Source organism: Apteryx mantelli, chromosome 3 (assembly GCF_036417845.1).
Source record: "Apteryx mantelli isolate bAptMan1 chromosome 3, bAptMan1.hap1, whole genome shotgun sequence".
Classification (NCBI taxonomy): domain Eukaryota; kingdom Metazoa; phylum Chordata; class Aves; order Apterygiformes; family Apterygidae; genus Apteryx; species Apteryx mantelli.
The window spans coordinates 93,169,074-93,240,613 of NC_089980.1; the positions used below are offsets into that span (position 1 = coordinate 93,169,074).

Genomic DNA, 71,540 nt, shown 5'->3' on the forward strand with positions numbered 1-71,540 from the left:
TACATGAGTATGTGTGGGTTTTGCTGTTGTTTTTTTAAGACTTGAATCTGAGAAACAGCAGCTTTAATCCTTTGTAAACAAAAAAACAAAAAAACCCACTGATATCAGCCATGGGACGAATCCTCTACAACAACCTGTGGCGTGTCTGCAAACCTTAATTAGTTAGAGAGATCATGATATAGAGCCTCTTCAAACAGCATAAGAGTGGTAGTTCTCTATGGAGAAATAGAACAACCTTTTGTACCTGGTAATTTAAGGAGCAGCAACAGGCTAATATGCAGACAACGCAGGGTGTAGCATGTGGTGTGGTTCTCAGCAGAACAGCAGGCCCCTAATGAGGTCTAGTAGTGGATAGCAGCTGGTAAACTCTGTGCTCAAGTAGGAGGCTCAGAGAGCCTTTATTTGCTAACAAAAGGCTGCAAATTGCTCAAAGGCCTGAGTAGGCAATGAGAACATGTTCATATGGTCAGCCAATATATAAATTTTCAAAACAAATATTACGATGTACACATTTTCACTGCAGCAAGAGGCAGTGGAGTTTCTGAATTCTGTAAGGTTCAGAAATAAGTCATATACAGACTTATTTTTAAATTTAGTTCCCCTGAAATGGTACCTGCACTTCTATCTGTATTGTGGCAGCTAGACTACACATATGCATCTAATGTATTTTGTATAGAATTTTCAGCATAAAATAATTTCAGGTGAGCTACACACAGAATTAATAAATTGACTAATATTTTACTGTATTCCATTGTCACTCAAACCCCAAAGACTTATCGGCTTATGAAATATAAATGATGGGGAAAGACGAACTCTAAATCAATCAAAGGGCTTTGACAAAGGATATCATAAACTGAAAGTTCAAAGATCAAGTGTTTGAACAAGATCAGAAGCTCAGATTTACTCAGATTTTGTTATGCATCTGGCCTTATCTATTGTTTTCTTTATAGTATTAGTATAATTCCACTGGTACACAATTTTATTTAATTACATGTTACAAATATGTTTCAAATGTAATACATTGCTAACAAAAGATTAGTTATTACTATGACAAGACTCCATGGGTCTCAGCCCCCCCACCGGCACATCAAGATTACTTTTTGTTATGACAGCAAATACCAACAACATTTGTTTATTGTTTCCTGACAACTATGTAAATAGGAGATAGGATCAACTTTTAATTAACAAAACTAACACTACATCCTCCTGATCATTGTAATAAAAAACCTAATGTGATAGATAGGTAACCTTTAGAATAAATTCCAGTGAAGTTCTGGTGACAGCCCTACAGAGAAAATGCACTGCAGGATATCTGGTCTTTAATTCCCTGTCTGCTATGAACAAGGTTGAGGTGTTATGTTGGAACCATAAGGGTGCAAGAGTGTTCTAAACTAAGATCAACAGCATTAGTCAGGGATGAAAAATATGGCAAACTTTTACTTAAAGCTACAGCTCAAGTTTCTTCCTGGGCTGTGAGACTGAAAATGACTTCAAACACAGCCTCAGAGATTGTCTTGCGTTATTCCCAGTAGTTAAAACCTAAAAAATACTATATGACAGAGCTCTGAGGTGAGATTAAATAATGGCCAAGAAATACATAAAATATAATTACACAAACCTTGAGAAACCTGTTTTTCCATTAAATCACTGTACTGACCTTTTCCAGCCATATCTGTGAGTTACATTACGTATTCTTTCTATTAATATAAGGATGGAGGCAAATATCATAATATTCTTCTAAACCTTCTTCCCTGAGCTCATGAAAAGGTGGGGTGCAACACTGTTGAAAAATGAGGTATTTTGGAGCCTGCAAAACAGAAGTCAGCTTATCTTTGCTGCAGATATGAAGATAGTTTAAAGAATCCCATGCAAAGAATAATCTCAGTCCCTGCACTGGGCCTTAGCTCGTGGGAACCGGCAGGTTAAGCCCCCGCAGTTTGTGACGAAGGCTGGCAGTGCCATGTGGGCAAGGTGCAGAGCTCCTCTGCCCCGACCAGGGAAGCACTTACACATGCTTACACATGCCAAGATGAGGCAGGCTGCGGTACGCCTGTCAGTCACGGTCTGGCCCAGCTCTTTTTAGTTCAGCAAATGCCAGCTCTCAATCATCTTTGGCAGGTACAACTTAGAAGTAACGCATTAAAGGAATCAGTAGACACAAAACAGAAGTAGTTTATTTCTATCTAACAAATATGGTGGCTGGGTTGATTTCTTTTAAGTAGAATCTGCTAGACAGCAATGGAACATAATAGAGTATTTTGCAATCATTCTGGTATAAGAAAAGGAACCCCAAGACAGAACATAATTTAATTAACTCTATTGCAGGAAATTATGATTATCAGAGCTCACTGAAGTCAGACCAGTGTGTAATCATCTACGGCTTTCAGAAAATACACCCTACTTTAACTTTGATGAACTTGATTCAATAGCACACCATCTGAATAGATTCTCATTTGTGAGTATTCATTATGTATTCTAAAAGCTTTTTGGTATAAAGTAAATTCTAAGGGCTGTAGATCCAGACCCCTGCTAGACTTTTAATAACATTATCACAAAGGCAAGATGTTTGTTGTGGCTTTCTTCTTATATCTATATTTTATAGCAAACACTGGAAAGATTTTATACTGTCTTTAACAAAGATAGTGCCAAGCAATTGATAAATTTGAAAAACAAATATTCAGGAGTACATAGATATACAAAAAAAAAATCAGGCTGTATGTTTGTGATTCAATGGATTTGTGATTCTAAGAGTAGGCTTCTAAAAATGGAAAGAGAAGATTAAATTGCCAAATTCCATCAACATCCAATCACGAATATGGGTAGACCAATCTGAAATGAAAAGCTAATCCACAAAGACTTTTCGGTAGAATCTTGCAAGGGTGAGCGTAAATATGTGTAAATGATCTTGCACCGTGGAAATAAACAAATAAGGATTTTGCTGCAGATTACAGTGGGGCCAAAATTAAATCTTTAAAAAGGACATTATGTGGATTAGTTCACAGAGATAAAATAGTACAATTCTGTTTTGGTAAAACACGTTAGCAAGCATTGACTTAGTTACCTGAGATATAAAATACCAAAAGAAAAGTAGAGCAATATAGATCTTTATTCTACTTACAAAAGCAGAAGTTATGCAAGTTTAGTCACTGAGAGAATGGAAGCGGAATTTGACCCAAAAATCTGTCTGGGAAAGATAAGAAGCAAAATCAATTAGCTTTTTAATTCATGTTTATCTGTGAATGTTCTATCAGTATGAACAAGAAGTTCTGCCATTTACTTTATAATTACAACATATAAGAAAAACATGTAAGTTTTGCACCTGTTACTGATATTAAAATACAGTAATTAATTTCACTTGGTAGATTATTTTATTGTTATAAAAAGGTACAGTTCGTAAAGTAACTTCAGTGTAATTATTCTGTAGGTTCTAACTCCATCAACAGTTCTAACTTCCATAAATGAATCATGAGTTTTATTTTCATGAGGTCGTAAGTGAAAACAGTTTTGACCGCCCCACACTCGAAAGCTACCAAATGGCTACAAAAAGCCTTCAAATAATGTAGAATGAACAAAGGAAGTTTGAGGTGATTTTAGTTTGAGATTATTTAGTCTTTTAACAATAAATTTATCAACTTCACTGTTTCTTGTGAGTAGTCTGCCTACTTCTGAAAAGTATTTTGAAGCAATGAGTGGGGATTTGGAAATAATGTAAAGACAATGGCTCCCTGGAGAAAAGTTTGAGATGGGGCCGATTGCCAAAGAGAGAGTCCAGGTTTGAATAAAAAGGGTGAAACCCCAGCCCTATTGACATTAATGGCATACTCCCAATTATTTTTATATGGCAAGATTTCACCCCTGTGGAGAGGGAACAATCACCATCAGTGCAGGAAAAGATCCATTTTACTTGTTGTTTCATCCCTTCCTACTTTATTAAAAGAGAAAACATTATTTAATCTGTGTGGTGCCTCTTCAGCACTACTGCTTTTTGCTACATGCTTAAGAACTTGAAAATTGAAAAATACTGTGCACTTCCTGCAGTTATTTTCCTTTCTCAAAACCTTTCACCAAAAAGGCTATCGAGTCCAGAAGGATTGCAGCAGACAATTGATGATCTCACATGCGTTTTGCCTTTTCAATCGATAAACCTGTTTCAGATCATCTGATGTCAACTGTAAGCAGCTTTTTTGGTTGGTTGGTTGATTGGCTTTGCTGGAGGCTAGTCCTAAGGACCTGGCTGTATAAAACTATCTCACACTCAGAAGGAGGCTCTCAGGCCTGTTGTGGCACTGGCATCTGCTTTGTGTGCGTGGATGTGCAAAGAAGCTTAAATAAGTGTGGGAAAACAGCAACTGCAGATCGGGATTTGCCATAAGGCAAGACCTAACACATAGCTCTTTCTGGTTCACCCCAAACAGATGGAAAAACACATAATAGGCCCCAGCTAAAAGTCTTCTGTTCTGTTCTGTTTCTTCTGAATACGCCACTGAAAAATTAGCAAAGTTTTTCAAGAACTCAAAAACACTCTCAGAGAAAGTAGCTACATAATTGCAAAGCCTTTTGCTATTAATGATTTTCATACAGATATGGGAAATATAATGATTAAAGGAATATGTGTCCAGTGTAGCTCACAGTGAACACATTCATTTTTACATGTCACAGTTTCTGAGCAGCAGAATAATCTTTAACAGCACAAAAGAAAATTAGGTTAGTCAAATTAGCATCCTGAAACCTCATATGCAGGAAGAAGAGGGGGTGTCCTTCAGCAGAAGAGGCCCCCCTTTTCCCCCCTGTGAGCCAATAGGGTAGGAATAGAGACAAGTAGCTGGAAGTGACTATGTCCATCCCCGTGGCTGCTCAGTGTGGCTCAGGTAAAGCCCCCACAGATATAAGAAATGATGTTTATGTACCGTTTTTTTACTGGCTGGGACTTTTCCTTGTGCCGAAAGAAACAGTTTCCTTTGCTGAGACTGATGTCAGAAGCTCTTGGATTTACAGCCTCCAGCAGCATTGCACACTGACAGCTTTTTGGGGTGCTGGGGAGGCAAGGGGGGAGGACGAGCAGAGCTTTCCCCTGCTGTAAGTTGAGCAGGGAGGACAGGTTTGTTGGTTTGTCCTTTCTGCTGTCTCCTGTGGTCCCCCAGGGCTTCAAGAAGCTGGTGGGTTAGTTAAGAAATTGGGTTCAGAGAGGGTGTAATGTAGCAGGTGTCCCCCAAAAACACTGACTACATAAAGGGGCTGAGTCCCATTAGCCCCCATAGCCTAGGGCTGGAATTTACAGACTCAAAATGAGCAGAGAAACGCAGTTAGGCACCTTAGTGCTGTTTCATCTTCCCTAACATGGGATCTCTGAGGTGTAAAATCTGCATCCCAGTTAGTCATCCAGACCGCCTGTATGACCAGTGGCAAGAAACGGGCACTTCTGAGTTACATCTCACTTTAAATTTGTGAGTAGGTCAGAGGATCATACCCTAAGAGTGCCTATTTCTCTCTCCATTCATTATAAAGGGAGACTATAGCAATTAATTCAGACATAGATATTCAGTAAGATGAACTGTGTTGCTCCTCACATCCATTCCCTCCCAGCTATACCTATATCCCTAGCTGTCTAGGGAGCCCTGCACATGTCAACTCACAGGTGACCTACACATGCTGCCACATAGTAGGATAGGGCCTTCAGCAACATTTTCCACCTATTCCCTGCAAAGGTTAACCAGCCTGCTGGTCTTTGAGGGAGTCCATGCTGCTCCCCTCTGAGAGCTGCCCTGGGTTTCTGATTCATGAGCTCCTGATAGAGGGGCAAAGTCACCAGGCTTGCAGAGAGGATGTGCATGCAATACATCTTTCCTTCCATTGCTGACAGGAAGGCCTGGCACGCCATGCCTGGCTTCTGGTGGTCAGCAGGAGTTCCCCATGACACAGTCTGACAAAGACTACATCCTTTGCTCAAAACTTCAGTTCCCCAAGACATTGTGGATTTCCTTGGACTGTGAGGGAGAGAAAAGACCTTGCACATGTGTTAAAAGCACATAGCTGGAGAACCTCAGATATGACATGCTCTCTTCCTGAAGAAGGTACCTTGCATGCACTCTGCAAGTGAGGTGCTCGGATAGCATCCCACACACAGCTTCATCCTTGGTTCCACCATGTGGCCTCAAATGGCCCCCGTATGGATCAAAGGCAGATTCACACCTAAAGAAAGCCTGTGTTGCACACTATCACTAATGTACCTGCATCCAGTGAAGGCACCAACACTTTTCCTGGACTTTTTTCCCTCCATAAGCATGTTGGGGGAGAGGAAAAATAGGTGAAATCAATTAAAGTACTCATGACAAGCACTGTCCAAGTTTCAGCCAGAGGTGTTAAGTTTGTAAAACTGCAGTTGAGTTAACGCATTTCCCTGTATTTTGTCTTTTCTTGTGTGTCTGGAGAAATCAAACATTCATCAGTGCATGCATATAGACAGACGAAGAACCTGCACATCCTTCCTCTTACATCCACCTGCAGCCACAATAACTATTTTGTTTCCAGTGGAGTTATTATCACTTCACACTAGTGGGAAAGGGAAGAGAATTTGGCCCATTATCTCTTCCTTACAGCTCTAATGAAAACAAATATCTTTCACAGGAAAGCCATCCTCCAGTGGCAATCACAGAGGAGCAGAGAAGAGGTCTGCCTGCCTCTCCTGGTGTCTAGCAAGAAAATACAGACAAAAAGCTAAAGTCAAGACTGATGCCAAATGGCAACTGTTCACTTATTCACATATGTGGTTGTTATATTGCCCTGGAAATAATTAAAACAAACCTGTCATGGGAGTGCTGCAGTTGCAGCATAACTTAGTGCCAAGTGGTAAAAGTAGTAGCAATGGCTGAGCCATGTACTGCTGAGCTACAGAAAGAGCAGCATTTGGCATGCTTTTCCCTGAGGAAAGGTCCAACCAGCAGATGAGGAGATGGGGGTAATACTCTGATACTCTATTAGTCAGCATAATGGCAGCAGTTTCATTCAACGCAGTGTTTAGGTATTGTCAAAGGTTTTAGAAGTCACCTGATGACTCATGGAGGGAGCCCAACCAACACTGAGCAAGTTACTACCACAGGAGTTAAGTTAATAAGGTTCAAAACCAATGGAAGGAGAATGACAAGCAAAAGGGCTGTGTGGACGAAAGTGCAAACAACAGCTTCAAGAAGGTTTTGACCCTAGAGAGGGAATGAGAGGAACTCCAAAACACAGTAAAATAATAGTTCTCATCCCAGCCACCCAGGGGCAGAAAGGCCATCAGGCTAACAGAGGTAGAGTGCTGTGGTTTCAATCACCCACTGCCCTAAAGCACAGGCAGAGCTGGCATCACAGACACAGCTGGCTTCTCAGCCCAAAGCACATTCACATCTGGCATCAGACACAGCTGGCATCAGACAGCTGGCGTCACAGACACAGCTGGCTTCTCATCCCAGTGCCATGCAGCACAGCTGGCTGGTGACTACCTCCAGCACAGTCAAGTGAGAGGCTTACACCCAAGCTCTGAGAACTGCATTCACTGCCCTCCCTCCTCTCGGTTATTAAAATAACCATTTCTGCAAGCATCAGTGCTAATGAGTCTCCCATAGGTTCAAGTCCCATGGCTGACAGGCAGGTGTCTGAGCTCCAGCTGAAGCTCTTCCCGCACTAGGCACTTGGAGCAGCTCTTTCCCTTGCTGGATCTCTAGTGCCTAGTAACACTCGAGATCACTTTGCAACTTCTCTCTGGTGAGAAATCTCCTGTCCAACTGTCTATTTTCATGGATTGCATAGGAATTTAAATATCTTTCAAACCTCTCCATCCTGCTAAATTTGGCTAAAATCAGCCAATGGATTCAAAAGTTATGAGGGGGAAGATACACGCAGATATATACACATGATCATATAAGCTTTCTTCTTGTACAAAGTCAGGGTAAAATAACACTAACAGAACACAGGAAAATACAAAAGAGCTGTCTTTCATGGAAACAAGCAGTATGCTTTTTGTTACAGTGAGTGATTCTTCAGAGAAAACCAAAATCCCTATTTCAAACCTGGTATGAATGCCAATACCATTTTACTTTGATGAAGCATATGATAATAACTTCAGATTCTGACTGCTGCTGACACTACACCTGAATCCAGAGTTTTAGTACATTCTGTTAGCTTTTTTTTATGAGTATTCACTGACATGTTCTTACCTATGTTTTGTTTGCTTGTTTACTTGTATACCTCTAAGCAGTTTATCTGTTTTGAGCTTCATATGCTAATTATATATTAGAATAAAGCAAATTAGCTTTTGATTACTAATACATTAAATTAATGTTATGTGTTTTCAGGTAATTACATTAAAAATATACATGGTCGTCTACAAGAAAAAGCTTTGCTACAGTATTGTGACCCAGTTGTCTCTGGAGCATGCAAAAGACTCATAATATGCTCTGATTTCTGATACTCCCTCCCAATGTTCCTTAAGACAATAACATGCAGTTGCAAAGAAGACACATGAAGAGAAACCACTTAAAATAATATAAATTATAAGTCTAAAAGTACAATGACCACAAAAAAACTGATGCCTGATCCTACAACTGCTGAATTTCCTTAGGTCATTGTCTCCCAGGAGAGTGATAGAGCCTAATGAAAATAAATCATATACTACATTGATTACGCTGCAGTTAACACTGAATTTCATTTAATAGAAAATAATTTAGCTTCTACTAAGCAGTTATATTTGTTTCAGCAGGTGATAAATGGATGAGAAAGTCTAAGATCTAATCCTCTTTCTAAGGTATTGCATATCCAGCATGCAAATTTCTGAATACATATCAGAGTTTGCATTTGCTTTCATGCTCACTTTGCCCAAACAGAATATCAGTAAGGGATCTAAAGAGTCACCCTTCTTATTTGTCCTTTTACTCCGGCCTGTGTGGCAAATTACTAAAGAGAAACCCCGAATTCAAGATTCATCAGTACAGAGGTATCCATGAGAAAATTCTGCTCTATAGATATTCAAGATAACACCATAAGTCTTTCTTTTTTTTTTTTAACCATTTAAATGTGCTATTAAAATTCATTTGCAAGCATGAGACAAGCCTTTCAGAAAGTATAAAAAGGAAGGTATATCTGAAACAATGATTAACGTTGCTTGGTGTGTTCATCTCCTGATACTTCCCAGCTGAGGGTGCATGGAGTCAAGCACCAGCTTCTTTGAGCAATTTTCAAATGAGCAGAAAACTGCCATGGACAGCAAACCTTCCTATACAAACACAGTTGCAAGCAAGTCTGTGTAGAGCTATGTCTCACAGCATAATACGTTGCAAGTCTCTTCTTACATAGTAAGAATGAAAATCTGCAGTATCTGGTCTCTGAATTTCCAAGAAACATGAAGTCTCTATTATCAGCAATGCCACTTATATAAAGCTGATAGCCAGAATTATCTAACTTCTGCCTTCACCATAAGTTTTTATCTACAAATACAGCTTCATTATAGGGTGAAATAAGTTTCAGTTTGAACAAACAGCAGGTCATGTTACAACTTTCTTTAAAAACTCAAAATTCTAGTGTCCTAAAAAGTTTTTTTTTTATGCTTCCTACAATGTTATATTGACCTTCTTATCATGAACATCAGTCCTTCCAAAGTTAGCCAGCATTATAGAAATCATTGATGTAGGAAATTCTAGGAATCAATAAAAGGCAAAGTGCTTATTTTCTCTTTCAACAATTTGTTTTGTCTGTTCAGCACTCCAAGACTCCTTTTAACAGTTTTAATACCATCATGTTATCTTTCAATATTTGTTCCCCTTCAGCAAAACTAATTTGTTGAGTGCTTTTCTATCTTCTTTTGGTTTATGATTCTGAGAGCGTAACATCATCTGGAGTTCTGGGTGTGTCATACCTCACAAATCACCTTGCAAAGCGTATATTTGTATGGGTGAAGTCTTCATATTCTACATTGAATAACATAATAAAATGTTGTGAATAGAATTATTAATTTTTAATATATCTTATCAGCATGAGATTATTTACTCTAACCTTTGTCTTAATAAATACTCGAAAGCCTACTTTGGTTTTATTTACCTTGCTACATATCAAAGGGCAAGGATGTAGCTTTGTTCCTGCTGTCAAGACAACCACTGCAGCCTCTTCAGCAGAAGGGAAAAAAAATCAAAGACTTGTAGAATGCCAGTTGAGTTTGAACCTGAAGGCCACAGTCGCTGAGCACACCTGGTACTCCCCACAAGAGCAGGATACTCAAGAAAATTGAGGCTTCAAATGAGCTTCCATCTGGCAACCTATAATTTCTCTCCAGGGAGTGAGGAAAATGTTAAAGGAAAATTCAACATGACAGTCCCTTTGCTAAAGCGTGAGGAGGAGTTCAAGTTGTTCTTCAGAATGCTGCAAGACAAAAACCTCATTACATATAATTACTGCTTACCAGTACCCCAGATTGATAACAAGCCAATTTTACTCAATCATTATGCAAAGAGGTGATTGATTAAATTATTTAACAAATCAACTTTCCTGTGCAATATTGAGTTATTGACCTCAGATAGAACAGAGCAAGGTTAGGCAATGAAGGGGACTAAGCAACATGACAACTTTAGGATGGCAATATCTGTCCAAAACTTAGCCACAATACACAGGAATTATTGAAGGTAATTACTGAACTGGTATGTATTTGAAAACCAACAAATATATGTTATAGCACTATAGAGTGTGCCGTCATTAGTGAAAGGCCCCAGAACTGTGCCTGTGAAGAAGGGCTGCCTTTCCTGCAGAACTCCATCTCTGCTCCTGGTGTCAACACCTGTTTTTTACAGTGACTCTTTTATCAGGTCTAAACTCTCCTTCCCCTCCCCTTCAGTCTCCTTGCAACATTTTCCTCGTGGAAGCCTTACAGCAGCAATTTGCTGATGGGAGATGGCCTCTGCAGAACAAGTTGTCCAAGGTACTAGGAAGAGGAATCCAATGTTCCTGTAGGGATTTTCATACACCAGGATTTTGTTTACCACACTGAACCCGCTGAATAAATTCACCAATAAGCTCTCAGGTTCTGCCTTTTGCAGCAGTTAGGAGTTGCTGATAGGAGTTGTGCAGGACAAGACCGCATGTCACAGTGAGCCTCTCTGGCTCTGCCCACCAGTCCCATTGGGAGAACAAGCTTCTTGTCAAGCCTCTTCAGTCCAGGCCCCTTGAATCTCAAGATCCTGTGACACTGTTTTGTGAGTATTGCCTCCTCCTTTCCAGGGGGAGGAACACGTCCATATTTGACAGTTCCCAGTCTTCTTGTGTCTCCCAGGTAGCCCCTTGTGCTGCTGTTCAGGCTGAGCAGGGCTGCCCACGAGTCACAGCAGGTTGCTCCGCGTGAAGCTTCTCTGTCCCCTGTCAGGCTGCCTGGGACAAGGGAGCCCAAGCTAAAAACATGCCATGGGCCACACTAAAAATTAACAGTATGGATGACACAAGACAGTAATTGTGTCTGCACCCTGGCACTGTTTGATTTCCTCCTCCACTTTAACATTTATGAAGACATTTCTCCTGTATAGTAATAAGGGTGTTGTTATTCCCCATTATCCATCTGCAATCTGTCTTTTGGGGAGTAGGCGGGCTACACCATCAGCATAATTTTTCCTGGTGGAAACCTTGGCAATATCAAATTCTGCACCAGGAAAAATGTGAATAAAAAGAGGCGACTTGAACGAGACTAACTGAAATTGTTATGTTGAAATGTTCTTACTCAAGCAGATATGACTAAGAACTATAGTAAACATTATCTTAAGAGGAAGAATTGTACTCATCTCCATACATACAATTCTTTTTTTTTTCAGAATCTGCTTAATCAAAGCACAAACCAACCACCATTAAGGAAAAAAATGAATATCTGAGCACCCTTAAGTGGAAAAGACAGTAAGATATCCAACAGGTTCACAGATGACAAAGAATGCATGCAGTGCTACTGAAAATTTACTGCCGTCTTCTGTTGTATCTTATAGTGGACTCATTGCCCCTTGCTGCTAGTCTGTGCTTTATTTTGCATTTTGCTGCTTATGCTCTATTCTATCAGTCAGTGCAAAGCCTTCTCCTATTCTCTAGACACCAGGAGAGGGAAAGAGTACATGCAAGCCTTAATCAGCCCTGAGCATCTTTCGTTGGAGCTGCCTTTGCTCTAGATGTTCATGCTCTTCTGTGAGGCAAAAGGAAGGAAGGGAAAGTGCATTCTTGCAGACAGTTCTTCACACCGCATGCTGGAAGGACAACTACCCAAGCAAAACGCTCGTTCCACTGCACGGGCCACACAGCTCCTGCTTGGGCAGTGGGACTGGACCAGAGATTTTACAATCTGCAAATGGTTTACTCAGAGTTCAGATGCTGTGGGACTGATAATAAGGCCGTATGTGAAGGTCACTTTTGATAAACAGCCCCACTCCTGGTGGAGTCAGCAGGAGGCCCAGCTCCAGGAGCCAGATTCTACACCGTATTGACATCCTGTGCTGTAAGAAACAAACAGCCTGAACGTGAGCCAGCAGTTTAAGTAGGATTAAGGAGGGTAAAAGCAAGAGCAGACTGATGTAGCAGTGCTCTGACAACGTCAAACTGCTTAAACCCTCCACTAGAGCTATACTCTGAAAGAGCAAGTAATAGCAGAGGTGTGGACTAAGAATACTTATCTGAAGATTGAGTGGGGCATTTTTGTCTCCTCCTGCAAGGGAACATATGACCCTGAACATGGCTGGAGCCGCCTCCTCCAGTCTCAGCAGATTGAACTGCGCTCCTTCATTCCTCTACACGTTACCCTCCCAAGCACCCCAACAGCCCCTCCAAAACTCTTCTGCTTCGTCTCTCGCCTTACCCAGTGGGGAACCACCATCTCATTGGGCCAGGCTTCATGAGAAGCATAAGTTTCCTGACTCATTCGCATGACCTCTTGGCCAGCTGAAACAAAACTGCTATCCAAAGCAGGTGCTGGCAGTAATTGGCTCTTTCTAAAACCCATGGGTTGAGTGTAAAAATGGTACTACATATGCTAATTTCTCACTATAATATGTGCGTGAACTATTCTCTTCTAAATCCTTTATTTTGCCACATGAGTGCTTTGTTTTGAAAATCCCATGCTCTGTGGCTTCATACAGGCTCTGCTGTGCTCTCCTCCACAGTAGATTCAGTTTTGATGCCTCCTACTGCCCCTTCCTTGCATGACCATGACTGGTCTATGACTGTATATGTGCACATTATAAAAGCAGAAAGAGGAAAGCACAATTCACTAGCAGTTTTTAAAATATGTAATAGAAATGAAAGATCCTGCTTTGTTTATTCACTTTTATCTCAACTTTTTATCTAAACTGAAAAAAATACTAATTATACTATTCACTTGCTCTAAGACATGGTTCAGTGATGAGGTGGTGGTATGGGATTCTTTGCTGTCTGCTTCCTCCCTCTACCTTATGATTATTTAAAAAGCTACCAGAAAAGCCTCAGGTTTATACAGCATTTATAGTTTTACCCATAGGCACACAACACTCATCTTCTACAAGTGGCAAATAATTATGTACTTCCATGTCCATGACTCTATGTCTCACAGAGGCCAACAACTTTATTTTCTCTCCTGCTGCTAATATCCCCATCCTGCTTCACAGGTGACAACCCTGTTTTCTATCTAGTTGTCTAACTGATTAAAAGGATTATGTTAAATTCTAATAATTATTCTCAGTCTTAGCTGTTTGTGATTCTAGAAATACATGCATGCCAAAGCTTTTCATTCTTTCCAGCTTTTACATTCTTTGCAACTCTATAAGTTGCAATGTTACTTTGTCCTATAATTCTTGTTTTTATCATGTCTATGATGTCCAGTATCCAGCAGAAATATGAATTTTATTTTCCAGGCTTGTGTTTTGAAGGGATTAAGTAAGTCTTCCTTGAAAACCAGGACTTAGATGTCAAAGATGGAGCTGCTGTTTTAGGAAAATGTTCTCTCCTTGGTAACTGAGCTCTCTGTATTAATTAATGCTTGTCTGTTGTGATTGCTTGATTTCATTCAGATAATTTCTATAAAAGTTTTTGACATATTAGATGAGAATGTTATATTAGCAACAGGTATAGGACCTGTTGGAAAAATGCATTTCAAGACAGTCTTATTATAGCACAGGCTGTAATTGTGTAAAAGATTTTCTATATGATGCATATATGGATATAGTACATGATTACTAGGAATATGTGACTTAAGGTCATGTTGCCTTTTAATGGTACTAAGTTTTTATGTCGCACGCAGGTGGCACAGTTAGAGACCCAACTTATTCCTCCAAAGGTGTTCTTACAGGGTGACAGTCCTCTTTAGATTGGTAAAATGAAAAGCTTTTTCAGTACAAATCTGAAGCCTTTGCGGTGATGCCTGTGATTTCAGCTGCAACTACAAGTTTTTCAATATGTTTTGGAAACATTTTGATTTTGTGGAGGTAGATTTGTGATATTTTGTATGTAGTCATCTGTACATTGTCATTTTTTGTGATGATCATAATGTCTAGAAAACGTATGTGGATATAAGAGCACTCCAGACAAAGACTGACGTAATGATCGCTAATTGATGGTAGAAATCTGGGAAGTCTGTATTTTTTAGGAGATGCAATCAACATTTTCTTCTGTTTAGGCATTAGGTAGGGTAAGTTATACCCTGATTTCAACCAAAATGCTACATTTTTGGGCACTATCAACAAGTCCCTTCAAGGGACACTTTGAACTTTATCCCAAAACATCAAGACTCTTTGCAATACGATCAAGGCTTAAGCATTCAGGTGCTTTCAATGTAATTAATAGATGAGTTCAGTAAAATAAGCAGTCGCTTTTGCAATGCTCTGTTGGAACTGGCCCTAAGCAACCATTTTGCAAAACTGATTGTAAAGCCAGATTTCCTAGTTCTTTTTACAAACCTCTCACTCTAAATGTTATTTAAGTTCTTTTGTTGTATTCAAATTTTAAGAAGATGATCCAAAATCCCAGTCTCCTATAATGATGTGAACAAACTTTTCCATGTAAAAGCACAGCAGTTCAGTACTGTGCTTAAAATATGGGTCAGAATTCTTTTCTGATCTGTAAAAGAAGCATTAATAAGCTTTTGGCATTTAGTGAAACAATCTTTTCTCTTCCTTTTCCTTTTTTCTTTCCTATTTTTTGTGTTCATTTGAAATTTTCTTTAGCTTTCAACTTATGTAAGAAAAAACCTTGGAAGAAAATTAAAACTTCTTTTTTAAACACACCACAATTTGCTGATATTTTCAAGCTTTTCAGTATAACTGCATTCACAAGTTGAATGTGTGTGCTGCTTAATATCAAACAATTGTTTTAATGCCATTTCAAGTGTCTGGCTGTGTTCATGCCTGCTAATTAAATGTTTTATTTAAAAAAAATACAGCCTAAATTGTGCAAAACTTCATCTGCATCTGCTTCTCCTATGAAAAGATGTCCTTGGAACAACTCCAGTATATTAAATGGAAAGCTGTTTATTGCAAATAAGACAGTCATTTACCTGTAGGTTTTAGCATGAGTTACTATGTATTATGTTCACCATTCACTTGCTATTGACTGTCAATAACACAAGTGCCTCTGTGGGGAAAAAAAAAGAAAGAATTATTTGAACCCTATTTAGATGTTATGTTCTGGTGTTTTCAATGTTTGGTGATAACCAAATATTTCTGTCCCATCTCCAAAGGCTTCAGGGTTGAATAAAAAAGTCTTCATGTCTCTCACTCACATTCAGTGCGGAGGGTCATTATGGGCGATAGTGGCAACACCTGCAGATTCTTTCAAACCAGAGCTCTCTCTTTCATATTCATCAGCATCCATATGAAGCCCTTGAGGAAGATGGTGAGACAGCACAGTCTGTAAGCACCAACAGTAAGCAGACAACACATACATATATACATTTTCACTTCTATATTGTGTATTAATCACACCATTCTGCAGCTTTCTCAGTACCTTGCAGGGACGGCACCTAATACTTGGGTGAAAAATAAAGGACAAATATAGGCAAGTCAGAGCTGACAGTGCTAAGACCAGAAAAGCACTATGGAGCACCTGCGTTGTCTGGACCACCCATCACAACAGTGTGATGCACCCACTGGGAGCGTGGGGTGTTCTGGACTCCTCAAAGCTGCCAAACTGTGATCCACTCATTCATTGCTTCCTAGACTGACCACTGCAACACTTTTAAGAAAGAAAAACTTAGGCTATCCAGACCTATCATAAGATGAAACTCAGCCTTACAGACATAATTTCTTCCTCACAGCTAACGTTTTCTATATATTTTCCAAAATGCTGAAACTTTCAACTAAGAGCATGAAGCTTGTAGTGCAAGAGAAAGAACTTCTAAAACTCAATACTGAAAAGACAAGAATACTTAAGTTTCTTTCACTTTTTGTGTTAGCTCTCCCTCATGAAGGTTCATCACATAAATACACACACACACTTATTAACAAAAATGTCCATAAGTCCTATAAGTTAAACAAACCCTTTCTGCAAAGAGATTGGGGGAGACAAAATAAAGTAACAAAGAAATATTTCTGTCTATTTTTAAGAAATAAATCTTAAGGGGGTCACTGAATAGATAAAGTGCTTGGTAGTATACATAGAAGTGTCATAGAAATGTCAGATTTATTCAGTCTGTTTTTCCTGCCCCCATTTTTACTCACGTAATTTCTCCAGACACATTTCTTGGTGTACTCATAACAAAGCATGGTCACATCAGGCATGGAACAGCTTGTTCCACATATTGCAGTATGCTGCAAGTCTTCCTAGAGTTAAAAAAACTTACAAAAACTGATGCATGTTTCTGTGGGATAAGCACTGTTTTTCTAGAGCTGGAGACTAAATCAGTCTTGTCCAAAGTGGGTGAAAAAGATTGAGATGAAATTCAGGATGATCTCCGCTAAGCATATATAAGCCTTTGTTCACAGAGTTAAAAGATCACCATAGTACAACATATCTGGCAGTACTCATTGAAAACAGCTGTCAACTTTTCTCAAAAGAAGCTCAGAAATTGTTGGCATAAATACCCTTCAAGTCTGAATCCTGTACAATGGGATAGCTTCAAAATCTTCTAAAACATAGCCAAGTTTTTTCAACTATGGGCTAGAGACAGCTAGGTTTATACTGAATTTTGGAGTAAAGTAAATGAAGATATTTTTCCCCCAACAAAAAGTAGAGTGGTGTTTTTGTTGTCACAAATTTAGTGACACCAAAGCATTGTTGCCTCAAATAAGTATCTTTCAACATTTGTCAAGTTAATGAAAGTTGTTCATTTCAAAGTAGAAAATTCTGTTACTTGCCAGATTTAGGAATAAATTACCAGTCTTATAAATCTGATCATTACATAGTTCACTTTCTCAAGCAATAACAGAATAAAATATGCTGATTGCTGAAAACAAGTTTTTGAATTAGATACCAAGTAGGACTGTTAAGGATTTAACAATTCTTATTGTAATATCTGATAAAACATGTACTTTTTCTGAATAGGCACTGATTTTTTAGTTCTAAATCTTGAACAAAGGCATTTCATTAGTAGCTGAACAGGTAACCCAGTACCATCAGCTGATGTATTTCCATACCTTACAAATTTGATTCCGTATAAAATGCGTTTGCCAAGTAAATGTCAGATCAGTGCACCAACTTATCATGCTCCCTCGGTGAACACACATCAGTGCTGAAAGGTGTCTAACTGCGGACTGCTTTTGCAGCAAAATATAAATGTGGCACCACCATTATGAGGAACTACCATCCTGCTCATGTGGTTATTGGTTTAACCTTCCTTCTAATGTTAGCTCATTTTAGCTGGTGGTGAGATTCAACTGCAGATTAAGAGATGTAAATGTAGATACCTACACGTGGGTTCCTCCTCATCAGCAGAGGTTTAGGCAAGATGATCGGGGGGACCAGAGTGCGCTTCAGCTCACCCTAAACCTACATCTATCTGGGCAGAGTGCCTCTGCCGAGGGAAAGGCTTCAGTGTGAACTCTGACGTTATCAGTCTGTTGTTTCATTAGCTGCCAATCCCCATATAGATAAGGTGCATCCAACCAGCACGCACATAGCTCAGGACCAGCCGTAGCATATGCCTCCCCTTGCATAACTGGTAATTAGGTGACCAGGAAGCACAGAAGGTATCCTAGAGAAGTTTAGGGGATAAAGAATGAAAGTAGAAGTATTGCAGGGGAATTGAGGGTATGGGGATATCCAGAGAAAGGAGCAGCATACGGATATGGGACACAAATCCATGGGAAACCAGACTCCTATTTGTCACACTGCCTATTTGTCACAAAACATTTTATTTCACCTTCCAGACCATAGTGTTTCAGATTAGGAACTAGTTTTTATCTTTTTGGAAAATGCCTTGAACAAACAGAAGTTCAAAACCTACAAATTCCTACTTATATGAAGACTGTTCAGGGCCCAGAACCAGTCAGTCAGTATTAGGACATTCAGGAATTACTAGTGCTCATGTTCATGTAACTCAGCTTCCTTGCATCTACTCATTTTACTCACCTGGCCATATATAACACAAGAATTCTGTGCTGAGTGAAGTACGGACTGCTTACCACTTGAAACAGTGCACTGCATATAACAAGGATTATGTAATTCAAAGGGCAATTTTCAGACCCCATATCTGGGGAAATTTTCATGAAACAGGTCACAAAAGGGACAAGTCAAGGTTCAGAATTATTTGCTCACCCAGCTTCTAGTTCCTGATTCAAAACATGAGTTATTTAAAGTTTGGAAAAAATAACGTTGTAACAAGATCCTTTTTTTTTTTCTCTGCTTCCTTCTGAGGAATACCTCCGCTGTTTTTGCTAAAACAGAGTCAAGCTGTGGCAGACACTGAAGTATGGAAAATGTCTGTTCAGTTCTTTAATTTTTGAAAGAGAGAACAGGGCTTTCTTGACAACAACATTTTTTCCAGCTCTACGTGTAGTAAAGTCTGCAGCTCTCTGGGTTGTTGTTAGGTTCACGGCAGGCTGAGAGGTCCAGGTGTCGTCTCTGTGCCAATCATTTGCTGTACCTAGAACATCATGCCATCGCAAGAATGACAATGACAAAACTGCTGTTTCTAAATGCCTGGGCATCCTCACATGATAAGGGTCAAGTATATAAAATTGCTGTAGGCTATGAAGACCAATACACGGCAGCTCTTCTACCTGTTATTCAAGTTCACTCAGCTGAGAAGCCTCCACTTTAGGAGCACATATCCAAGTTGTTGTCAAGCTCTACCTCTCATCTTTCCATGACATTTAAATCAAACATTTGTTTTCTGTCCCAGTAATTGCAGACTGTCAGTGCAGTCCATGGCCTTATCATTTAACGCAATCACCTTTTTTTCTAGATTTTCCATCTCTAGCAATATCCCTCTAGTCCAATCAAAATACAAAGGCCAAATTGTCCTCCTCACCTGTCCATCAACTAACTGACACAATTCTGTCAGAAAGGTGGCTATGCTCCTACACAGACCATAATTTTTTTCTTTCTACCCAAAAGACAAAAACATATTCATTCTCATTATACATCATCCTGTGGCCTACAGTTAACAGTCATAGCAATTGAGACTGCAAGAGTAGTTTTGTATTTATCTCTTTTAGAATTTTATATGTACTTACACAAAAAGACCATACAACATCAAATCTCCAATGGAGACCAAAGTAACTGGAAAAAAACAGCATGTGCGTCACTTTATGTTGTCTGCATGTTTTCTATTGTATTACCCTTAAATCATAGCAGTTACAGGTAATTAACAATTGCTAGTTTCTATTAACATTTAAAAAAAAAAAATCAAGAACTGCTCTTTTTTAACAATGGCACATTTTGACTAGCTTGCCCAGAATTCTTGTTTCTATGGCCTGGGCTTGACAGACTAAGAATACACCCAGCTGGTTTTCCGACCAACACTTTCAATAGTCTGGGGAAGGGCTGCGCGACTTGTCATAAAAACAGCTGTCTCTGTCTCCCCAACCAGCCAGAAATAAGCTGAAGAGAACAAAACCTTGAATGAAAACACCTCGACTTTTTATGCAAGGACAAAAGGTGGTCATTATGCATACCAGGAAGGTTCTTTTATAGCTGGTAATTACATACAAATTGGAGAGTTATAATAAAAAAATCATTTCTCTCTTCATTTACCTAAAATGTGATTTCTACAGTCATTATATAATTACTAGTATTTTTCAGTAACATTATTAAGAACAAATGAGCTACTGTTTCTGAAATAATCATAAAGATGCAAATACTGAAAGTTCCTTATTAGAACTGGTTGTTCAGCATGAAGCAAGGGGCAGTAAAAATCATTTCTTGAAAACTGCAAACTGAACTTTTTCCAGTATTGAGAAAGGATCAATTTCTACCTTTCTACCATCAAAAAATAAATTATTCCTATTATCTCTGATACATTATTTCAAGCTCTCCGTTTTTTTCAGCTTCTCTTTTGTTCAGACAATGTCTGCTGACTACTGACCTCCAGCAGCAAACCTAAAATAAGAGGTAGAAAGATCACAAAAATTCCTAAAAGAACAGGAACAGTTCCCTGCTGTTGCTACTGTTCTCTTCCAGAAAATGTCAGTCCACCATGAAATAAATGTGTTACTCATGACATTTAGTCAAGCACCCATTCATATTTGCAACTCTGAGATGTCTGAGTGTCATACACAGCTTAATGAAAGAATATACAAATACAGAATAAACATTTCTTAGGAGATATTTATGTCTCCATGAACTACAGCCTGGATAGCCTTTAGACAACTAGTTAGATAATATATCTCATCCACAGTGAGCAACTTCAGATGTCTTGAGGGCTGAAAGTCCATAGCATACAGTAAAATATTACAGACACAGAAGAAAAAAGGAGCAAAAAGAGGAACAAAACCAGAGAAAGAGTTGTCTAGGTTTAGAGGGAGAAGGAGGGATTGAATTGGATGCATGAATATCCCCCCATCAAGTCTCAGCTAGTCCATCAAACATTTCATTTATCTTAAGTCAGAATTATTTTCTATTACTTCTTTGAGGAACACCAGCATTTCACTGAACTGTGTAAACAAGAACCCTGTAACACAGTGAAATTATGTTTGTTCAAGGGCTAGAGGTAGGTGTTTGGAGAAACAGAGATGTATCTGGAGCTGAAAAAAAAATGAAAAGAAATGAAGGCCTCACTGCTTTCATCACTACCAGGTGAAGACATCACCTTGGGGTGAGCGAAACACCTAATTTTCAAGGCAAGGTCTAACTTACTTTTTTAAAGAATAGAGGTTTTTACAGCAGAGTAATTTTTTCAATACATAATTTATCTGACTCCTTGAAAATTTCAAGTCTCCCACTTACTCTAGTGATGGTAGGAACAGGCTATGCCCTTAGCTGACTCACACTGTTGAAGAGGCTTCTTCCCAACTAATTGTTGAACATCCTGTTCTGGCATAATTTTGTTACCTTGGTCTTTTTCTTGTGATTATATGTAGCATTTGAATACCTTTTGTGATACTGTCACTTACAAATATCACCAAAAAGCTTGAGGTATAAATTATGTACATCTGAGTGATTTGTCAGACTAGTCTTATCATATATTTCAAAACTCATGGTAGCAACTAAAATTTGCCTAAGTGACTAAATCCCCAGTATTTGCTGTAGTGCACAGAAGTCACTCTCACAGACTTTCAATCTGTTAATAGGAAAAAAAAATCACAATTTATTGATCAAATCAAGTGACACACACACTAAATGTTATGAACATGTGAGTACCTGAAAAAGCATTCACAGGTCTATGGAGCTCATGAGTTCTTCAGTGAGACCCTTTCACTGGGTTCACAACAAACACAACATTAATTTACAAATGAATGTCTTTGATCATAAAATTCACCTTACTGAAATACCTGTTTTCCTTCTGAAGTATTTACCAGTCTTCTTGTATACCAGCTGGTATGTGCAATATCTTGTACTTGCTATTTGACACAACACACTTGTCAGTGAGTACAGCCTTGAATCACATTCCTGAAGAGAAAGAGAGAGTTTTATGAAAGCAGAACCTGGATACAATAAATAAGACACAGAAAAAATGCAACACGAAAGATGGCAAATCATAAAATAATTTGCATGTGAATGCTAAGTATGAGGTTATGGCTGTCTTTAAAAATCACCAGTTCCTGCTTTTGAGTCTAAATGCCAGACTGCAGCTTTCTGATCAGTGTTCATGGTGTGCCTTTTGCGTGACCAATCCCTTCATCTTGTAGGAGAAGATGAGACCAGATATAGTTTTCTGTACCATGTACTTTACAGTGGGAAAGCAAGGATGAAAAGGGACATACAAAAGCCAGAAAAAGGGTTTGATGTTATGTCTTATCATAACCAAGTGGAGAGAAGGGAGAAAACAAAATATGGTCTCTCTTGACAGTACCTCTGTATCAGACCCCTAACGGAATGGCTAAGGTGCTAATGTACATAAACTATCAATTTGGCCTGTGGGAAAGTTCAGATCCTACTCTAAATGTTGTAACCAATTGTAGACCAATAGCCAACCAACAACATTCTGTATTGATTTTGCAATTCAAGCCCTTTTCATAGAACCACAGAATAGTTGGGGTTGGGAGGGACATCTGGAGACTGTCTAGTCCAACACCCCTGCTCAAAGCATAGTCAGCTACAGTAGGTTGCTCAGGACCATGTCCAGTCCAGCTTGAATATCTCCAAGGATGGCAACTCCACAACCTCTCTGGGCAACCTGTTCCAGGATCTGACCACCCTCACACTAGAAAAGTTTTTTCTTATGTTTACATGCAATTTGCTCTATTCCAGTTTGTGCCCATCACTTCTTGTACTGCCACTGGGCACCACTGAGAAGAGTCTGGCCCCATCTTCTTTATTCCCCCCATCAGGTATTTATACAATTGATCAGATACCTTCAGAGCCTCCTCTTCTCCAGGCTGAGCAGTCCCAGTTCTCTCAGCCTCTCCTTGTATGACAGATGCTCCAGTCCCTTCATCATCGTGACCCTTCATTACACTTACTCCAGTAAGTCCCTGTCTCTCTTGCACTGGGGAGCCCAGGCCTGGACCCAGCACTCTAGCTGTGGCCTCACCAGGCTGAACAGAGGAGAAGGACCACCCCTCTCAACCTGCTGGCAATGATCTCCTTAATGCAGCCTACAATACCACTGGCCTTCTTTACTGTAAGGATGCATTGCTGGCTCATGTTCAGCACAGTGTCCACCAGTGCCCCCAGGGCCTTTTCTGCAAAGCTCCTCTCCAGACAGTTGGCTCCCAGCCTATACTGGTGCCTGGGGCTATTATTCTCCAGGTGCAGGACTTGGCATTTCCCTTTGTTGAACTTGAGGAGGTTCCTCTCTGCCCATTTCTCCAGCCTGTCGAAGTCCCTCTGCAAGGCAGCACAACCATCTTGTGTTTCACTCACTCCTCACACTTTTGTATTGTCTGCAAACTAGCTGAGGGTGCACTCTGTCCCATAGCCCAGGTCATTAATGAAGATGTTAAACAGTATTGGCCCCAATATTGACCCCTGGGGCGCACTACCTCCAGCTGGACTTCATGCTGCTGATCACAACCCTTTGAGCCTGGCAGTTCATCTATTTCTCTGTCCACCTCACTACCCATTTATCTGGTCTGTACTTCAGCAGTTTGTCAATGAGGATGTTATGGGAGACAGTGTCAAAAGCCTTGCTTAAGTCAAGATAAACAACTGTCAAAGATGCTCTGACCTCATTCTTTTAAGTATGATCAGCTGAGGCTCCACTGTCATTAGCATCTTGCAAGCCCTGAGCAACCTGGTCTGAATTCAACACTGACATTGCTTTGAACAGGAGATTGGGCTGAATGGCCTTGTGAATGACCCAGTAACTCATTAAAGCAAAGACAGGTGAATTGCATCCCACAAAGAATAGGGTCCAGGACTAGGCTGTTCTGCTATGGAAAGGAGCTGGAACGGGAGAGCCAGTGAACAGCGCACAGAAGGATCAGGCTGGCTTCTCCTGTTGAACAGAGTGAGGATAAGAGAGATCAAGTAGTGAAAACTGCTGCTGGGAGGGTCACTTTCCACATTCAGCACCAAGCTGCTAGGCTGAGAGCAAGTCCAGCCACCCGCAGTCTAGCACCAGCTACACAGTGTATGAGGGTGGGGTCATCATGCCATCCCCAGCAGTCTGCTGCTAGGGGCAGCTGCCTGCTCTGTGTGAGCCTGCCTGATAATTATGAGCTCTGATTTGCAGTGATCCTTTCTTTCTACCAAAGAACACTTCCTGGTTGCAGGAGTGAAGGTAAAGCCAGAGGATTACATCCAGAAGAGTGGCAGAAAGTGGTGAATAACAAGAAAAGATCAGATGAACATGTCAGTGCATGTAGACTCAGCAGTGTGCAAAAGGTTGTTTTTTTTCTAATATTTTTTCTATTGTTTGCTCAGAGATGCTAGACTTTTAATAGCCTACAGTGAAGTGGGGAAAAGAATGCAGTTATCAGATTGTGCTAAAGAAACCTGAAGAATATGGGATCCTGCAAAAAAGATGCTTCTAAAAGATATGATTTCATGCTAAAAAATAACCCTCGAACTGGTGATTTCTCTTTATCATTTAACACATCTGAGACTGTTGAGTCAGACACGCAGTATTGTAAGGTTTGTGGCATCCCTAACTCAAAATCAGTTTACCATAGGGATCAGAAACACAAAACTGAAAAGTTAACTGTTAGAAGATGCTCATCTAGATTTCTAAAGGTTGCAGAACATAGTTAGACCAGACAAAGTTTCAAAGGGAAAATAAACAACACTACAGGGAACTGAAGGGCAAAGGCAGAGAAAAAATGAAACTGAGGAGTCCATACAATGCAAGATTAGATATTTGGTGAACAAACAAAGGTACTACATGACATTAAGGTGAAAGTCTGAGTAAATATGACTAAGTCATGTGGAGCACAGACAGATAAACCTGAGATAATAGAGAAGTTAAGAAATCATTCCTTATTGTGGTAAGGTAAAATAAAATCTCAAAAGATAACATTTGTAAGAGTTTTGAGAAATGAAGCACTTTTTTGAGGGCTGAAAATGTATCAGATGGTCAATCCTATTGTTAAGCCGTTAATTTTAGTTGTCCCTGTGAGTGTGTCCAGGACTAAAACATCCTTCTCCGTCCACACTTGCAAGCTCCTTTAGCACTTTTGGAGACTCCCAGTCATGTCCATACTGCCCCAAACATGTCTCATCTGTCCTGTGAGGTCTCACTGCACACCTGGCAAGCCTTTCTTTTCTCTAGGGCTTTCCACAAACATTGCTTACCTATGCCATGCACATCCTGTAACTCCCCCCCACAGCCTTTGTAACAAACATATCATTACTTCTTGGTATTAACCAAGGGCTCAGAAGGAGGAGCATTGGACACAGGACAGTTCTCTGGGTTATCCACCCTTTCCAGTGCTCTCCCCATGCTTTGAATTGTTGACCAGCATAATGCAGATCACTGATCATCTGCTCCGTAGGACCGGCTCATGCCAATGTAGGAGGCTCCTACAGGGATGCGGATGCTGTCATGTCTCATGCTGCTCCTCTGTCATCTGCCTAGCATGTGTCTCCAGGCCTGGACTCCATGTCCTCTGAGGGAGCCCATGAGACTGGCTCAGTGTCAGCAGAGCTCACTGTTACCTGGGGACATGGCCAAGGCTGGTGGGGAATCAGGGGCCTTCTTTGATTAATGTATGTTTGGTTGAATCTTGAAGCTAAGGTCCTTCCCCAGGGCATTGATTCAAGAGACAAGACACATGTCAAAAAGCAAGACATATTTTATTTTTGCCAGAAACCTCTGCTGCACAATTCCTGCTCAAAGAGATCATGGGCAAAGAACAGTTGCTCTTAACACCCCTTTAATACTCTATGATTATCGAACTCATTTCACAGACAGTAATCTGCCTCTCAGTTTCAAACATGCTGAAGTTGGCTGTGTGCAGGCAAAGCCAGGCTTAACGCACTGAGCTGCAGGCAAGAGGCTCAGGAAAAACAGCAAAGTACAAAGATGTCTCTCAGAGGAAACAGATCCCACAAAACCCAGCTGCCTCCTTCTGAGTCGTTAAAACTGAGGACTAGTTATCTAGGCAATCTAGGCAATTAGAACAGCCTCATTCAAGCTACCCTCTTTCACAAAAACCCAGAATAAACCATTATATTCAAACTTTCCCTGAGATCTTTAAGCCAGTTCTTCCCTCCAAAGCAGAACGGCTGTCTCTTAAGGAGAGAAGGAGGAAAGGCAGTAAAGCGAGGGCTGGAGATGGAGAAGGGCAGAACTGGAAAAGAATCATTCAAGCATTAAAATGTTCCTTATTGTGAACACTTAGTGTCTAAAACTTAAAGACACCTTCCTTAGTAGGCTAATTTTGAAGGTGTCTGAGAAGTCCTGAATTATGACAAAAAAGGAGTTACAGCAGTCACTTTCATAGTGAAATTCATGTGGGTATTTAATGATTTTGTATAAATAGTGTTAAAATTGTTTAAATAATGTTTTAGAAAAGTTAGAGAGTCCAATACGGGTCCCTGTTTGACCATAACCAAGTTCAGGACAAAACACTTGATGCCATGTCACAAGACCTTCTGAAATGTTTTTCAATAGAAAATGCAGGAGATAATCTGTCATGGAAAAGATGTATAAATATAAACACTGTGGGGGAAAAGGTAGAAAGAAAGATAGATAGATAGACAGACAGACAGACAGAAAACAGACAGACAGATGACACACACACCATGATACAGGGTGACCTGGTAAAAGCTTTGAACCTGCAAACCTGGGTTTGTATTGGCATAAAGGGATTACATAAATTAGCTGTCTTGTGAAATTTCTCTTCTCTCCTGTGAGGTGATTACCATACAAAGACAGGTGACTGAATGAAACAGGAAAGTCTTCCAGCTTCTTCCAGAAAAGTGGGGGAAAAGGAGAGAGATTCCGAGTCTCCATGTCCCTAAGTAGCAGGGGTCGGCTGGGCTGATGGCTGGGATAGCAGCAAGGGCTGAGCAGAGCAATGTGGGGTCACTACTCTCCAGGGAGTTTCAGGTAAAAGAGACTGACCAAAGAACAAACTTGAAATTATCTCTTTCTGTGTGATATTACTACTACTTTATATTTTTTCCTCCAGAAGAAAGAGATAACTAGTGCTTCCCAGTTTGTCACTGCCATAGAGGCCAGTTCAGAAATCTCTTTAATCATCTCCTACAAACACTTCCCATTTTCCCACAGTTGAGCTAGTTCAGGACTGTGGGAAGCCCAGAGCTTGCCTACAGAAGTGGTTGCAGCCAGAGGAGTATCTACTTCACCTGCACTCCAAAGGGGGTAAGTGTAAGCTGACTTTGGTTAAGAAGGTCTATCTATACAAGTACAAAGGGCCCACATTAATATATCCTGCTTCTCAGGACTTAAAAATTGACCCATTAATTCATGTGACGACTACAGACTGGCTTGGCTTCTTCAAAAGAGCTAACTCTGCTAAAGAGTAAGGCCTGAAGTAAGCTAGCAGTGGTTTTATTTAAGAAATCTTTCTTGAATGACATCCAGGGTCTATCAAATAGTACTGAAACTCTTCTACAACAACTCCACCAGCAAGACTTAGCTCAACATCATTACTGCTTACAGTTTCTCTCATATCTTTTTCTTTCTTTTGCTTGCTTTAATTTCTGTGACACTTTCCCTGTTCCCAAAGACCAAGACCCTTTAGGGGTCTAGGAGGATTTAAGATACATTTCCAATATTAACAGTATAAATCTGTATGGTCCGACATGAGTATGTTCTACTGTTGAGCATTTCTGATTTTACCAAGTAGAGAGTTTTTACTTACATAAAGTTGGTTCCCAGAATTCAGGCAAGGTTCGCACACAGCACACAAACCAGCCATTTCTGATTTTTTCTTTTTATACTTTCATCTTTACTAGTGAAAAGGGGTTCCAGAAGACTTTTAACTAGTGACTTGGAAAATAAAAGAAAAAATTGTCAGGGAAGAAATAAGAAGTGAGAGTAGAAAAAGGTGGCAGCTTGAGCCAGGCAAGGAAGGCAAGAAATAGACTAGAAGATGGAAAAAAAGAAAGACAGATGGGAGCTAATTTGCACAGGACCTTGAAGGAAAGAACAGGGAGTCTGAATTGTATGCGGAAGGCTAAAATACCAGATATTTCTCCATAAACATTCCCATTGAGGGAATGATATTTAAAAGCCTTAACATGATGCAAGTTGGGGTAACACTTTAAATGTCTCTCTGAGAGAATGACTCAGGTGATCTAAGCCTCAAGACTGTTCTTCATATTGTTTTCCCCATCTGTGTAGTCACTAAACAATTATGCCATTACTGTGACTGAGGCCTCACTCCTGAGGAATTGCAGCAACACCTGGATACACTGACATTAGCTGTGCTTCAGTGATTAGACTTTCTGCAGCTTCTTTAGTAACCACTTCTTTGCTGAGATTAAAGAATTTGGTCACAGTCACTCTTTTGAAAACTCTGCTAGTTTCTACTTTACTAATCCACTAATTTAATTCTTCTTCTACCTCACATGCACACATCCCAATGCACTGACCGCCAAACAACAGCACTGATCCCAGGATATGCCTCCTGGGCCGATATTTGAGAATATCTTTGCAAATATCTCCTAGATGTCCTCAGTATTTGAGCAGGCTTTTTCTCTGTTGAATATTTAATAAGCCTCTGACTAAAGGATCCCAAAAGGGTGTTTCTCCATTCCAGAAAGGGTCTTTGGAAAGGTTGTAGTGACACTGCTTCTTTCTTTCACTGGGTATTGGATCAAGAGAGAACGAACTGTAACTTTGCATCTCTCTTGATCTGTGCCTTCCCAAAAGCTGAAGTGTCATTCCTGGACCTAAGCTGATGGATTCTAATGAACGTTCAGAAATAGAATGTAAAATCAAGCAACAGATCAGCCTATTTTGCAAACTATTGCACCTGAATTTTCAAAAGAGCCCAGAAAGTTACACTCCAAATATCCACTGTATTTCCTCAAGAGTCAGACACTGAGCTCCTTCAATAATGCTCAGCCAACAAATTTAATTTGTTGGACAAATCTGTTGAACAAAAATTGGTAGGACAGAGCTAGGATAATGTTAGAAGACATGTAAGAGCCTAGACTTTGGTAGTTACATATGGTCACGCCTGTAGCTCTTTTACCTCTAGGGAGTTTAGGTGCCAGGCTGCAAACAGGCACTTCAGGTGAGCTGCAAGACCAGTTGAGAGGAAGTCGGGGTACAGGTCCAAACATGTATCCTTTTGTGGGTGCCCAAACACTTCTTTTTCTTGGAACAACATCATATGGCTGGCACACGGGAGGCAAATTCACGCTAGAGTCCTCCCTCGGAAGGTCCCTGTCACATGCCCAAAAGGTAGACAGGATTTCCAGGCAGCTGGAGCCTGGCTTGTCCTTACGGTAGCATGGCTGTACCTGCCAAAGCTAAGCCCAGCAGTGCCAAGACTCTAGCACAAAAGACAGGAACGCTGGCAAATATAATTTGTGGGAACTCCTACTACCTCTGCCTCTGCTTTACATATTCTTTAGATAAAGGCTATCTTTTAGAACTGACTGTTATTCTGTCACTCAATTCCTTGTTAGTTTTGGCGTCTTTCCTAAGCACTATAGATAGAAACAATTCTGGATGTCTTGGAACAGCGCAGAGAAGACATCAGGAAAAGGATGCACACCACAGAAGACTGTGCCTAAACAGATGAGTTTATAAAGATCACTTTGCTGCATAGTCTATTTGAACACTGTAAATGCCATGTCTTTCACCATACATTCTTCAGACTATAAATAAATCAAATAATGACATATATTCACAATCTAGCACCATCTGCTGCATAAAAGTAGAAGACATTTTAAAAGCAAAAAGGATTTGTTCCTTTTCTTACGTGGTACATCATCATCAGTGAAACGTGTTTCTCTTTTTACAAATGTATAGCTTGACTTTAAATATAACTGAGAATTCATAAAGAACCATTTCAGGAAACCCTTCTTCTAACTACAGATTCTCATTTACTACTCTGCTCTTCAAAAAAATTAATTTATTTCCAAAACACTAAGCTGAGAACAAGAAGCAGTAAGGTCTAGTACAAAGTGTGGTAAATTAGACCTTTATGGAAGAGTTGCATATAACCAGAGATAAGGGTTATGTTTTATACTTAATTCTTCTGGTTTATTTTAAGATAAACATTGGATTTATTAATCAGGACAAATAATTCTCTGCATCACTGTATAGTGTTTTACTTTGATAATTTTATTTTGCAACTGTTTTATGATATACTCTTAAAACAGGATATTTTTCCATAAGTTATGACAAAATCATGAGATATTATTAATTTTATTTCCAACAACTTCTGCTCAGGAAAAAAAAGTTACACGCTTCCTTCCTATTTATTACCCTAGTTAAAAACAATATTCCTGAAATTCTAAGTGTCACTATCTTAGAGTTTTTGAAAAATCATAACAAAGCAGAGAGGCACATTTTAAAATTGATTCAGGCCGCTTCGAAAAATGCAGTTTAAGCAGCTTAGTTGCCCCACTTACACTGAACTTAAGTGGTTCAGGAGTTTAAGTCTCCCTAGTTTTTTTCAGCTGCTAAACTGCCTCATTTGACTTCAACATACAATCTGTTATGGAATCACTGAAACCATTTAATACAACACACTTGTTTCCAGTTTCTTATGTCTCTCACGCCAGTACATTGAAAAATTAGTTAGCTTCCTCCCACCGCTTTATCCAAAAAGCATTCTTTTCATCAAGTTGGCTGTCTCCAACACAAAGCTAAGGAACGCCAAATTATGTTTTTGCTTTAAAATCAGGAGAGAAAAAAAGAAAAATCGCCCACAAAATTTCAGTGTATCGACGTGGTGAATTCTGGGCTGCACAAAGCTGAGGCAGTTTTCCTTAGGAGCTGCTGACTCAAAGACAAGTATCACTGTGGGCCACGGGGAGCCACGAGCCCCGAATCCTGCCTCAGCTCAGTGCAAGGGCTGGAGGCAGTCCCCAGAGCCCTTAATTTCAATCAGAAATGTCTGTTATGCTTGTTTCTACAATAAGGTGCTCTCTCACCAGGGAAAAAGAGCATGTTGGGGACAAACCATCAGTAGCAGAGTTATTTTAAGTTGCTGCTTAGTTGCAAATGTGTCTTCTCAGAAGGGTTCTTTAGCCTTGTGCTGTGGCTAGCAGGATCTCCGGTGAAGTATCCCTGAAAACCCTGAGGTATGCAGACTCTTTGCTTTTTCAATAAATACACTCAGAAATGGTGGGGGGGGGGATTTTTTTTTTTTACTGAGTTACTGCATTGTTTAGAGCACTGGAAAATGGAAAAGTGGAAGTTCTACACATACACGTAGGAGTCAGAGTTGAAATGGATTTTTAGTATTCCATTTTTCTGAATAGAGCTAAAAAAAATTTTTGTTCATGCTGCAAGAAACGGTTATATGCTCCAGAGTTAAAGCAGTTATATGCTCCAGAGCTAAAGCTCTGACTCACCAGCAGGTTTTATGAACTACAAAGGTGTAAAGGGTGCAAAATATAATCTCTTCCCATGGTATCCCTCCTCCTAATGTTTTCCCCACACAATTGTTTATTCTTACGCAATAAAGCTAAAGTAATACAAACAGCAAAAAAAAAAAAAAAGGTTAGGAATTATGCCTTAGCACCCTGAACCCTTAGTTTATTGATGTTGCTTTTCTAATGCACATTTTCTCCATTTCAAATAGGGGCTTCAGATTAACTGGTACCAAATCAAACAACCCAGAAGCCAATAGTCCACAATTTCTTTTCATACCCCTTGAAAGAGGACAGCATGTTCCAAAACACAACAGATAAAATATTACAAAACATTAAATATCAAAAATCACATCCAGCTGCAAGTCTACAGAGAGAGCTTGTGAACTTTGTTCATACTATTTCATAATATTTCATAATATCATCTCTAAATATAGCTGAATATATACCTCAGCTCTAGTAATCCGTTTCTTCTGCTATGTCTTTCAGTTGCTAAAGATCTTCTTTCTTCTGTTTCTTGTAAAATGCAAGTTCATAAAATCTGACATTCTGTAGGGAATCATTCCTCATTGGACTGGCTTTGAATATACCTGAAAGCATTTTGTTGCTCCTAGATTTTATCTGTTATGGTCCAATGAATGCCAGTGAGCTTGAACCTGACCTTGACATGTTCCTCTTTACCTTAAGGTGATAATTCAGGAAGTAACTGCTCACAGTCAAGTTTAAAATCATTCTTTTCCGCTGATTTTGAGGAAAAGGAAAAGATTAAAAACAATCCTTGACCTTCACCATTCCCTGACCTAAAGCCAAGTGCAGTTAGATTTCTCCCTTCCCCATGTCTCCTGTCACATAGGAAGTTTGAATCTCAGGCTTTCTGCTTACTTCATCAGGTGCAGGTTTGGGGATTTTTTTTTTTCATTGAAAATACTGTTTACAAATAAAGCAACTATTTCAAAACATCCTTCCAAGCCCATAACTTCTAGTGAAAAAAGAAAAATAATTCCATAGAAATATTTTCAGCATGAATGTATTCAAGTGAATTCCTAGATTTTTATGAATCTAGAAATCATATTTCTTTGCCACATCACAGATTTACAGTGTTCGAAAAAGACCTTCGAAAACATTCCCATTTGCATACCTGTAGCAGTCTAAGATTCAGAGCTTCCTGGTCAGATCACATGTGTGCATGTGATTTAAAATATGTTCAATGCAAAAAGTTATATGCCTGTAAATACATAGTGCCATTGCCTTGCCCAGAAGTGATCAAATCCTCCTCTGAGTGTTGTACTAGCAGCCAGTCCATAGTCTGAACTCACTGGCATTGCAGCAGACTGCAGCCATTTCCTTAGTCAGTTCTGACAAGTTTTCACCTGTATCTCGAAGACCTTGACAAATTTTAAATAAGCACCACTAGCTTCATTGGGAAGAGCTGGTACCTAATACCTTTGCAAAATCAGGTTACTTGCCAGGTTGTTTAAAGCTGTAAACTCAAGTAACATGTTTAAATCTATTCAGCAAAATTATAGTAGTAAGACCTAGATGCCTGGTCTGTAAGACCCTGCCCCACAGGTTAATTGTGCCATGTCCTCCCATGTGCATCTTCAGACGGTGCCATTAAGTACACTACAGCCATTAAGTAATTACAGCACTAACTAATACGTTATATGGCAGAGTTTCATAGCAAACCCAAGATCGGTAGGTCACAAGATCACCTCCAAGAACTTTACATTTGCTTTTTAGCAATGCTCAGGCACCTCCTGCCAGATGCACACAGGCTTTGCTGTTTTTTCTATAAACAAGCTAATAATAGGGCAAGTCAAAACATCATCAAAACTGCTTTTCAAGTTTAAAAAAAATGAGAGTTCAATCAAACCAATTGTTTCTACAAGAAAACTTGGGACAGAGAACTAATTTTTGGAAACTGAAAGACCAGTTTCCAAAATGTTTAGCCCGGTTCCTAACAATGTCCAAAAGCCATCTCCATATGTATATAATATATACATATATATTACTCTTTGCTCTTGACTTCTAACAAGCAAATAATGTTCTATACTTAACTTGCAGAATGAAGCTTTTCATTATTCTCCATTCAGTTGTTCTCAAAAAAACTCTGAAGTGTCCCATAAAAATAAAATAGGGAAACCTTGTAATTTAATCTCTATGGCCCTTGAGCAAACAAACCTCTCAGTGAGTGATATTTAAAGGCGATAATTCTTTCTCAGCCTCACCACCATCCTTTCTGCCTGGAGTTTCCACTTTGCATGGATCAAAACAGCAAGTTTTCCTCAACTAGAGAGCTCAAATCTTTCTGTAAATTTGCTTAAATGTTATTTTCTCCATATAAAGATGCAGAGAACATCTCCCTTCACTGTAGCAGCGAATGTTTACAAATTTGGAAAGAAAAGCCATTTTTTTCCCCGGTCACAAACGCTAGTCACTGTTGCAGCCAGCAGCAATAGCCATCCTAGAGACGTTAGGAGAGCGAAACATAAAGTAAGTTGTGCCGCGGCTGGGTCTGCAGTCAAGCCGGCATGGACACTACCACCTGTGCATTTTTTTAAACCTCTTTTCAGACCCCTGTTTGCCCCCAGGGAGACCTGAGGATGCAGGAAGAGGCCCGAAAAGCGGGTGACTTCGCAAGCTGCCAGCCACCAGGCTGCGGGCAGATGCCGCGGGGGCGGGAGGATGCGCCGCGCCGGGCCGGGCGCAGCGCTGCGCTGCCCGCGGCGGCCCCGCACCCGCCGCCCGCCCACCTTGGGGCCGGCGCCCGGATCGCCGGCTGGCCAATAGCGGCGCGGACCCCGGGCGCTCAGCCAATGGGCTTTCACACCTGGCGGGCGGCGCGCCCCGAGGGGGCGGGCAGCGAGGGACACACGCGCCCGCGCCGCCGCCGCCGCCGCGGGCCGACACCGGGCAAAGGCCGCAGCGGCGTGGCGCCCCGAGCACTGCGCTGCGCCGGGCTGAGCGGCGCTTGAGCCCCCGGAGCTGGTGCTGCGACTTTTAAAAACCAAAAAAAACAAAAACGAAAAAAGAGTCTGTCTTTCCGTTTTTTTGTTGTTGTTGTTGTTTTGTTTTGTTTTTTAACGGACTTGCAAAGTACATACTGCAGTCCAGGCTTCCGAGGCTGGCTTTCACTCAGGTTGCAGGAGAACATTATCGCCAATAAAAATAAATAAAATAAAATAAAATAAAATAAAATATTTTAAGAGACACTTGTCACAAGAAGGCATGTGAACAGATCCAGGTGTCTGCTGCTGGACGTCAGGGACATATGCGACTGTTATTTTTGCAGCGCGCTGCACCTGAGGCGCCACGGCGCTGCCCGCGCCCGGGCACTCGCGGACGCCCCTTCGGGCCGGCGCCGCGGAGCCGGGGAGAGCCGCCCCGCAACGGCCCCGGGGAAGCGGCGGGGCCGGGCCGGGCCGGGCAGGGTCTCCCCCGACGCGCCCGGCGCAGGAGAGCTCCGCCAGGCGTGATTACCGGCGGCTCAGCCACGCTGGTGCTCGTCGCGGGCTGGTTAACAGGGCTCCGATTCCGGCCCGCTATATGGCTCGCATTTTTGGATGGATGTACTCAGTGCTGGAGCACACGTCTCCGCTAGGGACGTTGCGGGAGCAGAGCCCTGAAAATGAAATGTGGCAGAATTTCTCCTCGAATATTTTGCATTTCGATTTAGCCGCTGCACCGCGGTAAAAAATACATATATAGAAAATAAAGTACTGGTGCCTTTTGTTCTTTTTTTCAGCTTTGGTTATTTGCCATTGGTTTTATTTAGTTCGTTCGTGTTTTGTTTCTCAACTCAAATATTACATTAATTTTTACATATACAGATCGTAAATCCATACAAGCTGTATGGTCCGGAGTGATTTTTTTTTTTTTTTAAGGTAGCTGAAGTATTGCGATTAGGTAGGACACTTTTTAAAACATACAGACTCCAGCGACATGCAAAAAATCACAGATTAGGGTTTTATCCTTCTAGCCTTTGTCACTATAGGCTGCAAGAGAGCTTTTTCTATGATGACAATTATCCAAACCTGATAGGTGGCTGGAAGATTTTAAGGGCCATTTCACTCCTGAGGGAGCCCCACACAGGTGCCTCCGCTGAGATCGTAACAGCCCTAATGCCGGAGTTATGCCTCGGAGTGTCCATGAGGCATCTCTCCCCGGCACCAGCCGTGAAAGATTTCCTTCTTCTGGGAAGGGAACAGATAAATAAATACTGAAATAAAGAATTGGCCACCTGAAGTCCACAGCCCGCTCCCGGTGCCATAAATGACAACAGGATTTTTGATTCCAGAGAAGGTAATAACAAGATCCTGCTCTATTTAGAGTCCACAGGAGAGACCTTTTCCATTTACTTACATGACAGCAACACAGACTTTCCCATGATAACAGCGAATTGAGTAGTCGGTATTTAGTGCACTAGCCCAGAAAAAAAAATCTAAGTCCTACAGCTTTTGAATTTAAAACAAGCCTTTAAAGGAAACCCAAGTCTCGCATTTGAATTTCCATTTTCTATTACTGTCATGCGCGTTTAGTCTTAAGTGAGTAAAAGGAGGATCAGCTTCATATCTTTGAAATTCTCTCAGACACTGAAAGTAATCCATTTGTATTTTACTTTGCATCACCTTCACCCGGGACCGAAATGATCCTGGAGACTCTCCGATTCAATCGAAAAGGTTCATCACCTGGCTGAGGGTTGAGGGTTGTCCAGACCAGCACCAGCGGCTCTCTCACGTCTTTTCTGCCCACCCGAATGAAAACTCCCACTGAAACCAGCGGGGCACTGGCTTCAGAGGGGAGAGCTGCGTAACTGCCTTTTCACCGTTAGGAGCTTCTCACAATTCTGCGCTTTGAGCCGGAGAATTTTCCAGGGGAAACAAGATGTTTTCCTGACAGCCTTATAAGCTGAACTTGTTTCGGTTTTGGTACCAACAAGATAAAGAGATTTTTCACTCAGATGATTAGAGCAGCAGTGATTCTAAGGAGGCGTGTTTGCAAAGGAGTTAAAGCACACTAATAATGGATATCCTTTAATGTCTCTGTGCTGGCCCCGTTCAAATAATTGCTTTCAAAAAGTCGTAGGCATAGGGAAAAACGGAGTGAGTTTTGTTTGGGAGTTTGCTCGTTTGTTTTTTCCAAGTTAGAGAAGGAAAATATTCGGAGAAGATACTGAGAGGCAAATTGTGTAGAGCTTGATTCAAAGCCGCTGGATATAATGGGATTTGAGCCAAGCTCCTGATTATCAGAAGTGTTACATCGAAAAAAGAGATCTTGCTGACAGCACTTCAGTGAACAGCTAGACAAAGAGTAGCTTGTCAGGAACTTTATTTTTTTTTAAAAATCGCATGACAAACCGGAACCAAGACCAAAATACTGTATCCACTGTCCATCATTCATTAGAAAACAAACATACACCACATTTGTATTCTACCAAACAGTGTCTTTCCTTTAAAATTATATAGTGCGTGCTTTTAGATTCATGCTTTTCAATATTTATTTTACATTTGTTACTCAAATATTATCTGTTATAAATAATTGCAACTTGATCAAATGGTGCACCTGTTCTCATAGACGAACCTCTTCAGTGCTGCAAACGCGGCTTTTTGTTGCCTTTTTTTTTTTTTTCCAAAAAGCTGTTGGTATTGCTTTTTCAAGACCCGACAAAGTACATTTGAGGTGTCAAAGTGTACAGATGCCAGAGACGCTTGCAGAACCGGGACTGTGTTGAGACCTACAGCTCGGAAAGCTGGAACAAGTGACAGGAAAGTAGATAGAAAAGAATCGCTTCCAAAAGGCACAATTTCCTCGACACAAAGGTACAATAAAAATATATGGCCACTGAAACACCGGCGCCTAGGGGGAAGCGGTGCCTGCGTGGCGGGACTCGGCGCCCGCGCGGCGGGACTCGGCGCCCGCCGGGGTTTCTCCCACCCGTCCCGCGGCCGCGGCTGCAGCTCCGGACCGGGAGGCGGGAGTCCGCAGCGAGCACGCACGTCTCGCTGCCTCTCCGCTACGGGGAGGTTTCCAGCCCGTCCGACCCCGGCCCGGCACGACCCCGACCCCGGCCCGCGCGGGTGTTACTGCTCGCGGTTCCTGCTGCTCGTCTCGGCGTCGCTCTGATCGTCCGTGAAGCAGACGTCCACGTCGCTCTCGTCGTCAGTCTTTTGCTCCTGCTCGGGGTGCGGGTAGGCAGAGTCACTTCTGTCCTCGGCCGCCTTGCCGAGGCTCTGGCCCGGGTGCCGCGACTTGACGTGCCGCTCCAGGTCGCGGCGCCGCACCAGCACCTTGCCGCAGTACTCGCAGCGGTAGGGCGTGTTGCCCTCGGCGTGCAGGCGGATGTGCTTGTTGAGGTTGCTGGGGTCCCCGAAGGGCCGCAGGCACACCTTGCACTTGAGGGGCTTGTAGCCCGTGTGAGTCCGCATGTGGATCTTCAGCCCATACTTGCGCGAGTAGAGCTTGCCGCAGTAGAGGCACAGGTGCCCGGTCTTGGGCTTGCCGCCCGCCGCCCCCGCCGCCCCCGGCGGCAGCGCCTCCAGCCGCCCGCGGCCCTTCTCGGCCGCCAGCTCCGACAGCTGCTGCGTGTGCATGGCGATCTCCCGGTCGATGCCGGCCAGCGAGCCCAGCTCGGCGCCGTGCAGCCCTGCCGCCGGCCCGCCGAAGTACGACACGGACTCGGGGTACTTGAGGAGGCCGCCCAGGTGCAGCTTGAGCGGGTAGTAGGGCGCGGCGCTGCAGAGCAGCTCCCCGTTGTACACGGCGAGCGGCATCAGCGGCAGCCCGCACTCGCCCGCGTACGCCTTGAGGCCCTCGAAGGGTGGCAGGGCGAAGCGCTCCAGGCCGCCGCCGGGCAGCGGCGGGTAGCGGCCGGGCGGCAGCGCCGCTGCCGGCAGCCCCCGCTCCACGTGCCGGAAGGCCGAGGCCTCCTCCAGCGGCGAGAGCAGCGGCAGGGCCCGCAGCCCGCCGCCGCACGGCAGCCCCGCCGCCGCCGACGCCGCCGCCGCCGCCGCCGCCGCCGTCGTCGGGGGCGCCTCGCCCGGCAGCGCCGCGCACTTGGGCGGCGCCTCGGCGGCGCGGCCCGCCTTCAGCCCCCCCAGCAGCTTGGCGAAAGCCGGCGCGGCGGCGCCCTTGGCCTCGTGGCGGAGCGGCCCGGCGGGGCGGAAGGCCGAGCGCGCCCCGGGGTAGAAAGCCGGGCCGCTGCCGCCCGTCGAGCCGCCCGCCAGCCCCAGCAGCGGCGCCTGGCTCCGCGCCGAGCCCACGCTCATGTCCAAAGCCCGCTCCTGCTCCTCCTTGCCCGCTGCCTTGCGGGCCGCCCCCGGCTTGGCGAGCGGCGGGGAGGCGGCGGCCGCCTCCCGCTTGACGGGCTCCTGCGGGCCGCAGCCCGGCGGCGGCGCGGAGGGGCCGCGCAGCGCGGCGGCGGCGCCCGGCAGCTCGGCGGCCGCCTTGGCGGCGAGCCCGAAGGCCTCGGCGGGGCGGCCGTGCTCGTGGTGCAGGAAGGGCCGGCCGTGGCTCAGCGCGCAGTGGAAGTGGACGTGGGCCTTGAGGCTGTTGGGGTACTTGAAGGTCCTCCAGCAGTACCAGCAGATGTACCGCTCCTCGCCTGCGGAGGGAAGCGCAGCGGCCCGTCAGCGGCGCCCCACCGGCCCTCGTCCCGCTCCGCCCCGCGCACCCACCGCTCCTCGGCCCGGCCCGGCCCCCCGCCTCCCGGCGGCTCCCGCGGCGGGGGGCGCCCCCGGTCCGCCCGCACGGCCCGCACGGCCCCCGGCCCGGCCCGGCCCGGCCCGGCCCGACCCGCGGCGAGGCGCGGGCGCTGCGCGGGCCAGGGTGCGCGCCCGCGGACGGGCGCCGGGGGGCCGGGGGGAGCAGCTGCTGCCGCGAGTCGTCTGTCGGGGGGCCCATCTGTTGGCGCTTGCAGAAGAGGCAGCGTATGTCAGGGAGTCGGCTGCCGCGAACAAAGGCCAATCTAATGATCGTGAGCCCCTCATTACGCGGCGAGACAATATCCGATATGTATGGGCCATATGTAATCGTCCCCTTTCAGGGGACAGTGCCCTTTGTGCCCCGGCCCTAAACGTTTCGGCTTCTCTCAAGCGGAACAGAACCCGGTGGCTGCGGCTGTGTGAGGGCTGCCCGGCACGGTGAAGGCGCAGATTTCCTTTTCCTGCTCCTGGCCCTGCTAGTGGGGAAAGTCCTTCCAAGGAGGCGCCTTTTCCCAGCCCTGACGATGAAACATTGCCTCGGCGGGCAGTCTGTCTATCTGTCTGCCTGTCTATGCTGCCAGCTATCCAGCTGTGTATCTATATCTATTTATCCATCTCTGTCTCGCTCTTATTCACCTCAGTCACCAAAATACACCGATAAGGTATTTCAAAAGCCACTGAAGTTCCTACAAGCCGTAGCCCACCTTACGCGTTAACAACCGGTCCTTGCTTAAGAGCTTATGCCCTAAAAAGCCAAACGCGAGGAAACGCGCCGAACAGAGGCGAGAGCTCGTGCTGGAGCTGGGAACACTTTAAATGAATGTTTCGGCGAGCGCGGCGTGGGGCGCCCCACGCGCGAGCGGGGCCGGCTCCGCGCTCCGGCCCCCGCAGGGACCTGCAGCCGCTGCCAGCCTCCAAGCGGCCTTTCCGGGTGACGTTTGGCTCCCGGGGATCAACCAGTGGCAGCTCGTGCGTTCAGGGCCGTTGAGGATAGGAGAAGTCTTGGCTCTCCTCGGGACGCCTGGATGCCAAGCGGCACGGAAGGATTAAAATGGATCCCACGTTTGCGCGGGTTGTGCGTGTCGCTTCCTCGCTTGCCTTGAAGTAGGAGGGTTTCCGGCTCTGCGGGAATCTCGCATCGGTTGTCGGGTGTTTTTTCACGCTGTTGGGCTGAGCTGGGAAGGAAGGCGGGAGCATGTCTGACTGTTCAGGGGCAGTGGGAGGCTGAACCACTGCAGTAATCCTATTGCATTGCATTGAAAAACAGGTAAACTAGCGTTAAGGTCTGAAAGGCTTGCAGTCAGGAACCTCCCCGGTCTAAATCCTAATGCGTTGGCTCAGAAACCTTGGCTTTGTAGCGCTTTTCAAAGGTGCTGCTCGGCTTTGGTTGTCTGCAAAAGCGTGGCGAGACCAGCTAAGCTTCGTCCCGTGAGCGATCCTGGAGCTGAACGGGTGACTTCCCCCAGCTAAAATCAAGCCCAGGCAACGATCGCTTGGGAAAAACAAAAACAAAGAAAAAGAAAAAGACACCCTTGTTCATCACGGCAAAACCAGATCAATGGGGTTAAATGCGTTCGTTCAAAATATTTCCAAACTTTAAAAAATAAAGCTCTCTATGAATCTCTCCCACTCTTTTTCCGTCATGCTAGCCATAGAAGAAGAATGCATCGCATTTTGATACACCCCTTATATTCTGAATCCGTATTGATTAGTCTGGAAACTAAGGAGCTGGAGAAACAGCAGATTTGCGGGGTCAGTTTGCGACTTAACCCCGCTGTGACTTAACAAGGAAGATGCCACACGCTGCGTGCTTTTGGCAGACCCGAGCTGTCTTGTCACTTCTCCCGAGGAGCGCCGGGTACCCACGCAAAGACAGAGTCCGCTGGAGAGAGGGGTCAGAGCCCATCACCGCTTCGTCCTTCCTGCAGTCGGAGATCTTCGCCAGTGCCCCGGCTGCGTTAAGGAGACCCCCCGCCTCAGACCCACGGCCTCGCCGCGCTTGGTGGGAGGAACAGAAACGTGACCACGAATCTCTTCTCCGGGCGCAGCTTCAGTGCAAGCAGGAACTTTTGCGCATCGCACGTGTTCGCCTGAAAATTAATTGCCATCGCCAAGCCTGGCAAGCGATGTCCTTTTAGTGCCGCCGGGGACGGGCCTGATCCTGGCTGCCCTGAGGCGTAAGGAGGGCTAGAGCCTCAGCCCCCGGCCGGGTCTTGTCCTCGCTCCTCTCTCGGGGACAGGCTGCGCGACGCCGTGCTGGGGAAGGCGCAGGACCTGGGGGACCGCCGTGAGCTTTGCGCGCTGTCCCCGACGGGGCGGCCCCGCTGCGCGGCCCTCCGCGGCCGCAACGTCCGGCCGCGCAGCAGCGCCGGAGGACGTGCCCGCCGCCAGGCAAGCGCGACAGATGAACCCCGAAGCAGTCCATGTTTATAAATACTCTCTTCCCCCCTTCTCATATGCTACCCACGCTATCGATTTTTAAAACACCGTAAAAGGGACTGGTACAATTCCAGCTGAGAATTGGCTTGCGGACTGAAACAAGCGATCCAAGACTGACGCCTCTCCCTTGCTTGACATCCTCGGCATACTTATTTGACGCCGACTTTATTTTTACCTAATGCAACCTAATTCACACAAACTGACCATTACCCGTTTTGGCGCGACTACGTCAGTCTGAGCACTAGAAGGTCACTGTCCTCAATACAACCTGAAAAGAGCATCTGAAGCTCTGCACAAAGAACACACACGGTGAAAACAGCGTTTTTAAGACGTATGAAGATAAATTGCTGTCTCGCATAACAACGCTAGCATTGTTTCATAAAATCCCATTTTTCTATCAAAAGATCATAAAATTGTGCCCATGACGGAACGACTCGAGGCATGCGGGCCTTTCCATACATACCAAGTCAATATATCACCCCTTAAAATGAGCAGATGGAGTCTTATTTTAAAGGGTGGCAGGTTAAAAGTCACTGCAGCTGTGCTGGTATTAATTTCTCTGAGAGCGTTTATTTGAATGGCTTACGTTTGCCTAGCGCATTTTTAGCTCCCGTCAAAGATGTCAATTAAGCAGCCGATCTGAAATTAATGGCTGTACCTACTCACACACACGTGTGCACATATATGTGTGTGCGTGTGCGCGGATATAAAACTATGAAAGTGGCAATGCCGTGATGATTTTTTTCTCAGAAAGGAGCCCCGGGAGTTTTATTGTACCCCTCACCCCCACTCCCGCGCAGAAACCACCCCAGCGGACGGTGCCCCGGCACCCACACCTTTCTCGTCGTGCGTCGGAGTGGCAATGATGGGCATGTCAAACCACTGAGCCAGCGGGTTGGAGTACCACACGGTGAGCTCCTCTCCTGGCTGGACATCTCGCAGCGCCCGGTAGAAGATCTGTGGGGGAGAAAGGCAACTTCTTCAGGAGCCTTGAGAGGGGACACAGCTGGCGGAGAGCGGTGCCAGGCTGGCCCGGAGCCGCGAGTGGGGTACCTGTCCTCCTGGCAGATCCGCCACAGCCTCCAGGGTCTGCTCTTGGGAGTTGCGGGCAGCCCGGATTAACCCTATCCACTCCAGAGCTGAGCTCCCGGCTTCGTCCACTAGCTCCCCTCTCACCATCCGCACCTGCAACACAGGCGGCACCGCTGTCATTCCCACTCGGCGCCCACGCGAGACAGAGCAGAAAGAAAGCAAAGAGCTCACCCGTGCCCCTGCCTGCCGGCCCGCCTGCCACCCCTGAGCTCTCCCCTTGCCCAGGCAACCAGGTAGCAAGTGCCTGTGAATCACAGCTGGGAAAGAGCGGCGACAGCATCTCATTTTTTCCACCAGTTAGACTCGTCCATCCTTACTCCTCTTTGAGCTGGACCCTCCTCGACTTGCAGGTGCCTTGAAAGAACTGAGAGGGGCTTGCAGTAACATGCTGCTCTGCGGGAGGAAGGATGAAAGAGCTCGTGCCTGGGGGAAAATGCTGTAGCAGTGTGCGGCATTACGAGGATAAATGTCATTTTTCCCTTGGGCTCCACTGGCCCAAATGCACCTTGTTCAGTCGCAGTGGCTGCAGTCAGCTTTACGCTATATTAAATGCCCAGGTAAATGTTATTAGCCGATTCTGAAGAATTTGTGCAGCCTCTGAATCCGTGCAGAACGATCGTGAAATACATGACTTGTTGGGAGGCGGGAGGGGGAAAGAGGAGAGGATTCTGGTTAGCTACCAAGTCTCTGTAGCCCCATACTTCATAATCTGCTTGCCCACACAAAGAGAAAATGAAGTGCCCATTCGCTCAATGACCGTGCAATAAAAGTCATCGGAACAAAGCAGTCTACAGCGAGAAACCAATGGAGCCAGATGAGAAATAAATTTGAGTGGGCTGGCAGAGCGTTTAAAAACAATTAAAGGGCATTAAAAATCCGAGCGGAACGCGTGAGCACGGGGGGATGGAAGGCGGGCTCGGCTGCGGCACTCTCGTCCCCAGACCCCCGAAAAGCCTGCTGAACGGGTAAGTGCCCCTCGCCACCTCCTGCGCGCCCCTTTAAGCGAGGAGTCGCCCATTTCCTCAGCTCAGACATTGCCTGTCACCCCCGTCCCGCTGCGGCTGTGCGGGTTATTGCGTCTCCGGCGCTCCGAGCTGGCCCAGGGGCTTGCAGAGAGGCCGGGCGGCGCTCAGCCGGGCGCGGGGCCGCCCGCACCTGCGGCCGCCGCGGCGCGCACCCGCTCGCCCGCCCCGGCGCACCCGCGCCCCGCTCGCCCCGCGCTCCCGGCCGGCCCCGCAGCCCGCGCTCCGGGGACTCCGGGGGCTCCGGGGCGAGCTCTTTCCCTGCTGGACCAGCGGCCGAGGACACTGGGCGGAGAGAGTCCCTAACGAAACATAGAAATAAATCAGTCCATCTGCCTCTCCCTGCAATTCCCCGCCGTCCCCGCCCCCGGACAAAAATCGGGGGATGTGAAAGCCGCACGCCCCCGCTTTTGCTGGGGCTCCAGGAGCGAGAGGGAAACCGTGACAAATCCTGGGCCGTGCGGACGGCGGGTTTGGGCCGGGGTCGGGGGCCCCGCCGGGGACACGCGGCGGGTTTGGACCGGGCGGCTCCGCGCTGGGGCGCAGAGAGCGAGGAAGGGGCGATCGCCGGTGAGCGGAGCCCCGCGGCCAGAGCTGCTCCCTCCGGCACCGGGCACTGGGCGCCGAGCACCGAGCCCCGGGCCCCGGGCGGCCGCCGGGCGGGCCGGGCGCTTTCACGGAGATCTGTCTCCAAGGCAGGGCCGCGTCCGAGGGAGCCGCCAGGTCCCCCGGGCTCGCCGCGACGGGGCCAGCCGGGCTGGCAGGGTCCCCCGGCGCCGGGCAGGAGGGGGAGAGGGCAGGGACGGGCAGACTTTTCCGTCTGCGCCCGCGAGCAACGCCGCACGGAGAAACCTCGGGACGCTCTAGAAACGCTTCCCTTCCTCTTCCTGGCTCACTCTAAGCAGGGAGGATCGAAGAGAGCGGGGAGAAAGCAGCCTCTTCTCCAAAGCCCGGGCTTCCCCCGAGTCAACGAAAAAAGCAAGGTCCAGCGATGCAGGAGAGACCATAGGAAAATACCTTTTTCTTGGGTCCTGGCTCCCTGCGGTCTGACAGGTACTTGCCCAGTTTGAAGATGCCCGGCACAGGACCCAGACGCAGTCCAGCTGGGATGCAGCTCTCTGCATTCACGCTGATGGCCGGAGCCCTGCTCGTTTGCATCGCTGCCTCTGGGTATGAGCAATCAGGGACCCAAAGTACTTAACAGGGCTGGAGTGACAGAGACAGCCAGAGAGAAGGATGAACACAGGCGTATCTCCGCCTGCAGAGTGACGCGGCGGTGTGTGCACGCCGGCTTTTCAATGGGAGCAGGAGGGGGACCCCTTGGCAGGCGGATGCTCTAGGGCGCAGAGTTTGGTGAGAGAGTTTCTCTCCTCGAGCAGCTGCAGAGTCCCATCCAAGAGGGTCACATGGAGCCTTTCCCTAACCCTCCTGCATAATCAAGCACTGTGAATGGCCAGCAAACAATGGGCCAGGCGACCTTCCCATTCCTAAAAATCCAATTTGTCAAGGGCAAAGAAAAGGCGCTGGTGAATCAAAGGTCTGGAGGGACCATTAATCCTCAGCATGGGGTATTGTCCCCGAGACAGTTACGATATTTTAAGTGACAAATCCACTGTATAATTTCTCCATAAATTTTACTTCCTTTTATTGTTCCTCGACAAACCAGTTTTGGAAAATAAGTGACTATTTTAAGTCTACTTGGCTGAGCCTTTTGAGGTTTAATATACTTCAAAGATTTTTAATTCTCTTCCCTTGGCTTTATTGTAAGGAGATTAAACAAAGAGATGGGGAATGTTTTGAGGACTTGTTAACTTCTATTGATTCCTGGCGTGTGCCATACAGAAATTGGGCAGGTACTTGATGGGAAAACACCAGAAAATACCTACACTTTTTTTTTTTTTTTTTTAAAGAACGACCATATTACCATTTCAGTGGATTGGTTTCAGGCCAGTAATCTATTTAGAACAGCTTTGATCCTTAAGTAAGATGAATAGCACAAAATATGAGCTGCGGTAGCCCCTGTAGAACACAAACCGCTGCATTTGCGAGTACTAGGGAAACTGTGTAATTCGTGTTATTAGGAGGCAGACACATTAGGAAATAGAGGCATACAACAGCCAGGAAATAGAAACACACGACCAGAAGATATCACAGACGTCTAGCGAATAGAATGGGCAGCTGGATTCCTTATTTAATACATTCACAGGTTCCTCTCCCACATCCAAAATTGCCTTCATTGAGATTACTTTTCTAAGGTGAAGCCTAACAAAAAGCGACTGTAAATAAAACTAGAACGAAGTGATTCGAACAGACTGTGTCTAAAAGCCTCTTTTTTCCTGTGAATATTTCGATTAAGCTAAAACGAAGCTCTGGGATTAAGTTAGTCGTAATTCAGGGTGGGTAAAAGCCGCAACAATTTTTAAGGAACTGAAAAGCAAGAGTATGCAACTTTTGTTTTTTTACGCACATACGCCTATCCAGATGTGCCTGTAAGACCAAAGAGTATAGCAAAAAAAATAGATCTTCCAGTTTCGCTTTTATAACTCTGTCTAATTCTTGCTAGGAAGTTTTCTCTGTTATATACGTTATAACTGTTCAAAAAGAAGAAATCTGAAAATTTCTCTCTGCTCTTAAGGATAGTTGCATGTACAGATTTTATCCATTTCTTCCAAAAGCGATTGCAAGTATGGGGCCTTTTGCTGTAGTTTCACTAACAGTCAGACCTACTAATTTCAACAGCAAACCGTAAAAAAAAAAAAAAAAAAGCTATACTTAGAGGTGTCTTACAATAGGTACTAGTTAACTGAGCAAGCGCTTCTCGAGTAAGTCCTTTCTGCAGGATAAACCTTAGCACGTTGCTTTCGATGTGATTGTAATGTGGGTTTTAATCTGGATTTGCTTACCGCAGTCAGGAGTGTCACCGCGAGAGTGAAGGCCACCGCACAGCAGGAATCTGCGTAGGGGACAAGAGCAATTTTGAACCAGTGAGTCTTACGAGTCTGCAGCCGGAAAGATGCCCCTCAGCTTGTACCGGGCCGGCACCGCACGGTGCTGGGAGGTGCTGGGAGAGCAGGTAGAGCGCTGCCTCCCCGGTTAGTGCTAACGCTGAGGTGACGCTTGACTGCGCTGCCTGCGCTTTCCTCCAGCCCAACCGCACAGCGCGCTGCCGGCCTGCCCCTACGCCAGCGAGCTGCCGCCGGGAAGACACGGGCGAGTATTGACACGCTCAGGGCGAGCCCCGAAACCGCAGCATCTCCTCGGCCTGAGAAGCAGCGGGGCTGCACGCCTCGGCGGCACCCGCAGGCTCGCCGCTGCCGGCCGCGGCCCGGGGCGCCCCGACGGGACTGGATGGGACGGGACGGGGCGGCCCGGAGCGGCTGGGGCCGCTGCCGCCGCCTTGCCTGCTCCGGGGTTGCTGGCCGGCACTAAATCGGTGCAGGTCATGGATATAGTTTTAATGATGATACATATGCGCACGCACGAGATAAATGTCGCGCCTGTCCGCGGCGGCATTCATGATTATCGATCATGGCTCTCCAGGGTGCAATTGTAGGGACCGTCCCGGGAATGGGATGATTTCTTTTTCACTTCAGCAGGGATGGGGAGGGGGGGGAGAGGATGTGGGGAACTGAAGATGACCCCTTTGATCAGCAGCATGAATGGGGAAAAAAAGGATAAACAAGAAGTTGAGGGCAATAAATTTAAGCCATGAACATGTCCCTATAACCTCTGGCCTAGCGACTTTAGGATGAGACCCAGTTTAAATTCCCAAGAGCTGCAGAGGTAGAGAGAGGGCTTTTAAGGCGACCAAGGTACCCTACTGCTCCGCTTGGGGAGCCGCTCCGTCCAAGGCCTTAATGAGTCAAAAAGCGTGAACGACACGCGAACAATTTTATCAATAGGACCATGTAAAGGCCGACTGTGAGGAAAGTTATTTATTAATATAGCCAATTGTGGCTGGTTCCCATCCACTCAGAAAAGAAAAGCCCTTGCTCTGGAAGCATTCACACCAGTTCTCCAATTTTTATTCTGTCCTGTGGCTCAAAGTTGAAGTTCCCCAAGTGAAATAAATTGTCCACAAAAGAGGAAAGGAACCACATTTTCTTTTATTTTTCCTTCCCTAAAAAGGAAGGGTGAAACCGATCTAATGTGCCCACTGGAGCAAGATGCAGCATGAAAGGCCGGGTGTTAAAAGTAAAAGCAGCCTTTGGAGCAAATGGGATGGAAAATTAAATGAAATTAAATAGCTTGAACGACCGTATTGTCCCTTATTAAAAAGACACATTAATTACATGGTTTCAGCTTTATTCAAAGACAATGTTTAGACTCAATCAAAACATTCCACTATCGCTCTTTATATACTTAAACTGGGCTACTAGAGACACCATTAAAGCGAAATCACTTTTGCCCAGAGATGTGATGAAAGTTATTTTCCTAGGCAGCCCTTATTTATGCCCACCGCTGAACTGCCAGTGCCCCGAGTAACACTTTGGCACAGTGTTCTCCCTGATTTAACAGGTTGCCCCATAATGAGGCATGAATGTTAAGGAACAACAGTCATCCAAAGAGGCACAGTTGCAGAGAGCAATGTCCCACCAGGGAGCTCCATTCAAACCATCAAACTGCTCCGGCACAGAGAAGGTTCAACACTACATTCAGACCAGCATGAATGCCTGTATACAGGGCCCGGCTCATTATGCCGGAGAGCGGCACAGTGGCGGCTTTAACAAAATGCTGCAAGTTCATTCAGCAGGCGATACTCTCGCGGGGAACCGGAGCCGCCGGCTCCCGGCGTGACCTTTCCCCGAAATGGTTTTGCCCCGCAGAGGCGGTCTTTCCCCGGGCTGCGGGCCGGGGCACGGCCGCGGGCACGGCGGAGGGTGCAAGGCGCCCGGGGTGGCCTGCGAGACCCTGGCACCGGGAAACCGCCCCCAAACCGCCCTTTAAACCAGCCGACGAGACCAGTACAGCCTAAGAGCCTCTCTTCCTTTCCCTTTTCTCTTTTATTTTCTCTCTTCTTTCTCTCTTCTTTCTTTCTCTCTCTCCTTCTCTCTCCCTCTCTTCTTTTCTTCATTCTTTCTCTCTCTCTCTTTCTCTCTTTCTCTCTCTCTCTCCCCTCCTTCCTTCCTTCTTTCTCTCTTTCTCTCTGTTTTGCGCTCCCTCTCAACTCTCCTTTCCTTTGTCATTCGTTTCTCCTTTCTTTTCCTTTCCGCCTTTTTCATTGCTATTAAATAACAAACACTAATAATGATAATAATAACCATTATGCTATTACTAATGGTTAAGTGCCCCGGACGCCTAACGGCGGTGATGCCGATTGGCGGAGCTGGCTCGCTGCGGTCCGAGCTGGCGGCTCCCAACCAGCTGTGCGGTGCAGACGAGATGCGGGTGGGATATTAAAGCAGCTTTTGAATAGTAATTCAGGTTCTATGGGAACCCCAGCAGATGACAGGATCTCAATTTGGTATTCTTATTGTTAATCGCGAGCTTCAGTCGAGATCGGATTCAAACACATTTTGTGCTAGTTAAAAATTCCAGTGTATGGTCTGAGATTTTTTGTCTTTTAGCCCAGCTTCAATTGGAGGCGAAACTTGCCGTATAAAGTATTCAAAGTCTGTCTAAAGTTGCCTTTTAACCGGATTCTCCCCCCGCAGCCCCCACCGTATCTCTTGGTTCTTTCGGTTGACATGGTGAAAATAAAAGTCAGTAAACTTGTTGCTGAATTGCAATGTTTCGGTGTACCTTATAAATTCATACCTTTTCTCCCTCGATCGCCTTAGAATGAGCCCCTGACTCAATTCGATTTTCCTTGCTGTTGGGCACATTTAGGAGAGAGTCTATTTGTGAAGTTCATTTCTAGGCAAATGTATTCAAGAGCTGATTGGGATGAATAGGACCGTGTGTCAGCCGCCCCTAATTGGGATTAAAGCACTTCGGACCATATGCAGAGAGTGACAGAAATTCTCAGGTTTCATTGTGCTCAGACTTCCACCCGCCTGGACACTCCTCCTAGAAAAGAGAGGTTTATAAAGATTTCAGAGAGAAACTGAGGAAATAAAAGAGACACAGAAAATGACCGGGCTAATGTCTCTCTGTGGGACTGCCGGCACAGCGACTGCTGGTGACAGCTTCTGGGGAGAGATGGCCAGGCGGAGCGCGGCGAGGCGGAGGCGCGGTCAGCGGCAGAGCCGGCGACGGGCTTTCCCGTCGCAGGGGGCCCGAAACTGCAGCAAACCTTTGATCCCTCACGCCCGGGGCTCCTCCTAGGGCTTGCAAAGGTAATGCAAAAACACGGTCGCAGGGGCTGGGCAGGGTGGGACTGTAAAACCTCGCTGGGAAACTTGCAGCGGGTCGCGCCGTCCGGCCGTCCCTCGGCCCCGAGGAGACAAGCCGCCCGCCCCGCGGAGCAGCCCCGGCCGGGGGCTGCCCTGCGCCCCGGCCCAGCCTCGGCCCGGGCGCCTCGGGCACGGCACAGCGGCCCGGCCGGGTCTAACGCGCTCGCTCCGCCCGCGCAGCCCCGTGCTCGGCGCTGCCGGCTGTGGCGGGCTCCCACAGGAGGGCACCCTCCCTCTGGAGAGGCACCTCGCCGCCCGAGGACAAGGAGTGCGCATCGAAACCGGCGGCTGACCCTTTTCTCCAGCTCGGTCTTCTAAGCCGTAAGGCACCTGCACTGTGGACATTATGCTTTCCCTGGGCCCAAGGACTCAGATGAGTGTCATGTGCAGAGGGAGGGAGGGAAGGGAAGAGAGGAGGAAGGAGCAAGCGAAGAAGGGAAGGAAGGGAGGAGGGGAGGAGGGAGGGAAGGAGGGAGGGAGAGGAGAGGATAACCATTCATCGACGGGACATCTCAATCACAGGCAGACGCCGCTCCCTGCCTCGCAGCCCCCTCCCAGCGCTGTGCCAGCGCCGGGGCCCGGCTGGACGCCCGTGCTTTCCCCTCCGCACACCGGGGCGCCGGAGGGGCAGGGCGCAGGCCTGGGGGCAGCCAGGGATGTCGCCCCTCAGCCGCCGCCGCCACCTCGGGGCCACGGCACTGGATGCAGGGGAGAAGGGGGCAAGGGGGGGGACCCAGCAAGGGGTCCCCGAGAGGCTGTCCTCCCCCGAGCCCCTTTCGGAAAAGCCTGAACCAGGCCTGCCCCTCGTCGGGAGCTAATATGTTGCTCTCATTACCTCAAGGCTGGACCTTGCGACAGGGGCCAGGGGCATCAGGCAGGGAGGGAGGGAAGCTGAAAGTGAGCAGGAATGTGCAGGAGCAGCATCCTTCTTTGTTTCTCCTACAAAAATGACACAGGTGAGAAGACAGTGTTCCTGTGCACAACGATTTCAGCTCTGAGACTAATGTCACTCAACAGCCGCCTTCATAATCATTAGGTGCCCCCTACGCGGCAGCATGCGAATACCTAAACCCTTTGCTAAATAATACGTATTTCACCTTTAAACACAAAGCTGCTCGAGGTCCATATCCATCCATCCCTCTGTCTGCCCCTCTATCCATCCGCCTGCCTGATATATACAAGTCACCCTAGAAGTGCAAAGTATCCTGTAGCTAAAAGCTCTGTGTTCGCTTGAGCCGTAGCAAGGAGTAACACTCAAACCTAAAGTCTGGCCTTCAGACTGTGACCAATCTGGGTGTGCAGTCATCTGAATGCGGCATCCCCGCGTCCCGAAAGCGCACGTGGCGATAAAAGTATTGCTTAGGTTAATAAGTTTTAAACACCACGGTCGGCCATTAGAAAGATGATGTTTAACCGCTCTGGAGGCAATCATAATCCGGTGAAGAAGAGCCCGTACCAAGTAACAGGGCCTTTGTTTGCAGAGGCTACTTCATCCACCACCGCGGCAGCGTGGTTTTGTCCCCCGCCGTGTCCCCGGCGAGCCTGGCTGCCTGCTGGAGGCATAGCCCGTGCCCTAGAGAGGCCGCACGCCCCGCACTGCGCCCCGCTGCCGCCCCCGGGACCCCGGTCAGCCCCGACGGCGCGTCCGGGAGGGCCCCGCCGGCCCCGCGCAGGCCGGGGCGCGGGCATCGTGCCGGGACCCGCTACTTCGCCAGCTCCTGTCGGGGCTGCCGGCAGCCTTTCCTCGGGAGTAAAGATCTCGGTGTCCCCTCCGCATGAGAAATCCCACGGCGCTGTGCGGAGAACGGTAGGTTTGGGACTCTGAAAGGGGGAAAGCAGCTAGTCCGTAGCAGAGGGAAACTTCCTGCCTGCGCCCCGAGGGCAGACGATAATCCCGGGTATTTACGTGGGCACGATGATGGGGTAGGTCTGCACAGGTAGGGAGAGGGCAGGAGACCATGGTCAAACCCAGGGAGTGCCCAGTATCCTCTTTCCAGAGCACAACTGGACTGGGATGTGACATATAAAGTCCTGCTGACCTCAGATGCAGCAGTATGACACTGTGTTTCACAGAGGTTTTTTTACAGTTTTTCTGAAGTCTCAAAACAAGCACTTAACTAACCAGTGCCGTAGCAATTCTCTGGGTCGGGTTTACATTTCCCCCGTAAGTGGAGGTTTAAGAGACTTACAGGAGACTCACAGACCCTGAACAGGGCGTCTGCAGCAGCCCAGCAAGGGCAGAGCAAAGTGGCCGAAAGCTGAACCATCCGCACCTCGTCTCCCCATCGCCAGAGAGGGGAGCACCAACTGCTCCCATCTGCTCACTCTGGGATCCTTGCTGCTAATTTTTCTGCAAGACAAGGAGTGGGAAGTCAGGGCGGCGGGAGGAGCCGGGCTCCCTTTGGCTGCCTCGGGTGAAGGGCACATCCACCCACGGCGGCGCGGCTAGGCTCGGGGAGCCGCGCTGGCCTTGCTGTCGCTGAGCCTGGCAGAAATCCGTGACACAATTTCTCCTCAAACGCCCTGGCTAGGGAGCGAGAGGAATACACAGCCCTGACATGCCTCCGACCCCAGACAGAGTTGTTTGTTTATTCTCTCGGCGTTGTTTAAATAAAAAGGCAAAGCATGACGCCGCGCTGCTAAGCAGCGCTCCTCCCCCGCTTTTCTCGGGGTAAGTGCGAGCGGATTTTGCGGAGCGAGAGCCGCCCGGGGCCGGGGCATCCCGAGCAGGGAAACACCGCCGCGGGGCAGGTGCCCCCCGTCCCGCCCGCTGCCTAACCCCACTTCCATCACCTCGCCCTCCGCACGGCCGCAGCTCCTCCGCAGCCCGCTCCCGCTTGCCCTGCCCAGCTCCCCGAGGTGTCCCCCCCGTGCTTTGCAGCTCTCCCGCACCTGTTTCCGCATGCTAAAGCTTTGCTGTGTCTAGGAGAAAAAAAACAGCGCGGCTCAAAGTCGGGAACACCGGGCACCCCCACCCGCGGGCTCCGCCGCACCCGTGGGGTCCCCTGAGCCCCCACTAACCGGGGACCTGGCAGCAGCCGTGGTGTCGCCGGTGCAAGGCCAGCCGTGGGCCCTGCCAGGCCGCCCGCTGTCTAGGCCGCACGGTGCTCTGGGCGGCTGGCGAGCCGTCGCTCTCGGGGTGCGCGGAGAGGGAGGGGTGCCCAAGGGACCCTGCCGCAGGCAGGGAGTTGCTTGTGCTAAATGCAGAGCTGCACAGAGCTGGCAGAGCTGCCATATACATATGTATCACATGCATATCCACAGGTACACCTATGTATCCATATGTATGCATCTGGGTATGTATTTGTGTGTGTATATTCACACACATATGTATTTATTTATAAATATACATACTAAGGCTATTGTTTGTCCCTTCTTTACCAGATGAAGTTTCCATGAGTTTTATGAGAGCAGCGTGGGGAGAAAGGCCCTTCCTTTCCCTCTCCCTGGACCTCCCTGAGGTGCTCAGGGCTGGCAAGAAAAGCTCAGGCGGAGGAGAGCAGGCCCGACCCGCGGCCCACAGAGAGCATCACCCACCGAGCCACAGGAGAAATGCCTGGCTGGAGTGGGGTACGCGGTTAGGTGACGGTGTGGCTGGAGTGGGCAAAGGGCAAGTGGTCAAGAGACATGTCTGTGACTTATGAAAAAGCATGTTGTAAACAGACAGCCAATACACACTGGATAAATCTGCTAGAAAACATCTGTAAAGGTCTACACGGTGCTGAGGAACTGTCTTGCTCCTGTACTCTGGCGAGCATCACTGCGAAGGATTAGAAAGCGCTTTCCTCCCTCCCTGTCTTCCTTCATTAAAAATATGCCCAGCAATTCAGTTTATAGAGCTATAACCCAATCTGAACTTCTTCTGAGTCAGGCTGTGGTACTGTAAAGATAGTGGTTGTACCACCTAAATCACCTGGTCCTTCAGTCTTTAGACAGGCAAACTGCTATTGACTTTTAATTTCAGCCTGGGTTTTGTTTTGCTGGGGTTTTTTTGTTTGTTTGTTTTCTAAACATGCCTAGAGTCCCTTTCTCTGACCGTTTCCACAGACTCCCTTCTCTCCCTTCTGTCAACTTGACAGACACAAGTCCGACCCTGAATCTCTTCCCGGAGTAAATTGTGCAACGAGACACGAAGCTAAAGCACATAACCAGAGCGCGCATCCCGCAAAGCTGTCCTCCTGCTCAAAGGACCCCGCTGCAGCGTTTAGCTTGATTCGAGGCGAAAAAGATCTTTATAAACAGTGTAAATTTGTTATGTTTTCCTCAAGAGCTCACGGGGAGGGGGGGCGGGGGTTGTCATCTCTTCTAACATCAGCCCTGTGTTTTCAGAGGAGTCGCAGCTATGAAATGAGGCACTTAATTTTCTGTAAATCTTCCCCCTGAGGGAGAGCGCTATATTACAGTAACAGCAACGGCATAGCTGGCGCGGATGTTTTTTTTTTCCATTGGCAGAGGATGCCAAAGCACCTCGGGAGAAGCAAGTGCAGTTCCTGCCGGTTTACAAGCGGGGACACGGAGGCACCGCGGGGGGAAGCGGCGGCCCGACGGGACTCGCCCGGCGGCCCCGGCCCCAGCCGCAGCCCCGGGGCCCGGCCGCTCCCGCTGCTGCTGCAAACGGCCGTGCAGTCGCTTTGTGGAGCCGAGGGAATTAAAACGATGAGGGTCTCACCTGTTAGGCTCCCACGGAGTTCAGCCCTTGATTTGAGGAGAGTTAGGGGAATAACCCATTGGCATGGAAGAGAAGGAGAGAGAGAGAGAGAGAGAGAAAGGGATGAAAAAGTGGTAGCCGCTGGAAGGAAGATCTCCCTTTGCAGCGGCACCAGAGAGCAAGGCAGAGCTTGCTGGCTGGCTGGTAGCAACCTAAATGGAGAAAGAGATAGGTTTTGCCAGTAAGAGGAGAAAGGGCTGTAAGAGAGATGACTTCCTAATGAGCGCGTATAACGTTGTAAAGGGTTTCATCATTTTCTGCTTTTCAAGATATGACTATCAGCAAGGAAAAAAATATAACTTTTGCAAAAATCCAGCCTTCAGAAACTGTTCGTTACACTCTGGTAAACATCCCCTCATGGTGAAATTGTTGGTGGTGGCGGAAAGTAGGGGAAGAAAACGCATCTTCGTCTAGTGTATGCAGCTCTCTAATGAATTTGACAAACTGAAAGGTCTTCCTCTGGTTCCTGTTTAAAGTCACCTGACTTTTTTTTTTTTTAACGCAGTACAGATATTTAAAACAAGAAACTGTTCGGCTTAGATATGCAGAATAACGGAGGCTGAAGCCATCTAGGACTCATTTTAAAGTACATCAAGAAGCACAGCCCTTTTCCTTCTCTTCATTTCGGCATTATATTTTCTGACACTGAAATATGCATCAGTTTTGACAGCTTTGTAGTTACGAAACCAAAGAAACTTGTACGTGTCATCTGTCGGGAATGATTTTTGTTACAGTCTCCAGATTTAATGTTGTTCTTTTTATTCATTGTTTGTTCTATTAAATATAAATTCTAAATAAAATTATTCAGTATTTTTGTCGAATTGCCTGTGGACCGCTGCCTTCTGCTTCTCCAGTGTCATCATCTTTAAGCTTAAATATTTAAATGCGTGTTTAGAAGAAGAAGACAGATTAACCTCAAAGTTTCTCTCTCTATCACTCCGACACGCAAAAATACGGGCGCGCACATACTGTAGTATTATCCTTTTCAAAACTAGGAAGAAAAATCCTTTTCCTTCTTGATTATTTTTACCACGGCTTTTTTTTTTCTCTTTCTCCCTCTCTCCCTCTCTCTCTCTTTTTAATAAACTGACCTCCTTAAATTCTTTGTAGAATGAACCCTTCTTAAAATCAAATTTGAAATAAGCCACACTCAAGATACCAGATTCAAATCAACTCCTTGTTTAGAGTGACCTGTTTTAAAGTTAAATTACGATGCCTGCTGTATAGGTATTTCTCCTGAAGAGAGATTTGCCACCTTTGTGTTTAACCCCGTGTCTCGAGATGTTTGCAGGAAAAATACAAGCGTGCGCGTTCAACTGGGGCCGAGAAAAGCTTTCGCAGAGCCCGTACTAGCTCTGCAGTGGGTTTAGCCGCTGGGTTTTAGGGCTGATCCGGCGGTACAGAAACCACTCTCCGACGCGTGCGGGACTGGACCCACCACGAATGCAACCATGTGCGGAGGGAAAGAGGGAGAAGCAAATATTTGGTGGCTCAGATATCCCTAATCAGCCTTCGAGGGAGCTTTCTCAGGGCATTTGACGCTCGCGCAACGCCCCGGGCACCCTTCAGTACTTTGCTCTCGGCCCCACTTAAAGACGCGGGCGCCGGCTCCGACCGCACAGGCGGCCGCTGCGCGATGCTGGCCGCGGGGCGCCGCGCAGCCCCGGCAACGCCCGGGCACCCTTTATTTTGGAAAGGGTGTCCCGCAGCCTGTGTGTCGAGATTTTCCACTAGCTCTTTACCTTGCGAAGAAAGCGAAAAGATTTGCTATGTTCCTGAAATTCCGAGAGAGAGAGAGAGGGAAAAAAAGCTTCTGTCTCATGGGAAGAGTTCCCAGGAGGAGAAATAACTGGATTTTCGTCAGGGAGCACCTGAAGCTGTCACCCCGCACCATGGTGCCGGTGGTCACAGCGAGCCCTCATTTTCTATAAATATCAACATCGCCGGCGCTCAGCCCGCAGCAGCGACGGCCGCGGCCACTCCGCGGGAGCGCAGGCGGCGCGGAGCGGGGCAGCAAGAAGGGACCGGCGGGCACTCCGCCTTGGCGGAGGGGTACTGGAGGAAAAAGCAGCCAAAAGCCGGCGCGAGGGTCAGTACCGCGGCCGCGCAGGTTTGCAGCTGCAGGCTTGCAGCTCCCCGCGCCCCTGCCCTCCGGAGCCGGCCCCCAAAAAACTGTGGGGTTTCCTGCGGGCTGTGCTAGACGTGTTTGAAATCTTGGGCTGAAAGGTGACAGTTTCTCAAACTCCCCTCGAGAATCTGCAAAACAGAGCGGAAAAGAGCTCTTGCCGTGTACACACACACTCACGCACACACACACAGGTAACGCGCTGCAACCTGTCTGTGGGAATATAAACAGGAAAACTGTAACACAGCAATAGCTGGATTGTCCCCAGAAATCTAATCTGAGCTTCTAGGTTGGAGAGAAACCGTTTTTTAACAGACGGGAATAAGGCGGAATAGGGCAACGTGGAGTCTTCCTTCGGAAAGAAATGCCTCTCTCAAGCGTGATCTATTGAAGATGCAACTAAATAATTTGCTTCTCTGTTTTCTGTTCATTTCTCTCCGGTAATGTTAGTGACTTGTCGGGAGGGAATTTCTCCTCGGGTTAGGCTCCGCCGTAGGAGGAAAGGTTCCCAGTGCGGGGCTCGGAGCTGCAAAACCCCATCCTATCTGCCAGGTTACTTAAAGGTTAACAAATACCTCTGCGAAATCGTGCAGAAAGCCCGGCTTCAGCAATCCCGCGACGCAGAAAAAGAACCGAGTCAAGCAAGAAATGCATGCTCATAATGTTATCCAATTTAATAAAAGCGACATAACAGGTCTGCAGATCCGGGCGGCTTGGGGACACCGCGGGGCGGGAGGCGGAGGAGCTGGCAGGGCCGAGCCCATGGGCACCCCTGCTCCCTGCATCTGTGCTCTGTCCCAGCTGTTCTCAAGGGGGAATGGACTTACTGAATGAAAACCTTGAGGAATACCGAGAAAGCAAGGGAAGGTCCCGGTGAGGTGGCACCGGCCCCTGTGCAAGCCGCGGAGGGATGCGGGGTTGTGCAGCAGTGCACCGCGGCAGGTCCCGCGGTCCGCTCTCATCCCTTCTCACGGCATCTTCCTTTTCTCCTAAAAGGTCAAGAGAGCAGCATAAAAACATACAGCTTTGGGTCAGATTCGCTTTTATCAGGACCGTGTTCAGGGTGTGGAGGTGGCCCCGGAAAGCTTGCGGTGGCAAGAGCGGCGGCTCCGGCTCCGGGACGATGAGCGCGGGGCTGGCGGCAGCTTCCCGACCTCAGGAGACGTCTCTCACCGCCCACGGCAGCTTAATATCAATTTAATTGAATGGGTGCGAGAGGCGAGCGCTACCTGCGAGGTGCAGCCTGCTCGGAGACCTCAGTCTCCTCCCCGTGTTGCTCTCGGGCTCAGCTCTTCTGCCCCTTCCCTTTCGTAGCACTAAAAGAGGGAAAGAGGAAGCCAAAATTCTGCTCAGTTCCGGGATTTTTTTTTTTTTGGGGGGGGGGGGATGGCAATCCGCCGAATATCTTTTCACTGGGGCCTGGATTTTACGTTGGAAGCTTGACCTTTCCAGGGGGAAAGTCCTCCCTAACGGGACGTATTCCCCATATGAATGAATAGCCACCGACGGCAGTTTGACCTAAATTGCTCCCAAGCGGTTAAGGACAGTTTAAAGCCCTGCTCAGCCTGGGCCGCGGGAGCTGCCCGGGATGCTGCCCCGCACGCTGGGGCCGGGGCATCCTCTGCGCGCCAACCCCGAGCCGCCGGCGGAGGCAACGCATTTCTAGCTGGCCAGAGCACTAAAGAAAATAAATAAATAAAAATCAAACCAACACGACACTGATTTGATACTCAGTACTGCATATGTTTCTGCTGTGAATGTCTTCGTGAGCGGAGTTGGGGTTAAATGCTAGAGCGTTTGTGACCCAGAAATGAAAATCCTTTGAAATAATTGGCTGCTCTGTGGGAATGCTGGCGATTTTTTTAAATGATTTTAAATGCAGGTTGGGAGGAGGTGGCTGAGAGCAGCTTTCTAAAACAGCGATTTGGAGCTACCCTTGCCAAGGAGTTCGAACAATAAATCTGATCGCCGTAATAATGCCTCTGTCTCTCGTTGTTTATCCTCGTGCTGTAAACCGAGCCATAATCATTTCAAAGTCTTTTCCTAATCTAATAAATGATCCTGAATGCTCTCTATAAGCAACAGTAAATAGTTGCCTTTGCAAGTGTCTTTTTCTTTTTTTGTTTTTTTGATGTGTGTGTGTGGGGGGGGGCTTCAAATAAAAAAATGCTCCACTATAAATCATCTGCTCTAAAATTGTCGATCAAGAAAAACAGTATCCTTATGTTCAGATATGTTAATGAACATTAACATTAATGAACAGCTGAATTTTTACTTCATATGTATAAACATTATCTGTGGATACTTACTACCAGTTTGGCCTGGGGTCACATCCAGAGTCACCACTCCTCCACCACACCTCCCTCCTTGCAAAATATAGCCTGAAAGACCACCATTATTGGAAAAAATATCAGACATCTGTCACATTACCTAATGTAGTGAAATCATAACAAAGGCTTCCATTAGAAGTGACATAGCATAAGCTGGAAGGGGTTTTCAATTCCACTTACACTTCTTTTGCAGTTTCCCATTGCTTCCCTGAAATGTCTCGCATTCTCAGCATGTTTTGTGGAAGCTTGATTAAAGTCAAGAAATCTGGTTTTGTACCACTCACTCATTTCCCGAGGGGAAATTAAATAGAAGAGAGCAAACACGAATGCTTATTGTCAGATCTGCGAGAAGATACATACTGTTTTCAGTTATTAGATGAATATGTAAACATGTATAAAAACATGGGAGCACTGGCAACTAATTTTTGCGTGCGACTAAGGAAAAGGGCCAAAAGAAATATTACATTTGGAACTATGGCAGAAAAGCTATGAAAAAAACAGAATGTGCATTATCCTTCAATCATTTTTATGCTATTTAAAACATGTGGATTGGAAGAAACATTTATTTTGTAAAAAAAGAACCTATCCAACTATCCTGTGTATATTTATATCTAGCTATGGACTAGTAAGTATATTCAATATGTTTCTGACAGGTTTTATTAGGGGGGCAGAGAGAGAAAAGATTAGCAAGAGCTGACAGATAATTTCATCTTACAAACACGATGAAGTACAATTTTACCTTCAGGTTCTTGGCTGCAATTCCTTCATCCTGTATCTCAGTGTCCCTCAGAGCAGCAGCCAGGTCCGGGGCTGAGCAGGAGACATGGGCACGTGCAGCAGCACTGCACATCTGTTTCATGAAATCTTCATTTTCCCGGTTTGACAGAAACACACTGAGAGGACACGGTAAATAGTGTGATCCTCCGCACAGCTCCTGGAAGAGAAAGGCTGCAAAGCAACATAAGGGGAAAAAGCACAGCCCTGCCCGCACCTTGCGATGCCCCTGCCCAGGAAAGCACCCCCAGCTGGGTCGCCGGGGAAATGGAGCCGCAGCAACATCCACATCCTCCAAGAAACACAGAAAACGGTGCTCGGCCATCACCCTGCTGCATGTAACACGGCCGCATGGCTCCACCCCACCTGGCAGGACCCCCTGGCCTGCGGTGGGCATCACCAGCACGCCCCAGCTGAGAGGAGCCCTAACCCCTTCGCGGAGTTTTGAATTTTCATATGCTCAGCAGTTCTGCTGGTCTGGATGGTTTTTCTGGAGAAAGATGTCAGGCCAGAGAGCTACACATAAAAACCCCACAGAACTTAACTCCCAGTTTCCATCACCTTTTTTCCTTTCACTAAGTTCTGCGTGAGAAGTAAAGGAAATACAGCCAGGGTATGCAAATTCTTTCTTCCCTACCTCATCCCTCAGCCCCCAAATTGCTACCTAAGGTCTCAAACCTAGTCTCTCTCTGGCATGTCAGGACATAAGTGTTTAATTCCCCCAGCAAAGCCCAGGATCTGCAAACACCACTGTCTCCAACTTTTCCCATGCATCTTCCCTTTCCGCTTCATGGTTCCGCAGCATCTTCAGTGTCTTAGCTACGCCACCAGTAACAGATCACTGCAGAGTCCTGCAGGACAGGGTCTAAACTGCCTTTCAGGAGTACTTAGTCAGTCTAAGGACAACCACTGTGTGCTTCTCACTGCTCCCGGTACTCGGAAATTCTTGGTTTACTGCTTCCAGTCCCCAGCTGCTGCCAGTTCCTTGGCATTGCCCAAACAAAGGATGCCCTGTATGCTGCAGGGACAGAGGGAGACATTCACAGAGCATCTCTTTCACGAGAGCATCAAGATAGCATTCAGGTTCCCCTACACATATATGTATACATATATATGTGTGTACATATATGTATACACTTATATACCTATATACCTCTAGGTACACCTTTGCCTAGCACAATGCCATATATATATATATATATATATATGCATATTCCAAGAGATTCCCAGTAAGGAACTGCATTTATTAGATTTTCAATGATTTGCTCATTGAATATATATAAATCTCCTATGCTAAATTCTGCTGAATGGAGCCTTTTCCTTGATTATTGGTGATGGCTTTCTTGGCCACCTTGCAGGGATCTTTACTTGTGGCTCTGAAAACAGGCTCTCAGTTCAGACAGGTGAAGCTGAGGGAGATGTCTGAAGTGGTGGATGGAGCCGGGGAGAGTTTGCCCACTATGAGGAGGACCCCTAGGGAGCAAGTGGGCTGCTCTTCACACAGTACGCTGCTTGCAGACAGCCAAGGCATAACTACATTTTAGAACAAATCAGTTTTGTCAGACCAAGCAAAAATAGTCTGTTTGTGCTCGCAGGTTTTGACAGCCATTAGCACTAAGCACAGTCTTCCCAGTAGGATAAGCCAGGAGTTACTTCACCTTGCCAAGAAGCTGCCCTGTGGGAGCGCTTCTTGCTCCTGCTGTGACCAGCAACAGAAACTCTGCTAAGTTTTGTGGGTGCAGGAAGAGGCCTGAGCCACCGGCCGGGGCTCCTGGGGGAGCGGGGAGGCCACGAGGCGACAGCTCTCCCGGGAGGGTTGCCAGCTGCCAGCCGTCTTTCTGTCTAGTGGCTCAGCAGCCTTTTTCTGACCCACATTCAGCCCTGACAATTAGGCTTGCAGGATGAATAAATACATGCACCCATCTATGTATAAGAGTGTGTGCGTACATATATGTCTCTATATTGGGAAGGAAAGAAAATAACCTCCCAAATATTGGATCTAGATTCTACCATGTAAGAGTCTCCATTAGGGATAACTAAGTTAGACTGTTGATTTTGCAGTAGAGGGTATGGAAATGGGCAAGGCATCCAGGAGTGACTTACTTAATGCTCACTTTTATATAGACCTCCTGGGGAGGAAAGGGGAACGTATGGAGGAACTGATGAATGTAACCGCTGGTAGCACCAAACATGGGGTAGAGCTATCAGTAAACTAAAATATTTCAGTAGTCCTTCAGCAGCTTTTCCACACAGTGTGCCAGCTTTCTTTGCTTAACCTTTTTGTTTACCTATAGACCCTCGAGTGCTCTCGCTGACCAAATTTCAAGGTCTCCTTTTCACATGCCTCACTCTGTGAGTCAATATACAGCACAACTGCATTCACAGTGTCCTACCACCTTGCTTGTGCCATGTCACCACTCTAAAAATGTCTGAAACTAGTTGCAAAACAGTGTTAATGACCCCTTCCCTTACCTCCCCCCCCCCCAAATTTTGAGCAGGCTTTTAGGAAAAGTGTGATAGAAATATAGATACTTGGACTGCAACAGCATGAGTCACAGCAGCCTTATTCTGGGTCCCTAAGTGACTGTGTGCTCCTGCTGATTCTGTCAGTATTCACCTATGGTCCCTTCAGCCTTTATAAATAGGCACTTTTTTTTACTGGTCTCACTGCAAAGATCAGGTATACTTCCCCTAGTGGTAGTACTGCTTGAAGAAATGGAGAGGTATCCATCCTCCCTCTCTCCAACGTTATCCTCATGGCAGTACCCCATCCGTGTTGTTGTGTATGTACCAGGACCTACAGCTTCTGGTTTTATGCTGTTTTCCCTACAGTATATAGAAAAAGACAGCTCAGATTCCATTTAGAAAGTTGGGAGCCAGTTTCATTTATCATCACAATAAAGAACATGAAAAGAAAGCAAAGGATTTAGGCCCAAATTCTCCCTATACAACTTTAGATATCTGCCTGCAGAGGCCCTCTCCAAAGGAGGAAAACTCCAGCACAGAGCAAGCAGAGCCCTGAACTGAGGGAACAGGTAAGATAAAGGGAAATTTAGGTGCAGTGGGGACAAAGCAAGAGAAATAAGTGGTCTTAGTTATTTACTTACCATCCATAAAGAAATTTTATTTAATCTGCTATTTCAAAGTGCAACTACTACTTATCAGTTACTGTGAAACGGGATCTTTAGTGCAAAGCCAATTCAGGAAACATTATTTTACAGGAGAGAGCTCAGTTCTCTAAAGCCCAGGACTTCTTTCAAGTGCCTGACCATAGACTGTAGTTGGGCACAGAAAGAAGCTTATACACAAAACTAACTTGTTTCTAAAACTGGAAAACCCACCATGCTTAAACTGAGTAGGTAAGGGTTCTGTTCTTTCTGTTTTTCCATTTTTATGACAGAAGCAGACAAAAGGAAGCAGGCAAATGGAAATAAGCTGTCCTTTGTGATCATACCCTGTTGTTCCACAAGAGTTTGTTTAACCTTCAAAATAAATTAAAGAAGGTTCAGGGTTATTCTAGCACGTGCTGTCCTTTCCAGGGCACCCTCTGAGCTTGTGGGAACAGAAACAAGGCCCAGTAATGCACTCCAGGCACTATCTGGACAAGCCTTTATAATTCCCATCCCTACAGACATGAGAAATTAGGAGCAGGCTAGTACAGAATTCAAACACTGGAAGAACACCATGCAGGAGAGCATTTTTTAAAAGGAAGAATTTCAAAGAGCTATTGCCACCCTTTTAGTGACTTGTCTGTCTGGGAAATTAGAGCACAAATAAACTAAGGGGTGCACGGTAAACTCTTTTAGGTGAGGCAAATTTTTAATGTCCAGGATGCATCATGACATAACCATGCAGCACCAAGAGATGCTTGTTAAATATTTAATTGTGACAGAACGCATTTTGGTTCCACTAGGCTGTTTTGAAAGCAAGGTGTGGTGATTCTACTGAAGTTCAAAACAGAGACTCCATATCTAGTAATTAGCAGTGTTGAATGATATGTCAATAAAGATCAATAATTTTGTCAAGGATGGTCTAGGGAAGGCGAAGAAACCTGCATTATTCTGTTTCATATATCATATAAATAGGTACCTCTGAGTATCCATTTTGGTGATCTCCAGTATTACATAATGCTGTGATCCTCTGTTTTCCACAGAAATAGCATGCTTTTTTTGTATAAATGGTATCTTTGAATTTTACTAATAAAAGTCATTAACTGTGGCATCCTGGAGACGTAAGTATTTGCGATATTGAAGCTGGGATGTATTCTGCATAAACTGTCCATTGACCAACAGCCTTTTAAGAGTCTCCACACAGCGAGTTAGCATGGAATTAACTAGTTTGCTGCAGATTCAAACCCTGCCTGACTCTTATTCCCTTCCCGTACAGGCAAACAAACTCTACGGCGCTTTTTATTGCTAGAGCAGCAATAGAAACTTTTGCATAACTGTGAACCTGGCACAAGATACATAAGCTATTAAGAAACAATAAACGCAGAACAGCACAATGCTGTTTGATAGGATCACTTTTCAAGGCTAACGCACCAGAATGCAACTACGTGTAACTATAAAATCAAGTATGATGGACACGTCGTCCCTGGAGAACCGCTGGCCGCGCTGCCGGGCTTCAGGGCACCCAAGCCGCGATGTGCACGACGGTGGGCCGGAGAGCAGGCCCCGGCCTAAGGAAGTGGTGGAGCCCGGCCTGCCTGTAACAGCAATTCTGCCATTAAAAGCCGAACCGTCACGTTCTACGACAGCAGAAAGTGAAATTATAGAGGTAAAGTTATTTTATCTGGCTGCCTCCCGTGCCAAGAACGGGCTTCACCACAGCCAGTGGAGGCGCCGGCAGGTCCCTCGGGAGGGCTGATGGTGCCGCGCCTTCCGCCACCACGGCCGCCTCAGTGGGCTTTCCTCCTGCTTTGGGCAATCACCCAAACGCAGTGCTCCCTTCAGGCGCCCACGCCGGCGACAAAACGCGAGGGGGAGCCGGCAGGGCCCGGGGGCGGCGGCGGCGGCGACGACACCACCCGGCGCGGCCGGGCGGAACCCGCGCGCGGGGGAACGGCTGTGCCTGAGCCGCGTGTTGCCGGCCGGCGGCGGCGGCGGCGGCGGGGCGCGGGGCGGCGGCGGCGGCCGCCTCCTTCCTGCTGCCGGCGCGGGGGAGGCGGCGCGGCGCGGCGCGGCGGGGCCGGCGGGATCGCGGGCCCGGGCGCCTCCGCTCTCCTCCTCATGGCCGGGAACTTCTGGCAGAGCTCGCACTAGTGGGTGCCCGGGCCGCCGCGGCGCGGGATAGCGCGGGGGGCCGCGGGCCGGCGGGCGGCTGCGCCCGGCCGGCTTTGTTCGCGGGGCAGGGGCCGGGGCCGGAGCCGGGGCCGGGGGCCGGGGCGGCCCTGCGCTGCGCTGCGCTGCCCCGCGCTGCCCCGGCGGGAGGAGCCGCCGCGTCGGGGTGTCCCGGGCCGCGCGGCGCCGAGCGCGGCAGAAACGGGGCCGTATCGCTTCCTGGGGGGGTGTGGGGGGGAACTGGCATCATCACGGTGAATAATTTAACTGGGGTAATTTCTGTGCTGCTCAGTGGAAATGGGGCCTTTGAGGTTGCTGCGCAGTGACTGCTAAGGTATGTGGACTCCTAGGGGCACGGAGAGGAGCCCCGTGTACCGCAGGAGCAGTGTCTGTGCCGGCGCTGGCTTCATGTCAAGCGACCTGCACCCGCTCCTGCGAGTGAGGAGAGCTGAGGTCTTGCAGACGTGTATCTGCCTGCAGCGCTGGGTCAGCCAAGGTTGAGCTGTGTCAAAGCACCTCGTGCTGAGCGTATTGAGTTTGAAATGGTTGCCCAAGATGCACTAAATATAACATAAAATTTACAAGTAATTGATAGTGCACATCTTAATACAGTTTAGTTTGCTACAGGTAAGGACTAATCTTTTTGGTCCCTGCTAGTGTTTTTTTCAGATATCTAACTTGGAAAATCCTAGTGAATGCTTGCTTGGGAAGAATATACATGGTTTCTTTAAAGGCCACTTGCCCTTTAGGCCTAACTTGTAATCTGTAGTCTGTACAGGAGACACTTGATATGATGTTCATAAAGAGTTGCTAAAATTATTTTCCCTCCCTTTAGTTTACAATGGATTTTGGATAAACAAGATCTATTGAAGGAACGCCAAAAAGACTTGAAATTTCTTACTGAAGAAGAATATTGGAAGCTACAGATATTTTTTACTAATGGTAAAACTCTATTTTTAGTTCAGCCATATAATCTCTATAGTATTTGCCATGCCTAAATGCAAGTTTTAATTGCTTAGAGAATGCAACGTTTTCATTATTGTATTACATATATTTTCCTAACGTATTTTAACGAAGGGCTGGAATGTCAATAACATTGTCATTCAGATTAGTTGTATTAACACATTTTTAGGATAATTTATAGATGAATTAGCTGTATTTGTGATTTTTTTTCTAATCTATGAGAGGATAAATAGTAGATTTTTTTATTCAAGAGGTTCTTACCAAAAAAATAAAAGGAGGGGAAGCCAACAGAAACTACTAAACTAGCAAAGTGGAGACTCGGTGTTGAGCAGTAGTAGTCAAACTGTGGTCCTTGAGCGTTTTTTGGTGAGCTCTTAGGTCATAGTATTTTAGCTACTCCATGGAGTCCTGTTAAACGGCAAAGCTTGCAAACTTGTCAGTTGTGTTCAGTTATGCTCTTTGAAACCTGCACCGCAGCCTGTGTCCTCGTGACCGATTCCCCAGCACTGGGTGGCTCCCAAATTGCTTGACGCTTTCTGCAGGACTGAGAGCTATCAGCAGCCTGTTCTCCCAAAGAGTTTGGGGCTTGTCTGTCTGTACAGTTATCTGAGACTAGATCCTGGAAACCATTTGACCATATGAATAGCATTATTGGAGGAAATCAGATTACATAAGCACTTAAATTATTCAGCATTTAAAAAAATCTTCCAAAGAGGAAAGAAAATTGCCAAGTAGAAATTTGTTTGCAGACAGCTATTTAAATATTTTTCATGGCAATCCTTTAAAGTAGAGAACACTTATTTTTTTTCAGCTAGCTGGTCAAACATACTTGAGGCAGAAGAGTTAAGTGGCTTCCCAAGGCCACTGAAAGGTCTTATGTTGGTGCTGGGATTATAACTGAAAAATACTTATCCCAGCCTCTCTCTTAGCTTAGCTCTTTTGTAATAATCAAGTATGCTGCAGATCTAATCACTGTTGATAGGTCTATGTTATCACTTGTACAGCACCAGAAAAATCAAGCAACCAATGATTTATCTATTCAGTTGATTCCTGAAATTGCTTGAGGATAAAACAAAGTATCTTAGCTTCATAATGCCAAAAGAATAAATGGGATACTAATACTTCTAAAATGATATTTCTATGTTAATTTTCACTAGTATTAATTTGAATTATGAAACATATAATACCTTTTGCCGTTTTTCATGTTTCATTTCAGTACTTTCCTTGAGTAAACAAAGGTTTACAAAGTAGACAAATTGGTTTCACTTTGTGGTTGACAAGCTCCTTTTCCTCTGGTGCTCCTTGCCTTTCCCGAGGGTACATTGCATGCCCCATGGCAGCTGGAGGACAGCTCTGTGAGCGTCTCCCTTGTGCGCGTACAAACGCAGCATGCCCTGGAGGAGAGAGTGGCGCTGGGCTGTCACCCCTTCTGTGGCAGAGAGAAGCTCCTTCACGGAGCAGGCGGCCTGGAGCTGCTCTGTGCCGGTGGGAGCTCATGCAGTGCTTGCTTTCCTTGAGCCCTCAATATGTGTTGCATCTCATCACCTGCCCTCAAATTGGGCACTCAGCTTTGGATTTAAAGAGCTTTTCCCTCTTTTCTCCCACCTCCTGCATTAGCTGGGTATGGATATAAGCCTTGGCCATGGCTTGCCAAATCCAACCTGTGTCTACCTCCAGGACACAGTCTCTTCCCAAAGCAACCAGAAAATTACCTGGAGAAAAGCAGTTTCCTGCTTCATCCCCCTTTGAAAATGGTTGCTGTAGATCACCAACTGGTTGTATGACTATATACAACTACTTGGACTGTTAAAACTATAGAGAAGGAAAACTATCATCTTCTGAAATAGTTTGAAGAAGGAAATTCATGTTGACTTTTTTCTTTGGATCACAGGTTTTTAATAGAGGTTTTGGCTGAAAAGCAGATTAATGAATTTCCCTTTTTGGTTTAGTGCAGAAGCTGTAATGTTTGTGTTACAGGGTACCCAAAAAAACATTTGAATTTAAAGCAACATTATTAAAAAAAACCCTGAAACTATTATTTTGTAAATATAAGGGAATAAATAGTCCAACGGTTTCTTTTAAAATACTTCAGAAATTAATTAGAAGTATTGGAATTTTTTCTCAGCATGTACAAGCTTCCATTTCATTAAGTCTCTCTAGGCCCCTTGTCCATTTTTTTTCCTAGACCTTACTTGATTTCTCTCTGACAGCAGATGGCCTAATCGTTCCTGAAGATCCCATGGGAGTGAGAAACCTATTTGGAGAATTCTGTTTGGCTTAATACTTGGATTTTTATGATGCCTTAGCAGTGAGACAGCTTTGTAGCCCCATTGTCAAATCAAAGAGAAAAATCCTTTCAAACCTCCCAAGATACACTGAGAAATATTTTAATATTTGTACAGAGATCGTACTGACCTAACCTCCTTTCTGGCACTATTGTTTGTGAGCCTTAGTGTCACTGGCAACCTAATCTCAATTTGGCATTCTTTCTAGGAGAAGAATGGTGTGGCCAGGAAAGGGATTTTAAATTTCTTTGAGTAAACATAGGGGGTGACAAATTATTTTCTTCCCCGCAAAAAACCTAAGTTGCTGTTCAGTGCTGTTCAGGGTGGTTTTCTCCTACATTCATCCCTTTTCCAGCCAAGCATGCTCTTGATATTTGCTTTTTTTTTTTTAAATGCTGAGATGTTCCATCAAAAGTGGGAGTAGAACGTACCTTGACTATTCCCAAGAGATGATGGATAATAGCTTGGGAACAGACTTCATCCTTAAAAGTCCTTGCATAGAGACTTAGCAATGACTGATAACAGAATTGTTTGCTTTTTCCATCAATGATCACTGTCTTGATCTTGCTGTACATATTTTAAAAATACACTTAAGTATACATTGAATGATCTTTTTAGACGTTTGTGGAGAGGGAGGAAAAAAAAGAAGAGGGAATCTAATATAGCCAAGCCTTGCTCAGAATAGCGGCCATGAAGCAGTACAGGAAAAATAACAAGTAACAACCTTACGTTTCACTCCATCATTCTCTATATCCTACCCCTGCTCTTAATCCCAGCTTGATGTATCTGATTTGCTTGGCACCTTTCCTTTGCCTGGGAGGCCAAACAGGAGCTACCTGCCCAGATGACACCAAGGTTGTTTCCTGGCCAACTGGCAGAGGACCACTGTGATGGAGCAGCTGACTGCATCCTCTGGTCTCCCACCCCCTCTCCCTGGACTAAATATGTCATTTCTTTAACATCTGCTGCCTCCGCCAAATTTAGTGAATATGTTTGCGTTGGCAGTTTCAGTTGTTTGGAAGAAACATCCATTTTGCATGGCACTGAAAAGCCACAGACTTACGTTTCAAATATTTTGCATTTGTTTTGCTATAAAATGAATTACCCGAGCTTTACCCTTCTGAGACTTGTCGTCATCTTCTTAAAGGGCACACTCACTTCGTGTGCAGTAAAATCGAGTTACATTCCCCTCTTTAAAGGTGACCACAAGCTTCAGGGTGCAATACCTCTTCTTCACCTGCAGGTCTGTAGGTTTGCAGCAACGTGCAGTCTCACCCGAGTGATTGAACTGAACTGAAGAAGAGGGCTGGCTGTACAGCTGTTCTTTAGGATCCTGAGCATCGCTCATGTTTTGAGATCCTTTGCTATTTGTTATCAAATTGTCTGAAAAACTCAACTCAAGCTTTTGTTCATTTTTTTCAAGTTATCCAGGCTTTAGGTGAACATCTTAAATTAAGACAACAAGTTATTGCCACTGCAACAGTCTACTTCAAGAGATTCTATGCCAGGTAGGACTGTTTACTATGATGGTACAAGAATAAAACATTTGTTAGGCACACTTTGATAGCCCTTTTAAAATGCAGTTCTATATTAAAAAAACAATGCCACTTTTGTTTTCTGGATGGTGTAAAGCTTTTATGCTAATAAAGTTAACTTAAGCTTTGCTTTTCAAAAGGAAGTGTGGTGCTCTTAATAGATTAATCGTTCTATGTGTATGAAACAACATATTATAATTTTGTTATAACATTTCAGATATTCCCTAAAAAGTATAGATCCAGTATTAATGGCTCCTACGTGTGTGTTTTTGGCATCCAAAGTAGAGGTATGAAGTATTACAATTTTCTAATGTAAACTTTTGTGATGTATGAGAGAGAGAAAACATTTAGGGTTTTTTAAATTTTTGTTCTTCATGCTTTGGGGGTTGAAACCTCTTTCTATGGATTTCTATAGCAATTTAAAAAAGGAGGCAGAGAAGGCCTTCAGACATGTTATTTAGTATTTGATCTTTCACAATTTTCTCTAAATTACTAATCCTGAAGGGCGTCTGAAAATTGGAAGAAGTATTTTAAATGGCTGTTTCACTGTAATACAGTATTCACATATTTACATAGCATATATTAAGTTGTGCAGTTTTTGCTAAAGTATCTCTTTTCTGATGTATTTTTCCTTATGTATGTTTGCTCAAACTTAAAAATATAATTTATGTTTTATTCCTAATTATCTTTTTCCCTTTTGTGTAGTGAGGGATCTCAGAGTTTACCACACTTTCATTACTTGAATTAAAAAGCATGTTGTAGCTCATATGCTGTCTTTGAGAAATTGTAGTAAGGAACTCGCCTATTAGGGATAACAGTGAGCGTGGCCCAGACCTTTCACCATTAGAAGTCCACTTCAAATGCAGCCAAGAGTTAGCACCAGCTGGGCACTGCTTTGTAATGGAGAAAGTTTTTCAGCTGTTTGAGAAGTGTCTGCATAATGAAAAAGATATCAAGTCAGCAAATTTGTGATATGTCAGCGCTAACGAATTTTACAAGAGGAACCCAAATATCTAGTGGGCGATAGAAGCAGTCCAACTGAACCAGTGTTTACAGGTGATGCTGTTGTCTATGCAAATACAGTGGCACCTTCCAGTGTTTGGAAGAGAGGAAGGAAGGGAGAAAGAGACAGAATATAGGAGAGAGTGTTTTTTATCAGCCTGTTAATTAAGCTTGTTGGAAAGGGCAGACATGAATTTACAGATTTACGTAATAGCACAAATACTAGAAGTCAGTGCAGCCTTCCTTACACTAAGGCTTCTGCAGGTGCAGGGGTCAGTTGTAGTGGTAACATTTCTGCTATGAACTTCTCTGAAAATTTTTTTTGCATAGACAGTTTTTGGCTTGCTCACTGTCTCAGCAGAGAGGCTAAGGCTTTATGGAAGCATAGGAAAAAAAGGTTTCGAAAGGCAGTTTTCTCTCCAAGTGGGTTAAG

At 45.7% G+C, this 71,540-nt stretch overlaps 2 protein-coding genes across 2 annotated transcripts in view; one reads left to right on the forward strand and one right to left on the reverse strand.

Annotated features, from left to right (window-relative positions):
* Positions 1-37,598: 37,598 nt before the first annotated feature.
* Positions 37,599-44,929, reverse strand: PRDM13 (PR/SET domain 13). Its single transcript, XM_067294805.1, has 4 exons — positions 44,789-44,929; positions 42,711-42,842; positions 42,494-42,614; positions 37,599-39,118 (listed from the first exon to the last, which is right to left on the reverse strand). The coding sequence occupies exons 1-4, from the start codon at positions 44,927-44,929 to the stop codon at positions 37,599-37,601; spliced, it is 1,914 nt and encodes a 637-aa protein (XP_067150906.1).
* Positions 44,930-65,206: 20,277 nt separating this feature from the next.
* The window catches only part of CCNC (cyclin C), a 19,352-nt gene continuing 13,018 nt past the window's right edge, over positions 65,207-71,540 (forward strand). The window contains exons 1-4 of the mRNA XM_067293929.1: positions 65,207-65,303; positions 66,158-66,264; positions 69,994-70,078; positions 70,323-70,392. Coding sequence (XP_067150030.1) covers positions 65,272-65,303; positions 66,158-66,264; positions 69,994-70,078; positions 70,323-70,392 — 294 coding nt within the window. The 5' untranslated portion in view covers positions 65,207-65,271. The remainder of the gene's footprint in view (positions 65,304-66,157; positions 66,265-69,993; positions 70,079-70,322; positions 70,393-71,540) is intronic.

Coding starts and splice junctions, on each gene's coding strand:
- PRDM13 (XM_067294805.1), bottom strand. CDS start 44,929: ATGCAAACGAGCAGGGCTCCGGCCATCAGCGTGAATGCAGAGAGCTGC. Junction 42,615..42,710: donor CGGATCTGCCAGGAGGACAG/GTACCCCACTCG, acceptor TCTCCCCCACAG/ATCTTCTACCGGGCGCTGCG. Junction 39,119..42,493: donor TCCGACGCACGACGAGAAAG/GTGTGGGTGCCG, acceptor TTCCCTCCGCAG/GCGAGGAGCGGTACATCTGC.